Genomic DNA, 72089 nt, shown 5'->3' with positions numbered 1-72089 from the left:
CATCATCTCTCTTTCTCCCAAAAAATTCTTTAGTCTAAACCATTCCTTTATTCTGCAGAAAGCATTGACATTTCTCCACGGTTCAAACAAGGTCGGGAAAGAAAACAACACCAAGCAGTGTCAAAGAGATGAACTCCCCAAGACCAGTCAAGAAGCAGGACCAGACAAGTGAAGATGACATTGATCCAATCATGTATAGGATGTTTCAAAAGATGATGACAAAGATGCTATTGGAGCTACCCGAGTCAAGCACCAGAAAGGAACCAACTAAGCAAAATAACCGACCTCTTCAGTCCAACCCTTAGCAAAAAAGGAATAGTCAAGGAAAACCAAAACACAAAGACTGGAGCATTGATCGAATGTTCACCCCTCTGAACCAAAAATTCGAGACTATTATAGAATGTTCGCTCGCAAAAGGCATGGTTCATTTACCAAAAGTCATCAATCACCCGACAATCATGGGTAGATTCAAAGAACAATTTTGCAAGTTTCACCGTGCGATAAGACACGACACCGAAAATTATTTCATCCTCAAGAACATCATTTAGGATCACATTGATAAGAATATTCTAGAGGAAAACAAACAGTAGACCAGCCGGCTGTCCTAGCCAAACCCATTCAATCTTGCTCATAGCAGAAAGCAAGCACTCGAAAGAAGCCAAAACATGAAGGTTGGGGTCATGACCACAAGTTCACTCCTATGAATCAACCCCTCGAAAGGATCCTCGAAGGCATGTTGAGCAAAGGAATGATTAAACTTTCAAGAATTGTTAATCCTCCAGTCGCCCTAGGGAAATGGAAAGATCACTTTTGCAAATTCCACCGAGCTACAGGGCATGATATTGAGTGATGCTTCATCTTCAAAAATATTGTTCAAGACTGTGTTGACAAGAATCTCCCCGTTGAAGAAGAGGATCAGTCGGCCGTTCTGACTGAACCTTTCCCTGATCATTCATGAAAATGACAATGCCAATGCTTTCTCATTTCTATCATTTCTATTTTTTGCTTCTTTGTCGTAAGAATAATGTAGTCTCCAACTCTTTTCCTTAAATTTGTCATCCTTTCTCCAAGACATTAATGAAATCATCAATTTTCCTTATATTTGGGTGTCACTTTCTTTATAATGTTATTTTCTGAACTCTCATGCAGTATGTCTTTTGTGATGAATAATTTTTTCTGAAAAATTCTTCTTGCCTTCCTTCTCAGATAATCTCCTAAGTTCACAGGGAAGCTGATTGCCAATTTTGCATTACTTTGTTATATTCCACAAAAATGTCTTTTTTATTGCGGTTGACGACCTCGCCTAGATAACAAGGCATATCTTGGTTGTTTATTCCCTCTCACAGAATAACAACGCAATTATTGTGATCCCAACGATGACCAAATCCCTCGTAAAGGGATATTCTTAAAATTGTCAACCTAACCTCAAATCTTCATCCATTATTTTCCTTCTATTATCAAAATTATTGCCTTCAAGAATTTTTCCATTACTTTGATCATCCCTTTGTCCTATAGAGAATTTTGGCATTGTGGAGTGATTCATATCAGATCCAGGAAGAAAACAACGTCACTTCACTACCCTAGCAGTAGCAGCGAGCAAGAGATGGATTCTCCGCGATCTGCCATGAACCAGAACCAACAAGCCAATGATGATATTGGTCCACAAATATACTCATTATTTCATAAAATGATGAGTAAAATGATGGCATAGCAAGCAGGAGCCAGTTCTGGCAAGATTCCTACAAAGAAAAAGGCCAAGGGTCGAACATTGAAGAAGCCGCTAAAAAAATCCAAGAAGCGCATTCAACATGAAGATACTTCCGATGAAGCTGAGTCAGAGGGTGACACCGATGAAGAGTGTGAAGCTCAGCCAGCTTTTCAGAAGATGACTCAGAGACAGGGGTCAGCCATTAAGTCCAAGGATCAATCTGTTAATGACCCTGACTAGCCACAACTCAGAGACGTGGTCAAAATGGTCAAAGATCTGCAAGCTCGCAATAAGAGCAAGAAGGTCTTCACTAGTGAAGACTTTTATGATGGTTTAGACGAGGATAACAGCCTAGAGTATCTCCTCCGTAAATTTGTCAAATTTGATGAGACTGGCGACCCCAAGGCTCACCTGGCTATGTTCTTTGCAGAATGCAATCGATTCAAGAGAGACAATTGTGCTTTGTTTAGATGTTTTCCTCACAGACTGGAGGGCACCGCCACCAAGTGGTACTCCGAGCATATCAATCCAATCAAGCTGCGAGAGTTCGATAAGGTGGTCAATCTGTTCATTGAGTGGTTCCTTTTTAACACTGAAGTACAACCAACGCTGAACCATCTCTATAATATAAAGCAAAGAGATAATGAGAAAGCTAGAAACTTCATCCGCAGATGGAGGGGCACTTGCAATAAAATGAGAAATCCTATCTCAGAGGAGCACACAGTCCAGATTATTTTGAACAACTTCTCACAACCTTTGAGAGGTCTTATCTCCACCTCACCTTCCAAGTCTTTCATTGAGCTTACTGAACAAGCCGAGTAGCTCGAGATGGAAATGGAGAATGGGGTCTATGATGGCATCACTCTCGTCAAGAATAATCAAGATTCAAAGAAGAAGACAAATTTCACCTTCTTCGCCAAAGCAGGCCGCATTGATTATAAAAATAGCAAGAGCAATCATACAGGTCAGAAAGAAAAGTCTTCAAAGCAGAATAAAAAATTGGGTCAACAAAAAGAAAAGATAAAGATAAAGCAAGATGGTTGGGGTAACGATCGCGAGTTCACTCCTCTTGAGCAACATCTCGATGAAATCCTTGAGTATATATTGACCAAGGAATTGGTAAAGCTCCCCAGAGCCACGGATCCTCCCAAGATCATGGGGAGATTCATGGACTAGTTTTGCAAATTTCATCGAGCAGTAGGACATGATACCGACCACTGTTTCATCTTCAAGAACATTGTTCAAGACTGCATTGATAAGAATCTCCTCGTTGAAGATGAAAAGAGGGACCAGTCATCCTGACTAAGCTTTTTCCTCAATTACTCAAGAAGCTGACAATGCTAGCATTTTCCTATTTCTTATTTTGCCTTCATTATTTTGAAGGGATGATGTAATCCCGTTTATCTTTCCTTGATTTATCATTTTTCCTTCAATGCATTAATAAAATTGTCAATTTTCCTCACAAGTTTGATGCCACCATTTGTTTTCCTTCTCTACAAAATATCCTTTCATGAGGAATGACCCTCTCTAGAATCTCTCCTGAATCAATCAAAAGTCAGTTGCTTTGTCATCTCCAGAGAGCATTCTTCAGACATCAATTATCTTTCTTTTATCCAAAATCCTCTTCCCCTAATACACTGAGGCATTATTTTAAAAAATGTCTTTAAAATATCCTGTATGCAGGAGAGATCAAACAAATCTCTCATTTTGCATGCATGTGCACCCATTTACATCATTTTGCATTCATTTGCATTTGCATACATTCATTTGCATCCATTTGTATCAAATTCATTTCCCCCTTCAGGTTAAGGGATAAACCTGAGCTACTCATTCAGGATAAGGGATGATCCAGAGGTCCCGACAAGTCGTCCAAAGTCGTTGCGAAAATAAAGATGAAAAATCTCCCATCACAATCAACAAATACTTTTCAAAACACCAATCTTTTTCAAATTCGACCTTCGAGTCAAGTCTTTTATCAAAACCATTTTTGCCAATCTCACCAAAAACAACCTTTGGGTTAAGCCTTTCTCCAAACCCAGCTTTTCGTTGGTCCTTTCACCAACTCCAGTGTTCGTGATGGTACTTTGTTTTTAAAACCCATTGTTTGTGCTAGTGCTTCTTCAAAATTCGATTTTCATACTGGTCGGAATCCAAACATTAGTCTCGTATCAGGGTCCAGGCTTAATGCCAATCTTCTTATATGCAAGCCAAACAATTTTTATCAGACCCTCGAGTCACTCCAGTCAATCATTTCCCAGTTTCTAGGTCATTAATTTATAACAAGCAAACCTTTGGGTTATCAATTCTGTCAAAGTTAGTCACACTTTTCTAACCTTCGGGTCGCATCCGTCAATCATGGTCTTTCAAGATTCGACCTTTGTGTCGAATTCGTCTGCCAATTAGCTCAAGATCAATTATCAATCATTACTCTTGCGAGAGACCCTTTTTCTAGGGAGAGTTTAAGGGAGCTTGCTCTTTTCACATGTCTTTATTGTTCGTTCATTAAACCCCTTTTAGGGAGAGTTTAAAGGGACTCATGCTTCATGAACAGTTTGCAAAACAATCTTTATTGTCACACAAGGAACCCTTTTTTCAGGGAGAGCTTCAACGAAAGCTCGTCATCCTTGTGACCCTAAATGTCTTTTGTTAGGCCATCCTGTCACTGATGACCCTTTTTTCAGGGAGAGTGATGGATTCGCTCCTTTATGATATCCTTCTCAACCTTTGTTAGCGGCCCCCTTTTTATAAGAAAAGCCTATAGATAGGGAGTTTTGACAAAAACTTTATTTCTCTTTAAAACTCGTTTTGCAAACACCTCCTCTTCAGGGAAGAGAGGAGTATCCTTTATTACCCGTTCAGGTAAGGGTCAAGCCTGAGTCTCTCTTTTGGAGAAAGGAGAGGAGAATCTAGCCACATATGTGTCAATTAGACCTCAAGCGATTTTTTTCGCCAAGGATCCCAAGAATATTTTGCCAATTTGCTATCAAAATAGTTGTTGAACTCAAAATCTTTATTATACAAAAGTTTACCTTATATTACCTTCAGTATTCCTTCCAAAAGAACAAAGCGCTTGCGAAGAAAGAAGAAAATTCAAGCCTTTTCTATTGGTCAACTAAAAAGATAAAGAAAAATCCTCGATATGACCGACAAAGAAAAAATTCAATGATGTTGAGAAGCCATAAGTGAACTGATATTGATCATAGCTATGGCACATTTTTAAAGATCATTCTTTTGATAATAAGGCAGTGAAAATATCCTGGGTGATGTAAAAAAAATTCACTCAATCTCAATTTCAATATCTCATTAATCGATCAAGCTACAATCAACTATCTGCAAAAGGGATCTCTCAATTATCGTCAAGTTGAAGGCTAATGGATGGGTTAGACCCCCGAGGCCAAAGAAGACTCAGATCATCTCCGAGTTGCAAAAGTATGCGACATGTCCTTCTAGGAAAAGTTTAAATCATCGTCAAGTTGAAGGCTAGTGCGATAAACCTCCTGAAAATCCCTAAAAGATATTTAATCACTGATATCATAAAGAGATTTTCAACCAAAGAGACCATTTTATTAATTCGTTCCTTGGAAATAAAAAAGGATGCGAAATATCTCCAAGTTGAAGGAGCTTGTGGCGTGTCCTTCCTAAGAAAATCAGAATACAGCTAAGTTGAAAGCTAATGTGATGAAATTCTTGCCCAATCCCAAGAAACTCACTTTTCATGTCTCAAAAGAGCACAAAAGATTAGCAAAATACTTCAATTAAAAGAGACAACACCCTTAATATAATTCTTGGGACTAAAGAAGATGCAGAACATCTCCGAGTTGAAAGAGTTTGTGACATGTTCTTCCAGGGAAAATCAGAACACGGTTAAGTTGAAGGCTGATGTGATGAAATTCTCGCCAAACCTCAGGGAAAACTCATCCTTCAGGTCTCAAAAGAGTGCAAAAAGATCATCATGGGTAAAACCCAGATATTAAACTGCCAAAACTACCAAGAATCATCTTTATTTATGTGAAATTCTTTTATCAATATCCTTTTCATCAAATTGCTTCTATGATACTGAAAACAAATTCCTTTCTTTCCAAATCAAGGAAATAGATAGCTTCCTTGAAGAAACTCAACATGAATAATTTGATTTTGACCCTAGATTCTATGGAGCTAGCCCAGTTGGAGGTAATACTCTAGGTAAAAGAAGGAATATCTTTCAAATAAATGTGCTTATTTTCAATTATCTTGAATCAACTATAATTTTTATCTTATTGGCAATATTTTCTTGCTATCCCGACATGAAGTGAAAAGCTCGATGTCCATCTCGACATATTTTGGCATCACCTTTTGCCTCCTTGAGAGAGTAGCCTTATTCATCTTTCACGTTGTCAAAAGAATTGCCTTACATTGTCTTATTCATCTTTCGTGTTGCCGAAAGAATTGCCTTATTCATCTTTCATGTTTCCGAAATAATTGCCTTATTCATCTTTCGTGTTGCTGATAGAATTGCCTTACATTGCCTTATTCATCTTTCGCGTTGCTGAAAGAATTGCCTTACATTGCCTTATTCATCTTTTGCGTTGTCGAAAGAGTTGCCTTATTTCTCTTTGAAAGGATTACCTTTGTCGTCTTTTGCATTGTCGAAAGAGTCGCATTACTTTCCTTCAAAAAGATTGCCTTGTTTGCCTTTTGTGTTGTCGAAAGAGTTGCCTTATTTCTCTTTGAAAGGATTACCTTTGCCGTCTTTCGCATTGTCGAAAGAGTCACCTTACTTTTCTTTGAAAAGATTGCCTTGTTCGTCTTTCGCGTTATCGAAAGAGTTGCTTTATTTCTCTTTGAAAGGATTACCTTTGTCGTCTTTCACATTGTCGAAAGAGTCGCCTTACTTTCCTTAAAAAAGATTGCCTTATTCGTCTTTCGCGATGTCGAAAGAGTCACTTTACTTTTCTTCGAAAAGATTGTTTTGTTCGTCTTTCGCGTTGTCGAAAGAGTTGCCTTATTTCTCTTTGAAAGGATTACCTTTCTCGTCTTTCGCGTTATCGAAAAAGTCGCCTTATTTTCCTTCAAAAAGATTATCTTGTTCATCTTTCGCGTTGTCAAAAGAGTTGCCTTATTTCTCTTTGAAAGGATTACCTTTGCCATCTTTCGCGTTGTTGAAAGAGTGGCTTTACTTTCCTTCGAAAAGATTGCCTTGTTCGTCTTTCGTGTTGTCGAAAGAGTTGCCTTATTTCTCTTTGAAAGGATTAACCTTTGTTGTCTTTCACGTTGTTGAAAGATTAGCCTTCTCTCTGAAAGGATTAGCCTTTGTCGTCTTTCGCGTTGTTGAAAGATTAGCCTTCTCTCCGAAAGGATAGCCTTTGTCATCTTTTGCGTTGTTGAAAGATTAGCCTTCTCTCTGAAAGGATAGCCTTTGTCATCTTTCGCGTTGTTGAAAGATTAGCCTTCTCTCCAAAAGGATAGCCTTTGTCGTCTTTTGCGTTGTTGAAAGATTAACCTTCTCTCTGAAAGGATGACCTTTGCCGTCTTTCGCGTTGTTGAAAGATTAGCCTTCTCTCCGAAAGCATAGTCTTTGTCATTTTTCACGTTGTTGAAAGATTAGCCTTTGAAAAGATAGTTTTTGTTATCTTTTGTGTTGTTGAAAGATTCACCTTACCTTCACTCTGAAAGGATAGCCTTTGTCACCTTTCGCATTGTCAAAAGTGTTGCCTTATTCCTCTTTGAAAATATTGTTTTGTTCGTCTTTCGCGTGGTTAAAAGAGTTGCCTTATTCCTCTTTGAAAAGATTGGCTTGGTCGTCTTTCGCATTGTCGAAAGAGTTACCTTATTTTTCTTTGAAAAGATCACCTTGTTCGTCTTTCGTGTTGTCGAAAGAGTTACTTTACTTCTCTTTGAAAGGATTACCTTGTTCGCCTATCGCGTTGACGAAAGAGTTGCCTTATTCCACTTCAAGAAAGTTGTCTTATTCACCTTCCAATTTACCTCCTACAAATGACATTTATCATTTTTAACCACCTTTCTTCCTTTTGCAAACCCTTCTCGAATTTATTATGCAAAATTTGAAAGTCCCATCATGGTCTCTTCTTTCGAGGATTCCCTCGTGCCTTTCAAGTTAAGGGTTAAGTCTGAAGCTCATTTTTCCATGAGGTATCATCCCCTTTCAGGTAAAGGGTCAAGCGTGAACCTCGTTTTTCCACGAGGTATCATCCCTTTCAGGTTAAGGGTTAAGCCTGAACCTTGTTGTTCCATGAGGTATCGTCCCCTTCAGGTTAAGGGTTAAGCTTGAACCTCGGTCTTCCACGAGGTATTTTTCGTCCCATCTAGGTTAAGGGCTAAGCCTGAGCCTCATCTCGATGAGCTGAATTTTCTTCTCTATTCTCAATTTCATATCTACTATTATCATCAGAGCTAATTCTTTCATACTCAGTCAGATTCTTCTAACTGAGGCATTTTTTATAGCCCAAATTTAGTGTGTTTTTCTTTGCCACTAAGCTCGGCTTTCAACTGGCTTAGTAGCAAAGAGGCGCTTCTGTAAACACCCCAAATTTTTGCCCTCATTCACAAACACCTGCCTCCTACCACTGGGACCCACTCTCTAAAGTCTTCAGGGAACCAACTGGTCGATCTCTGAGCCAAGGTTGTTCATAGCTCAAATTTTACAATAAATCTCAAAACTTTATCCTACATTCAAGATTCAATCCTTATTTTAGCTCAATTTTAATTGTCAGTTCTCATCCTTAGATGAGAATCTTCAAGTTCTTTGTCTTCGCCAGGGGGCCGGGATTTCAAGTCCCTCATCCAGGGTTTACATTTCATGTGTCATTGCATATCACTACATGCATTTGGCATGTCACTTCATTCCATGGCATTGCATTCCATTACATGTCATTGTCAAGATCCAGCATTCCTGTTTTCAAAATATTTCAATCCAGATTTGATTTTAAAACTTTTCTTTCAAGATCAATTTCACAAACCTAGGTTTTTGAATCGGCATTTTTCATTTGTTAACCCCCAGGATCTTATTTTTTTTAGAAAAACAATCTGGATTTGTTTTAAAGCCAATTTTTAATTGATTTCAACTCTCATATGAAACCCATCTAGGTGGTGTCGCTTCTCGAACCCTTCATTTATCAGATTTCTCAAAATTTTAGAGTCCTAGTTGGATCAAGACTCTGTCTTTTCATCCTTTTAAATCTTTTTTAAAATTTTATTTTTGGTTTTAAATCAGAGGTGATCTTATCCTCTGTTCAGTTCTGACATTTTGGTAAAAAACTCAAAGTCCTAGTTGTATCAGGACTCTTTTTTCAGAGTCCCAGTCGGATAAGGACTTTGCCTTTTACTTCTATTTTTACCTGTTTTTGAGAAAATCTTTCAAAATCTCTCATTTTAGCCCAAAATTCTAGAGTTCCAGTTGGATTAGGACTCTTTTTCAGGATTTCAATCGGATCAAGACTCTATGTTTTACTGTCATTTCTATCTGTTTTGATAAAACTTTTCAAATTCTTTTGTTTTGGGTCAAAAATTTAGTCTTAGTCAGATTAAGACTCTTTTCAGAGTTTCAGTCAGATTAGGACTCTATCTTTCGTTGTTATTTTTACTTATTTTCAACCAAATCTTTCAAAATCTTTTGGAAGAAGTCAGAAACTCAGAGTTTTAGTTGAACCAGGACTCTATTCAAAGAGTCCTAGTTGGATCAGAACCCTGAACCTGGCCTCAATTTTGAGAGAATTTTTCAAAAATCCCTTCATGTATCTCTTCAGCAACCAAAATTGTTACACTTTTATCACCGAATTTCAAAATTTTGGGATTCTATCCCAAAGTCCAGATCAAATCAGAACTTTATCCTGATTTCATTTTCTACTTCATCCTAACTGATTTTCATAAATTATTTTTAAAATCTCATCATTTGCTTTCTAGAAAATCAAAAATTCTGAGAATCCTAGTCGAATTAGGACTCTTCTTTAGAGTCCTAGTCAGATCAAGACTCTTAACCGAATTTCAATTTTCACCTTATTTTCACATGTTTTTCAAAATCTTCTCAACTGTTTTCTCAAAAAATCCAAAATTTTAAGAGTTCTGGTCAAATTAGGACACTGTCCTCAGAGTCCCAGTCGGATTAGGACTCTTTTCTGATGTCACTGCTTGTTACTTTCACTGGTTTTCATAAATTCTCTCATCTATTTTTCGGAAAAGACCCAAAAACTAGAGTTTTAGTCTGATCAGGACTCTATCTCAGAGTCCCAATCTGATTAGGACTCCATTTTAAATCTTGTTTTTACTTTCATTTCCATTTTCTGCATTTGTTTTTTAAAAATTAGTTCATTTTGCAGAGTTCCAGTTGATTCAGGACTCTCTTTCAGAATTTTGGTTGAGTTAGGACTCTAACCCTGACTGCATTTTCTGACTTATTTTTATCAGTTTTGATAAAATCTTTCAAAAACTCCTTCATTTGGCTTTCAAAAATCTAAAACCTCATAGTCCTAGTTGGTTCAGGACTCTGGTCCAGAACCTCGAGTCACTTAGAACTCTATTTTCAAAACCTTTGAATCCATCTATTGATTTTAACTCATTTTCAAAGCCATTTTCAATCTTTATTTCAAATTTTTCAAAACCCTGATGTGGGGCCCAGTCAGTTGGTGCCATTTCTAGAAGAGTTCTGACCCAGACAAGGCTCTGTGTCATTTCAAAAATTTCAATTTCAAGTCTATTTTTTAATCTCTTCTGAAAAACCTCTCATTTTCAAGTTTTAAAATCATTTCTGAAAATTCAAGTGGGGCCCACTCGGGGTGGCGCCATATTTGCAAAAGTCAGGGTTATATTAGGGTTAGTCAATGTTTTAGTTAGATTAGTGATTAAGTACATTTTATTTAGGTTTTTAATCATTAGTTTTTAAAGGTTTTAAATTAGAGTTTTAAAAACCAATATGGACCCACACTAGGTAGTGCCACATTTGGAAGTCTTTTAGGTTAATTAGAAGTTTAATTAGGTTAGCTAGAGTCCACATAGGTTAGAGAACTTCAGAAAAATTGCCCCCCCACTAGTGGCCTTGGATAGGATTTTAAAAGGGCAAACTTGGAATTAATTAACCCTAACTAATACTTAATTTATTTCTATAAATAGCGGCCCATAGGGGGGTCGACCCCTATTCCTCTCTCATCCTCTTCTTGGAGCTTCTCTCTCCTCACAACTGATTCCCCTATTGTTGCAACATCCAAGGTATGATTCTCTAACTCTTTTTATTATTTTTTTAGTTTTTCTTCGTTTTATTTCACATTCTAGCCATTGCCGCCCCTCCGTTATTGGTTTGTCCACGGATTTGTTGCAACAATTGTAATTTTTTTATGGTTCGTCCACGGATTTGTAAGTAACTCCTTATAAAAAATTCAGATGTTTTTGGGTTCGGAAACCCTGTCAGAAAAATACAAAGTTGAACCGTGATCCCTGTTATTTAAAACCGCTATTGAAATTTAGGTATAACTTGCAGATGAGATATTTCTGTCATCCAAGATCTGATTCATGATCTGTAAATTGCAGTAGCTTTGTATAAATGTCTATTATTTGCTGTAAGTTTTTATTAATTTTTTGTCTCCATTTGTTATTTTTCCTCTGTCAGAAGGTAGGATCAACTTCTCAGAACTCGTTATGCTTTATTTAAACCTTAAGTTGACTTGTGTCAATCGTATCTCTCAAACCGAAGATTTGATTGACCATGTGTAGAAAAAGAAAATCTTTATCTGAGTGTATTCTATTCAATGCTAAAATTTCAGATTTTTTAAAGAAATTTTGCTATTTTTCTCTGTGCCCGAAATTGGAAACACTTGTTTTAATATATTTTATATTCGTTAAATTCAAGTGTATATTGCTGGAATGATATCTCCCTAATCAGAGATGATTTTTCCAATCTGTAAAAAAGAGAATGTCTGTTTTTCTGTCTATTATTCATCTGTAAAAGTGTATGAATTTCCATGGTGGTTTAACCCCTAATTTGGGTCTAACACTATAACAATTACGTGCTTGTGGGTAAAAATAGAAAATTTTAAGGGTTTTGTGCAAATTTTGAATTGAAATAATGTCAAAAATAAATTTTTATGATTCAAGTTTAATTTTAGGGTTATAATAAGTCCAGATGTTAACATTTTTTAATTTTAGAATTCATTTGATGCTTGAATTGATTATATTGCAAAACAAGGTGCCCGTAGGATCCCGAAACACTGGCAAAATCATGTTTTTTGTGTTATTTTTAATTTTCTTCATAAAAGTTTGTGTTTTTAGGGTCTGTACATATTTATAATCATGCTAGAACATTGAATATTTGATTTGGCTTTGATTTGAGTCATTTTAAACCCTAAATCCAAAGTTTTACCAAAATATTTTCTAAAAAAACCCTGATTTCAAGGCCATAGTCTTGTTTTCAAGGGTATTTTTGTCAATTTTTCCCAAATTCTAGATTTCAATGTTATTTATTTTTATTATTTCTTCAATTTTATATAATGTTTTATTATGTTTATATCAGAGAAAACATGCAAAAATGCTTATATCCAGATAAATCTAGTAATTTCTAAATATTACTGGATAAATCTAGAAAAGCCAACATATCTTCACTAACAAGTTTTCTAGTTTTACAAGGACATTCAAGAATATATTTCTCCCTTTATTTTATTCTATTTAAATTCAATTAGTGATGTAAATTGTAAATAAATTTGGAATAAGAATTTTAATTTCTGCTTAGAATTAGGGTTTGCATTGCATATAGTTTAAATTTTGATATATAACTGTTATGTTTGTCATTCATGCACATATTTCAATTCTACCATGGTCTACACAAATGGCATGTGCACTGACCTCTAGGGAGTTGGTAAACTCGATTGAGTCTGTATTTGTGGCCATAGTCTGAATACGAACGAAATCCAGATTTGCCATCTTCTTTTAAGCCACAATCAGCCTACACTCTTAGGCTATTTTCAAAAACCATAGCATATTCCAATCTTTTATAAAAGTTTTTATCCTTTTAGAATCAAGTGGGTTATATTCAATCCATATCTGTGGCCATAGTCAAGGATACATAGAGAATTTGATTCATGAAAATCCTATAAGGCACAAAAATTCCTTTTCAAACAATTTTCTCAGAAATCTTTTCTCAAAATCATATTCATGCATTATCTAGGTTTAGATTGCATCATGAAAATATTTCACAGGGTCACACGCCCATCCTTTTGATGTATTTTCCAAATTCCATCTCATAAAATCAATTTTCTAAAATTTGTCCTAATTTTCCTCAAAATCAATTTTCTCAAAAACCTTTGTTTTTTCAAAGATTTCCCAACCTCAATTCATAATTTTCCAAGTTATATTCTCATTTTCAAAGTTTAAATTCAGAGAAATCAACTTTCTCTAAGTCATTTTGAGTGTTATCAGAAATTAATTTTCTTCAAAACTTCAAGATTTCTTCAGAAATCCATCTTCTTTTTCTTCAGAAATATTCTCTCAACAAGGCTCACGATTTTCAAAGTGTTATCTTTTCCAAAGATTTCTTAAGTATTTCAAATCTCTAAAGCATACATCATGTTTTTCAATCAAAATTTTCTCTAAGTCATAGCACATGCTTGATTCTTACTGCGTTTAGGAAATAGAACATCAATTTAGACAAGTTGAGCAAAGCAAAGAACTTGATTGATCCTTGGTTCAATTACCCCTGGTAAAGGTGTCAGGAACAGTTGAACCTTGTACCGACAGGCGAGTCCCATTCTTCGAAATTATCCCATATTTTAAAACAGTGGTGAGTCATTTAAAAAAAAACTTTTTCAAATGTCAGTTTGACTTGCAAAAGTAAAATTTTGCAATGATAACAATATTTAACTCCTGCATATCCCTTTAGTATACTTCAGACTCCCTCGTCCTTTGTAACACCTCTACCATGCACCCCTTTACAAACCACACTTATACACCTGCACACCCTACTAACGACACATTTACCTTCAACACCCTTCACCTATAGCCCTGTGCAGAGCACTTCACGCCTCCTTCACAGCATATAGTTTCCATCTCATTACCTATCATCTGTGATACATCATCCACACATCACAGAAAATGTTAGTAGCTGTAGCTTTTAGGTGCATTGCAACCTTCAATACACAGCACACCTCCTGCATTACTACCACTTTCTGCTGCACAAGCATTCACACTTTTCACAAACCCACACACCACTGCACTTCACAACGATTTTCTTTTTCTTTGGCTGTAGTCTTATTAGGTGCATCACTCTCCATCACCTGGAGTGATCCTCATGACAACACTTGCATAGCATCCATACCATGCTATGTATCTCCACCCACTCATATACTTTTCCATTTATATCTCCACTATCACAACTCCACTGTCCTACACCTACTACTACAACATCTTTCACAATCCTTCATCCCCTGCTACCTGTGCACTTTTCCTACACTCTACTCTTCGCATTCACCAACCGATGCTCCATCATCTTTCACCTGCAACAACTATATATACCTCATATACTATATTTACAAGAGCACTTTGTTGCATTTCATTCTCACTACCTATATCTACACCATGCTGTATCACCTATTACCTATACTCAAGCACTTCATTGTTGCATCTACAGCAGTAGCACCCATTCCCAGCTACATCTTCAACTCCACCTTATTACAGCTGCATCCACACTCATTTCCCAATATAAACACCAATACTTCTTCAGCACACACTACCTCACAGCTGCACATGCTATTCACTGCTATACTCACCATTCAACATCTTGCTGCACTTAACATCCTTTAAGCACAAGCTTCCACATCATTTCCACTTGCAGTACATTCATGTTGTAGCACCACCTACCACTACACTGTGCACAACATTTTTTTTCACTTACTGTCCACCATCACATAGCCTTTCACAACAACATCATTTACCTTTTCAGCATGGCCTCTCATTTCACACACCATTTCCCATGCTTCCAACACCATTTCCACCTGTAATATTTCCTCTTCGTAGCATTTTGCCATAGGCATTACAAACACTTGCAGCATTGGTTGAAACCAGATTTACAAATGCACTTTATTAATACTTGTTGGAAATCACTTTACAAAGGCATCTTGTTCACTCGCTGTAAATTCAAGTGCACTTTGCTGGCACTCACAACACCTGTCATGAGTCCATCTCATCCTATATATATCCAATATTTCACCACCATGCCATCTTTATCCTTTGTTGTGTCTCCATGTCACAGTTCACCATCATTCACATACTTTCACTACATTACAATAGTGCTCATTCCTTGCCACTTTCACAGTACATCAACTATTCACCATGCATTGTATATAGCACATACATCATCTTGCATCTTAAATACAATGTGATATTTCCTTTCTGTATGCATCTTTTACCTTGTGCTAACTTGAATTTTGCAGAAATTATGTATAAAAGGTGGTTTTCCTTCTTAGTTTAGGAATTTTTAAGTTCAAATTCAATTCAAGGTTGTAATAATTATATATTAATGAGAATTTTATATTTCAATATTAGAATAGAATGTATGAGCATGTAAATATCACAAATTACTTGTTTCATATCATTTTGCTTTTATTTCAAAAATTCATGAATGGTGAAACACGAATGACACATGCACCTTTCTAATAAGAGGTAATTAATCCTAAGTAAACGATTCACATTTATGGCCATAGTCAAAATGTGAACAATACTTAGGGTTTTTATCTTTTATGGAATAATATATGACCTTCACTTAGGTCTCTTTTGAAAATCATCATATTTCTCTAAAATTTTCTTCCTTTATCAGAATTTGACATGTAAATTAACTTAAAATATATTCATGGTTATAGTCAGGATATATTAAAGGTTAATTTCACTTTAAATCCTATAAAGGCACCAAAAATTTATCTTATTCTTCATCAGAATTCAAATATAGATTATGTTATAATACATTTGTGACCATAGTCATGAATGTATTATAATTTCAATCTTATTTCAATTCTCCTAAAGAATAAAATATGCTTTTTAAATCAAATTTTCAAATCCTTTCAAAGCATTCATCGTTTAGGATAGAATTGCATTTCTTTTTAAATCATTTTCAAGTTATTTTCTAAATTCCAAGCGATTTTTGAGATAAATTTTCAAGGATATTTCTCATTTCTAAAATCATTTTCAACTCTTATTTATAAATTCAAATTAATCTTTTATTCTCAATTCTATCTTATTTCAAAATTCAAACTTCAACATTCCAATTTCAAAGTTCAATTCAACTTTGAAATTCATTTCCAAATTCAAAATTCAATTTCAAAATCAATTCAATATTCCAATTTCAAAGTTCAATTCAACTTTGAAATTCCCTTCTGATTTCAAATTTCAAGTTTGAAATCAAGTTCTATCCTCCATTTCCATTTCAAACTCCAAAACCTCCAAGTTCTATCTAAATTCTGAGTTTGATTCTCAAATTCAATTCACTTTGAAATTCAAAATCAAGTTTTGAAATTGACTCTGAGTCTTAAAATTGATTTTCTCTAATTCAGTCCTAATTTCAAAACTTATTTTAGAATCACTTGAAAAAGTCCCAAAATTTCTGAGGCATTTCTCAAAAGCATACATCTTTGCATCTTCATTGCACAAACATGATTCTTTGTGCATTTAAGATTCTAAAATAATTACTTAGACAATATTTAGGCAAAGCAAAAGGCATTTATTCGATCCTTGGTTCAATTACCCCTGGTAAAGGCGCCAGGAACGATTGAACCTTGTACCGACGAGCGAATCCCGTCTCTCCATTTTTTCCGAAAATTTTAAAAAACAGAGGCCAGTAATTTCAAATTCTTTTTCAAATAAAGGTCAAGTGAGACCTTGCAAAAGAGTTTATTTTCTTTCTTTCTCTTATCTCTTCTTTCTTTCTTTTATCCCCTTCAAAAAGGGAAAAAGGGCTAGAAAGAAAGAGAAAGAGAGAAAAAGAAAAAGGAGAAATTTTGCATGATCACAAAGTTCTACAAAGAGAACAAGTAAAGAGAGAGACGGGGGGGTTCAAATTTTCAAAAGGGGGAGGGAGTCCTATTTATAGGCTAAGGATAAGGTTTGTATATTTACCTTTTTACTCCTAGCTTTAAAAATAATTTCAAGTGGTTCTTTTTGTGTGGGGCCTACTTAGATATTTTCATGAGACATTTTATGGGTTCTGTAAGATATTTTTGAAGAATATTTTTGTGTTGCCTGCCAATATTTTTGTGGGTCCCACAAAAATTTTGGGGTTTCGATAATTTTTTTCAAAAAAATTTGAGTACGCCATTCTCTTTGTATTGATGAAACTAAGAAAGTTGGCTTGTACAAATGTCATAATTTTACTCAGGGAGGAAGTTATGGCTCTCTGACTGATTGAGCATATATTTGTGAGGATACATACATCCTAAGTATAACTGGTTCGTTAAAATCTATTTGTTTCGCATTTCGGATTCATATATTATTTTCACATTAAAATGCCTCATGAATTTATTCAGGATTTTTTTAAAAAAAATTACGTCATTTACAAACCCTATTACACTAATTGAATGTTTGTACATAGATAACCCCAACCTCATTACACTAAGACAAAGTTACTGAATATTAAATAAAGGATAAGCAAACAAAGATAAATCATCTACAACACCAACAAATATATATCTATAAAAAAACCCTGAACATAGTAAACATTAAATAGTAAATTTGGTGCTAAATATTAAATAAAACATATAAAAATATACATAAAACATCCACAACAACAACCAAATACACATACTATAAGGCTATTAAATGCTTATATCTATAAAAAAGGAAAAAGTAAAATAAAATAAAACAATATGCATATTGTTTATATGAAACTCACCTTTTGACCTAATCAAGGTATTCAATGAGAAGGATACCACGACCTCATTGATCGAGCAAAAAGATTTCACAGGAATCGCAACAAGGGGACAAAGAAAAGGATTAGGGGTTCTAGAGAGAAAAGGGTTAGGGTTCTTCCAAGAAATAATCCAAAAATAAAAATAAAAAAATGACTTTATGTATGATTCAGCAATCATATGAATGTACGGAAATTCGCATGCTAAAAAAATTTGTGTATGTCAGCACATATTTGTAAATCTCATTAAAGAGAATTTCATCCAGGGAGATTTGCAAGCAATCTTCACAAAGGTTGTACATTATTTTGTGAAAACACCATATTTGTGATCTTCGTATGAGTGTGAAGGTAAAGGACATTCAGAAAAATTATATGCAAAAGTCGTCACACATTTACAGACCTCTTTGAGGATCAATTACTTAAAAAAGATTCACACTATAGCTCATGAATGTTGTACTATATATGCAAATATAGTACCTTATTTATGGAGACATTCACAAACATTAAATGCAAACGTTGACACACATTTTTGGACCTCCTTGAGGATCATTTACTTAAAAAAGAATGTCATACTATATATGTGAAAGTAGTACCTTATTTACGAAGATCGACCAAGGTGTAAAGGACGGGGACATTCACATATTAAAGGAGTTTTGAATGATAGCTCATGAATGTCGTCTATATATGTGAATTTCGTATAGTATTTGAGAAGGTACATAAATTTCAGTTACAGGTATGTCAACTTCTTGAGGTCGGTGAAATCATCATGTGAATATACTTTTTAGTGAGAGGTTGTGAGATCGGGACAATGTACCAAAATATCACGTGAACCTCAGGAGATTGGCGTGTGCAAAGGGTAAAAATGTCCTAAAAGAGTTGAGCACTTGTGAATTTGAATGTGAGATGAATTTAAAAAATTAAGGGGCATTTTGAGAAATGTATCATTTTTGTCATACATTACGATCATTTTTTGTTGATTTTATATCTAGTTATAATTGTATTTACATCATTTTTATTTAGAAAATGACTATACTGTATGGTAAAAATGATGTGTTTCCCTAAAAACCCATAATTTGTGATATTATTTCTGTGTCCAAAATTGCAAATAGCCAGCATTTTTCCTTTTACTCTTCGCATGTGCGGAACTGATAAAGTTTGCATGACATATTGCTCCACTCCTCGGGTGCTGTATATGCCCACTTAAAATGAAGTCCGCACATTTTTTTTTACAGACTTAACAAAGTTTGCATAAAATTATATACAAACTTCCTATTAAACTGCACAAAATGAGAAAGTCTGCATAAAATATGTGTGGACTTCATCAAGTCCTCATATATTTTATGTGGACTTGAGGAAGTTCGCACATATTTTATGTGAACTTCCACAAGTCTACATTTACTTTATACGAACTCGGGTAAGTCTACTCATATTTTATGCAGACTTCCTCAAGTTCACATATATTTTATGCGGACTTCTTCAAGTTCACATAGAATATATGAGGACTTGAGGAAACCAACATATATTTTATGTGGACTTCCTCAAGTCCGCCAATATTTTATGTCGACTTCCTTATCCTCGCTTATGTTTGTTCTTTGCATGTTTAGGAGGAAAAGTCTATATTCTAGATAACGTTTTTCCTCAACCGCTCATCAGATCAAGGCGATCTTGGTAGTAGTGGAAAGCTAATGTCTTGATCTGTCTCTTTCTTTTTTTTTTTCTTATTTTTGGTACAAGTGACCCAAAAATAGTATAGAACAGACAAAAAATGTGCAACCCTAGAGGGTGCAGAGCATGTTTCTATTTTGGTTTTAGAACTTAGAAATGAGAAGCCTAGAGGGATTTTCGGTTTTGACTCAAAAAATGAAAGTTATAGGCTTGTGTCTCAGCTTTTCAATGACTATAAAACATAAGTTTTTGACATCTGATTGAAGAGATACAACTATGAGAACAAAGACTGTTTTGCAAAAAAATTACATATTTAGAAGAAAGTTCGCATATATAGGAGTTCACATGTTTGAAGGTAAAAGGGTCTTTTAAAATTTAGATATTTGCAATTTTGGACATGGAGAGAATATAAAAAATTATAGGTTTTTAGGAAAATATGTCAAATTACCCATAGTATTTGCTTCTACTAGTGCTTCATATTGCTTTTTGTGTATTTTTTTAATTTTCATGTACTTGCATAATCGCTTCCCAATCATATCAAGCTTTTTGCTTCATATTACTTTTTAACAATCACTTTCCCACTTCCGCTTTATGCATCACTTCTCATATCCATTTCATTTCTAGTAACTATGGTTAGGACTTCAGATCACTTTGACCATGTAGGACGCAACACCATAGGTGTCATGGATGATAAGAGAAGTCAATAAAGATTCAACAATATTGGGTCTCTCATTGACTCATTGAATCATTTAAACCCAAGAATGAAATGGCCAACATCGACTTCAATCTTTCTGTCTTAAAGTGGTTGAATCAACATATACATATTCAAGCACAAGTACAAGATGTGTGTGTGTGTGTGTGAATCACGATTTTCATAGATTTTTTCTTCTTTTCTCTTGAATCTAACCATATGGATGTGATCTACATGTTTGGTTTTATAAGAACCCACTCTTGAATCATCTGATTTTGATGCATAAACAATATTTTTTCAAGTCTTTAAAATCAATGGCTCATAATCTTCATAAATATTCAAGCATTCAAAAATTACATTTTTTCATCAAAAATACATGTTACAATGATTCATTCCTAACAAATTTACCATGCCAAGCACATCAACACAGTTGGATTTGCAAAAAAAATGCTGAAAATACCCATATTTCTAGTTCTCATGTTTCAGTTCTCATGACTCTCTCACTAAAATATCAGAACTGGAAATATGAGAACTAATGTGTGAACCATAATTTTTATGAATTTTTGTTCTTTTCTCTTGAATCTAACTATATGGATGTGATCTACATGCGTGGTTTCATAAGAACATGCTCTTGAATAATCCGGTTTTGATGCGTAAATGAATTGTTTTTTAAGGCTTTAAAATCAATGGCTCATATTCTTCTTAAATATTCAAGCATTCAAAAATCATATTTTTTCATTAAAAATACTCAATCAAATGGTTGATTCATAGCAAATTCATCATGCCAAGCACATTCACATGGAAGGATTTGCAAAAAAAAGTTTTGGAAATGCCCATATTTCCAGTTCTCAAATATAAGAACTAATGTGTGAATCACGATTTTCATGGAATTTTTGTTCTTTTCTCTTGAATCTAAACATACGGATGTGATCTACATGCTTGGTTTTATAAGAACCTGCTCTTGAATCATCCAATTTTGATGCATAAACGATATTTTTTTAAGGCTTTAAAATCAATGGCTCATAATCTTCATAAATAAGCATTCAAAATTTGCATTTTTTTCATAAAAAATACATGATACAATGGTTGATTCCTAGCAAATTTACCATGTCAATCACATCAACATGGTTGGATTTGCACAAAAAGTGCTGGAAATGCCCATATTTCCAGTTCTCATATTCTAGTGACTATATATATACGGTGAGTGATTGGTTCCTCCTACCCAAGTAGGAGAGAATGGATGGTTTTGATTTCCCAATTTTTTCATTTTTGAGTTCATTTTTTCTTATCTGACCTTAAGGTTTTTATTTACATAGATAGTTTAGTAGAAATAAAATTTTGAATCATCTGAATACGACGTGGGTAGGTTTTTATAAGGTTTAAAAGATTAATGACTCGAAATTTTCATAAATTTCAAATATCATAAAATCATATTTTTTATCAGAATTAAATTCCTAGCAAATGAAATATGCTGAACACAAAGTCTGATTTGCAAAACATTACTTGGAACATTAGAAATCATCCCTGTCCACACCATGTGGACAGTAGGAGGAACCAATTCCTCTATATAGGGTAATGTGTTTTTACAAACATTTATAAGTACAAATGCCTCGAGATATCCATGGTGCAAGTTGTTTTGATCCAATCAGACCTCATTGTCGGATTCAGCATGTCCAAAATAGTGGGGTCAGCTTTTATATCACCTGATTATCACACAGGCAGGTTTTTATGACCCAGGAAAGCATCACCCATTTGCTTATTTACGCCTTAAAAAGCCTGCCTACATGTTGTAAGCAGACAATCTAAGATGCAATTTTCACTAAGCAAAACACATAGATTACATCTGTAAGGTTAGTTTCTTGAAGAACCACCCAAAAGATGAAAATGCCTACAGTGAAGAAGTGTTTGTACTTTGTACCTATAAACGATTGTTACCCTGTCTAGGTTTGACATCAAGTGCACCCGAGCCAGATGATCCCAGGAGCCAGATCATGGGTCGTCATAAACAATGGTTGGGTTGGTATGGAACAGGTGTCATTGTGGAACTTAGTGGTAATGCGGAGCATATGCATGCAGATCTAACATGTCAGATGCAGGCTTAACTCATTGTAGGGCTGCAAGCTTGCCACTCGCACCAAAGTACACTTGGGTTCTGGTCCATACCATCAGGCCTGGCCCCAGTTTGGCCCATTTCCGCTGCTAATCTGAGACCAAGAGACTGGTTTGTAGGCTTTAAAAGAATTACATCCCACTTGCAGCAGACACATTTCACACTATGTGAAACCTTGATGAAATTAAGCCACATAAAGCATGTCATGCAACTATTTCCAAATGATACATCGATCAGTGGAACAAAGTCTCAAGAGTCTCCATATTGATCGACTTTTTGATGTCAGTGCGTGAAACTCGTCCCACCTGTTTTGACAGTTCTCCAATCACGCGGTCCAGCTGAATTATGTAAAGACCGTTCCTGTTTTCCAGCAGCTCCAATGATTTCTTTGTTTGCATGATCCACCTCAATGATTCTTCGAACAACCCTGTAAAGTTCTGAGTCAATGTCCAGTCCTCATTTTCACAAAGCTACTATGGAAAACATGTCAAATTTTATGACTGATGGATATTAACATCCAGAAGCCACTTTTAAACAAGGACTTAAGCAGAACCATCAATTTTCTTCAGGGAACAGCATGCGTCTCTCTCTATATATATATTATCAGTTTCAAATAACCATAGCTTGCTTAAGTGGATGAGTATGAGACTTTATAATAAGGATTTGTTTGACAATTGTTTCATGTAATTCCACAAGAGTCAGCTTAACTGCTACTTATCTGAGCTTCTTATAGTCATCTTACTCATCAATTACAATGATCAATGGCAAAAACACATATTTCAAATTAAAAGAACTCTTGGTTCCAATTCTTTTTGCTATCACCTCAAAATTTGACAGAATACAACTATTGGACAAAAGAGGCAAACAGAGGCCATAGAAAGAATCCTTGTTGAACCTACAGTATCTTGCTATAGTCGTAAGCATACGTTATAAGTTCTAAACCATCCTATAGTCTAGCTCATATTTTCGAGTAAAGACCATATATGATGCATTACCCATCATCTTGCATTACTAGAGCACTTGATATGCTCAAGAAACATGTGCTGCCACCTGTTCCCATTACAAATGGTTGGTATAGCATGACGTGCATATCTCCTTTAAATTATGATAATTAGTGACACGCTAGGAGGTAATTTTGGATTGAATATAATTATATTAGAGCCCCCCCTCCTATACTCCATCTGGAACGACCTTTTTTGCCTGCCCTTCATTTTTTTCTGTATGAGATCATTTTATTTTTTGTTGTCGTGCATCATTTTGAGAATGTTCAATGGGTGGTGAAGTTGAGAAATCTTCCAGTTTGTATAAGCAGACTTTCCTCAAGTGAAATATCACAAGTTCCACTTTGGTGGTGAGAAACTAAGGAAAAAAAATGATTTTGAAAATGTTTCTAGTGTTCATGATGGGCAGAGTGCTGGATCAGCAATATATGCAGTTGCACTATCTTAGACACGGGATACTGGATCTGAACCCCGGAAGGGTTCACCCAACATATTGCCCAGTGCCAAAAGGGGAAAAAAAGAAAAGAGGGAAAAGGCGGCCTAATAAAGTCTGGTTTTGTTCCTAGATTTCCAATCTTGATAAAACAAAACAAGTGTTCTTCAATATCTAGCCATCAAGAATCTTTTGAACAGTAAAAGATCACTAGGCCATGTAGGTTTTCTATTCGTTTCTTTTCAATGTTACCAGTATTGGTGTGTATCGGAAGAAAATCGATATGCTGCAAGCCTGAATCAGCTATTTTTTAATAAATGTAAAAAATACCAAAAAATATTTTTTATATTATTTTAAAATTATTTTAAAATTATTTTAATAGTTTTAACACGTGTCACATTATGATGGACACGTAATAATTTTTTTTTTATTTTTGGGCCAATACAGAACGATTCACCTGAGTATCGGTATCGGCTGATACAACTGAATCAGTGGCCAAACGATTCAGGGCCGATACTAATATTGACAACATTGTTTCTTCTAGATTTGACATTCAATCAAATTTCCATGGTTTTATTTACCTATCCATTTTAAACATCTGTTAGGGTGAGTTCAGTAACAAATTAGCAAGTGCAGAATCCATTTTGAAAGGTTATGCACAGAAGAAACTCCTAGCATTTCATGAAATTATATTAGATTAAAGCTATGGTAATCACAAGAGACTAAAAAAAATGAAAGCATGTGGGGTTATGTGTTCACAGGCACAAGAGAATGTGCATACAAGTATGCAGCTCGTCTCCTTCCATAAAATGTTATTTGTTACAACATCCAACTTCTACATATCTGCCATCATAGAGGATGTATTTCTTTCAGCACAAAACTAGTGTACAAGAGCTATGATTCCTGCCGTTCTTTCTTGCATGAAATTCCAATAGTTTCAAGCATAGATGCTACAAGATTGAGAATAGATAGAAAACAACCTAAGTTGGTGATAAGTACAAAAATAAAAGTAGGGGAACAACACTGAAAACATTTACCTTTTTCAAAACCTTCTTTAATTATCCAAGTGTATACATAGTCAGAAACCAAGAACTCCATAAGCCGAAGCCTGTTCCCAGGCACAAGAACTTAAACGCTACCCTTGGGTACACAGATCTTGAAACAAATTCAAAGTCCAAATTTACCATAACTAGTTTACATGATAAATCCCTGACCACTGAAAATTTTCTCATTTAAACGATGCATGAACATTGTCACAAAGAATATAAATCACTGAAGTTATACTACAAGCAATTAGGAACTGAAGCAGTACCATCCAAAGCAATTAATGTACAAGAATACGAGTAAAATTTTTAGCGGAAGATAAGAAACAACACTTGTACTTTATTGGACGAAATACTTGCTCTATGACAAATGTGCAGACATGAAGCCATATTCATTTGTTAGGCACATACACAAAATAGGTTCAGTTACTAATAACACTAAATGGTTATATCAGTTGATGTGTAGTTTTATTGTAAACTAGAAAGTTAGAAACCATGTGACCAATACAGCTTTAAACACCAGCTCATCAACTTTTGGACAAGCTAGGAGAATCTATGACTGATTAGATCCATAATGGGAAATATTCATGCTGCAAATTTTTATAGCCCACAGCATTTTTAACTTAAGGATGATTTTCTCCTTTGTTAAAAGAGATGTTGGGTAGCCACTTTCAATTTGTCTAGTTAGCTAAACATCCAAAAACTGTATGTCTGTTTAGTTCTATTAAACATCTTATTGTCCACAAATGTGATTTCCAAGGATGCATCTTATCCAAATATCAAGCTCGGGGATAGCCCCATAGTGTGGGGTGGGTTTTGGATTCTTTACAATTACATTTTCTGAAACTAATGATCATAATATTGTAAATGGCAATTCTACAACAGAAAAATAATTGTGTGACATGTAAGACCCACAACACATACCTTCATCTACTTAGAACATGACATTAGATAAGAACATTTCCGTGGACTGTTGAAAGAGCAACTTAATTCAGCCAAATTGATTACTTCAACTCAACATCAGTAGTTTATCTTCTGCCAGAAAAATGGTAGCTTTCTGACTGCGGCCACAAATTGTGTTTTTATGGGTTTTTTTCTTGGAAAGATAAAAGCTGGCAAAAATTTTCAATTTTTTTTCATTTTCTAGTAAGGCATCTAAAATGTTTTGTATATTGAAAATAAAAAAATATTAAAATGAAAAATATACATAAAGAAAAAAAATAAAAAATCATGATTATCGAAGATGGGTGATAGGTGAATTCTAATGCAATTTTAAAATCATGATTTCTTGCCATTATTCATGATTATAATTTTGACGTTGTCCTGTTCCATTTATAGTGAGCTATCGCAAATAACCAACATATTTGAAACACTCATGTTTTGCACAAAATTTATGTTACTGTTTTCTGAAATTAAAACCCTCATGTCTTGCACAAAATTTATGCCACTTCTTTGTGCAATAGTCACAGGATTCTAGTATTTATAACACATTCCAGCTTCCAATTCATCTAAGGCTTTAACATGTGCTCAACTGGATGGGAGCTCACTCCCAACCAGATGGAACACGCTCCAGCATATTACTAGACTTTTTCCAGAAGCGAGTGTTATCCATATCACAAAACTTATGCGTAGATAAGTATAGGTATGCAAGTGAAGGGTATGCACCCTATGCATGTGTGTGGATTGGAAAAAAAACATTTAACCTTAAACATATAGTTATAACATAATTATGTTATCAACACAAATATATGTGAAACATGTATAGTAATTTAATTGATAATTCAAGTTCATTAATTTTGACATCTAAGGAACATATATATTCAGACGTGTATGTCCATGTCCAAATTGGAGTCCTCTTTTTCAGACTTGCACTTCACTCTCAGGTCTTAGCAACTATCATGTACTAAGTTTCACCATATACTATTGTTCATTTAGAAAAAAGGTGGACATTCTGGCCACAACTGAGCCAACGTAGCAAATAGCTTATGCCTGATGTCTCTGATCCAGTCCAACCCAATAAGAGACATTCTTAGGCATATATTTAGTCCCATGCCAGGACAGATCTTTCCCAGACCTGATTCTGAAAACTGTGGGCAGGGCTCAGTAAAACTTGGTCTTTCCTCCCTGCTGAATGAGCCTAAAACAGTTCAATTGGAAAAAGGCTCTCTGAGAACTTGCATAGTGATCACTAATACCAACATTTGTTTTAGTTCTATCTTTGTTGCCACTCATGCTATGCAAAACTAGATTTGCCAAGGTCTTCATATAACAGTTCACTGAATTCACAATCCTAGGTCATATTGTAATGAAACAAGCAGAAACAAGAAATATAATGTGCACACACATACACAAGTCCCTTATGGGACAATACAAATGCACTAAGGCACTACACAAGCACAAAGTGCATACAAAAGCTTCAAAGAGCTTAACAAGAACACAAAGAGGTAAAAAATATTAATGTATTGATCAGTAACATGCTTAGCAAAAACATGGAGATGGGGCAAACAGCCCCTTTATATACAAGTGGAGACCTTGGAGAGCTTACACTAGAGTTGTTGGGAGCTCCCAACGACTGTATGGTCTTTTGACCATAGATCCCTCATACAATAATTAAATGTCATAAAAAGAAAGGAGGAAAAATAAATATACAAAAGACAAAACTGTTCCCTACAAAAGTGAAAAGATCAAAATGCCCCTGAAGGGCAATACAAATTACATAATCAGAAATATAGTTATATACATATATATAACTATATAGATACATATTTTAACACATTTCATCATAGAGTTAGGAATGGCCAAAACATATGCATTTTTGTGCATGGATCATGCACGCCAATGTGTACAATAAGCAAGAGAACAACTTTTTGTAATTCTAAGCTAATAAAACAAGAATAAAAGTACTCTTGTGACAAGAACATGCTGAGCTTTCAATACGACAAATTAAATTATTAGACTTATGGATCAAAGAGAAGTTTTTCTTACATCATAAACATAGAATCATGGACAGTAAGTAGGGCATCATCAAATGGATCCATACAATGCAAGCTGTCAACTAGGGTACAAACTGTCTGAGTAACTAAAAGTAGTGTGCGTTGAGCAATATAAGGCTCAGCCCCCAGCTTACGGATCAGGTGCTGGACATGGAACTGGCTGTCAAAATTAGAACTGGAAGTTGCTGTTCAAATAAACATTAGAAATCTAATGAAGAGGAGCAAGTTGCCAAAAGAGACATGACAAACTGTAAAAAAGCAAATTGGCAAGGAAAGAAGTAATAATCACTTAAATTATTCATTTAGCCAGACACTATCAGTAAGAGCACCTTTCATCAACAGGTCATAAATTTGATTATGAATGTAATAATTGCTGTAAGAAAGAAAAGAAAAGCTCATGGAAGTCATCCCTTGGAGCAAGAATATGGATTCCAGGGTTAGATATGATCCTGTCAATGCAATGACTTACAAGATGGACATATATCATCTCACAAAGTCAATAAGCATGAAATACCTACATCACGAGTTCTGGAAAAATGAAACACAACCATATTGGAAACTAACAGCCCTACTAGGAGCTACATACATGAATGCTACATTTACATATACATATATATTTTGTAACGTGTATTATCTAGAACCTTGGGATACTAATGCAATTCTTCCCCTAATATACTTATCAGTGGCACAGGTATAATTTTGTGCACTTAATTCAATAAAAAAGTGAAATAAATAGCATGTCACTCACATTAGGAATCGTGTAGTCCTGAGCAGAAACCACTCTTCTTCCAAAATACTTCTTTTCTTCAAACTAGAAGATTTGGAGACTAGATTCCTTTCATGTAAGCCTAAAAAAGGTCATGGGCTACTGTTCCTTCCTTGATCTCTTAGATCCTCAATATTCTTGATCTTCTTGTTAGGAATGTCATTGGGATTTAACAGGGCTATTTCAAACTTTTTTCATATAATTCATATGCTGATGTATTTTATTATTGTATCAAGTGTATTCTGGTAACTTCCCAGAAACCTATTCAAGTCATTATAAAAGGAGGGCAGTAGAGGACAGGGCTGTTGTTATTCCAAGCTATGTCACATGGGCACTTCACTTAGCACGTGTATCCTGTGTCAACATGACATGACACCCGGACACTTCACGGACACAATACAACACTTCATGGACATAATCAAACCAGTTTCACACAGTCAACATTGTGTCATTAACTTTATCTATTTTCTTTTATGATCTTATTTTGTATTATTTAAGTTCTTTTTCTTTTAAAATGTGTCATCAATTACATTACATTTCAATTCAAACTTAGTTTCATTATTTAATGTTCCTAATTATAGTGATTTAGTATAAATTTCTGGTATCCATATGATTCAATAAATGCACTTCTGCAATGATAGAGAGAGATAACAAGAGGGATAGAGGCTGCAATCCCCCACACGTCCCAAAGATAGGACAACTTGCGCACTTCTATTCCTTTATGTTGCTTTTCATGACACATTACAAAGTTGTCATTATGAATAAAATACATCATAGGAAAATAATAAGCGCAAAACAAAACCAAATAATAAAAGAATAATTGTAACGCCCCAAAATTTCAAACTTGCAAACCTTTCAGAAAAACAGACAAGAGACTAAAAAGGAATCTCATCTCAGAGATGGTTTACGAAATCAGCGGAAGACTATACTTTTGTTAATTTCAGAAAGGCAAGCTGACAACTTTGGGCGCGTTAGCTAAAAGAACCAAAACGCACAACCCATGCTACTTGCAAACACTTGGAAAAGCCACTTTCATTTAAGAAGTTCTCCAAATAGTATAAAATTCGGATATCCCAAGGAAAATCCATTACAAAACCCCAAACAACAAGACGCGAGCTAAGAGCAGGAAGAAGAACGTCTTTGAGCCATCTTGCCATCGCCTGTGGTGTACCTAATCATCACCTTTACCCATAGAATGGGTTAGTTTCGCGAAAAACTAGTAGGTGCACAAGAGAGACTACAAGGAACTGAATTATGTAAATTTAATTCAGTAGGTTACGCAGTTTAAAGCAGATATGCAGTTAAACATGCAAGCAATGCACGCAGATAACTAGTGCAAACGCGTAAGTAGTGCAAGCAAACAAGTAGTGCAAGCGAATAAGTAGTGCAAGCGAGTCAGTAGTGCAAGCGAATCAGTAGTGCAAGCGAGTCAGTAGTGCAAGCGAATCAGTAGTGCAAGCGAATCAGTAGTGCAAGCGAGTCTCACGACCCAACAACCAATGTGAACAAACTTTATGTTCCAATATTACTGGTCTGCGGGTACGCGCAGGCAAAACGTAGAAACAACTGAGACTAGTTCGGGCGTCTGTTATTCTATGTATTTCCAATAACCCGAATAGCTAGTTGAGTCCGCTCCAAAGGGGACGGCTTTAGCCGAGAGAGGATTCCCCAGAGGATGAAAAGCAGTGCCACAGATGCATCCAACTTCTGCAGAAGTGTTGAGCTAGCTATTGTAGCCCCTTTCCCCTAACTCCAATGACTAGGGAAGCCGGATCATTGCCCGTAGGGTGGTTGTTAACAACCTGTCCATTGGATTTTTTGTATCGCTCTGTCCTCTCCCTTGACAGAACAACCAGAAGCGAATGGGTGTATTAGGGGTTGCTTAACTAATGACCCATCATATGTTGTGGTCTTCAAACCACTAGAGCATCTTGCCTGTGAAGGCGAATGTGAGGCCATTTATGTGATTACAACATTGTGCATTTAGCATTGTTCGAGGTCGCACGACCGTCTCATCTGATCATCGCAGTACTAGACGTGTCGTGCACGACTAAAAGTACTCTAAGATGAAGGGGGTATAGCTCCTCAATAGAAGCCTCAACAGGAGTGTTTTACAAAGATGTAAAGTTTATCAACTTTACTTTATCTTTTGAAACAACAGTACCTTGTGCCAACATTATGCATGTGATTATCTCGAATCACATCCGCTATCGAGGTATCTACATGTCTCGCATGACTCGATACCGACCTCGATAGACGGGATACGGGTTTCTCAACAGAACACCCGCTAAGAAGTTCGCTCGAACCCCCAATTCGGGATCACCTGAGATATGCCAAAAAGGCGAGCAGAACCAGCCAGTCACTTCCTTCCAAATGCTTTGATTTGGAGCAGTCTTTGATGCTTTTGAGCAGCTCCCTGAAATCTCAAGTCGACTCTGCAGGACTGCGCACACTAAGAGCCAGGATCCTTGCGAGGTATCCCGCTCCTTAGACGAGGATGTGTCGCTCGCTCCCGACTGAACTCTTGTCGCAAGAGGGAGAGTGGTAAATGCCCCTTGCATCCTCCACGAGGATGCCTTTAAGGCATACGCAAAGAGCAAGAACCTGCACGTCATCTGCAATAGCAAGGCAATACCAACACATATGCAAAAGCAAGAGCCTAGGCGCAGAGCGCGACGACAAGGTAAAGACAGTAAGCAGAAGTTCAACGCTAAATCTCGACGCAATGCGTGACAACAAGTAAAAACTGATAGAAGGTAAAGGGCAAGGATTGCAAAACTGCATCCTTGAGTGAAGTGCATACTCGTATAAATATATATATGTGTGTATATATATATATATTCATTTAATGATCGTTTTTAGTTTAATTGAACTTAATTCAATTATCCAAGTCTTCCGTGCAATCTTCCCCTACCTTGGAGAGTTACGAGCTCGCTGGCGTCTGCGGATGTACACGATTGACGGCTCGGGTCGCAGAGCGCGAGTGGGATCCATCGTAGCTGCAATTATGCGATATTAACATGCAAACCCAAACAAAAGCAAAAGAAAGGCGAAGACTCAACTTCTCCGATACATAGGGCTGGAGCCAACCGTCCCGATTGACTCGAAAAAAGGATGGGGCAGGGCCAAATGACCCTTGCCGCTAAAGAACAGGTACAGGGGCCATCAGCCCCCGCTGGTTATTTTTAAGAAAAAGACAGGGGCCTTCGACCCCTGTTGGAAATCTTAAAAGAAAAAGGAAAAGAAAAGCAGGGGACCATCGGCCCCTGCTGGAAAAGTACAAAGGCAGGGGTTGATGGCCCCTGATGGAATAGCAACAACAAAAAAAAAGGGCAGGGGTCGATGGCCCCTGCCAGGAAAATAAGCAACGAGAGAAAGACGCAGGGGCCAATAGACCCCCTGCGACCTTTGGGAGAGGAGGCAGGGGCCAAAGGCCCCTGTCGATTTGCTTAACAGGATACGAGACAGGGACCAAAGGTCCCTGTCGATTCCTTAGAGGAACAGGAGGCAGGGAGGGGTCTCGACCCTCCCTGGAAAAGTTAAAAGGGCAGACAGGGGGCCCCAAAACCCCCTGCCGAAACCCTCCTCACAGGCGGCAGGGGTTTTATCCCTGCCGACCTGTCAGCAACAGGTGGGGTTAAAACCCCTGTCGCATGGCCCTCCTCCGTCGTAAACAACCGACGGGAAGGGCTTTGCCCCCGTCTGTCGATGACAGGAAGAAGAGGAGAAAAGAGGGAGAAGAGGCAACGAAAAGGGGGAGAAAGGCGTACCTGGTGGTCGCCGGAGGGAAGCTCGCCGGCAGGAAGAGGGTTGATGATGTCGGTGGCGGCGGGCTGTCGAGAGTCGCCGGCGGCGGGCTGTCGAGAGTCGCCGGCGTCGGTGACGGTGGATGAGCGAGAGAGAGAGTCGGGAAGAGACGAGAGGGCGAGAGGCGGTGAGGGGGTTTCATAACCCTCCTCCCGCCTGCCTCGCTGTCTTAAAAGACAGCGAGAGGCGGTGGTCCAGATCCGGCCCAAATCAAAACATTTGTTTTTTGTTGTTACAATAATAGCACCAAACAAACATACAACACGTATCTAAATCAGGATCCACACCCGATCCAAAGTCACGCTTCAACAACCTCCATCAATTTGTACATGGTTATTATCATGGACAACTTTCCCTTCAAGAACCAAAACCTTTGTTGTAACAACCCCACCTCATATCCATTGAAAATGCAAAATTTTTATTTATTTTTTAAAACCATTATGGAAACATTCCAAGAAACCCGGGGCCTTTACAATTCAACTCCCCATTGGATAACCAACCAACTACAAGGGATCTTACATTTATCATCCATATCATTGCAAACCAAAAATTTATTAATTAAGTAAGAAAGAGTCTTGAGACAATAGCATAAGAAAATTCAGAGTGCATGAACAATTAAATGTAAATAAAAAGTAAAGCAAAGCAGAGCCACGTTGTCCATCTGTGAAGTTGTTTAGCAAACGTGTAGCACTCCTAAAAGCAAGTCACTTCACTGATCTCCTACGGCTGCAAAAAAACACAGAAATAGGGTGTCAGAAATCTGAGGAATTCTGCGTACGAATCCCTTTAAGGAAACAAATTAGCATAAAGAATACCGATAGAAATTCATGCAATAACTTAGAGGTAAGCAATTATGACAAATTCATAATTTGATTAAGCATTCATGCAATAGAGACAATTATTAAGCATGAGAGAACATTTAATAAATAACAGAAATCACAATTTAAGTAATATAATTATTTAGCATGCATTAGGGAACAACATTATCATTCACCAATATTTAACAGTTAAGAGAACAGGTAAACATGCATCATCTAATGCATAGCAGGAATATGCATGACTTCAGTGCAATGCATGAGTAAATTATTACCTCTTATTAGACTTTTCTTTTTATATGCATGTCTATATTAAATGCATATAATTTAAGTTTCTCTTTTTAATTACCGTTACCCGCGGATACACAAAACATATAAAATCATCGAGGTCAAGTTATGTTTTCAGGGTAGCTTAACACACAATTTGTATTTTATTACTAGGTTCCAAACTTAACCATCGACTGAAACAACTTTCAAAACATTAGACCACCCATCTAATGTCGGGGACACCAGGGAACACTCATCCACAAGTGTCCATTTTCTTGGTATACCAAAATAACAGTTGTGTCTACACACCACCCCCAGGCAAAGTGGCGGACTCTCCCTAAAACCGAAGCTAGAAGAAAGAACCTCAATATCGGGTTCAGGGGTAACAATAGCGCACACAAAGTTTTTGTATCCTCGTGGTCCCCCAAAATCGAAACTCTAAGATTTTCATTCTAACGACGGGAGATATAATAACGTATATTACACTGTTCCTTTATCTTTATCTATTATTAATAATCAATTCTTTAATTTGCAAATCAACATGCAAACAAAAGCACAAGTTGTAACGCCCCCAACTCATATCCCTTGAAAATGCGGATTTTTTTTAAACCATTGCGAAAGTCTTTCCAGAAACACGCAGCCTTTACAGTTTCACTCCCAATTGGATAAAACAACCAACCACAATAGAGCTTACACTTATCATCCCAACCCGTAGCAACTCATTATTTATTAAACATGAAAGAAAGAGTATCTAAGAGTTATTTTAATGACATAAAAGTAAATAAAGAAAAAGATTGAGCCATGTTATCCCTCTGTGACTGTTTAGCAAAAACATGACACTCGTAGCTCTCCCAGAAGCTAGTCGCTTCACTGGTCTCCTGCGGCTGCGAAAAAACCACAAATAAAGGGTGTCAGAAATCCGAAGAATTCTGCGTACGAATCCCTCTAATGAAATAAATGAGCATAAAGAACACATATAAGATTTCATACAATAATTTAGAAGAATGCAATTATGACAATTACATAATTCAATTAAGCATTCATGCAACATGAAATATTTATTAAGCATGAAGAAACATATAAGTAATAGCAGCAATCACTATTTAAGCAATACAACCATATGACATGTATTAGGGAACAATAATATGCATTCATCAACATTTAATAATTAAGGGAACATGTAAAATATGCATGTTCTAATGCATAACAGGATTATGCATGATTTATGTGCAATGCATGAACACTTTATTATCTTTCATTAAAGTTTTCTGTTCCATATGCATGCCCTATTAAATGCATATAATTTAAGTTTCTCTTTTTAATTACCATTGCCCGTGGATACACCAAACGGGTACAATTTTCCGAGGTCAAATTAGGTTCCCAGGATAGCTTAGCACACAAGTTGTATTTTATTTACTGGGTTCCAAACTTAGCCCTCGGACGAATCACCTTTGGAACATTATACATCAACATCCAATAGTGTCACTTTCTTGGTATACCAAAACAACAGTTGTGTCGAATACACCACCCCCAAGTAAAGTGACAGACTCTACCTAAAACCGTGGCTAGGAGAAAGAACCTCAATATCGGGTTCAAGGGTCAAAGTAAAGCACACGAAGTTTTTGTATCCTTGTGGTCCCCCAAAACTGAATCTCTAAGATTCTCATTCTTCCAATGGGAGATCCCATAACGTATATTACATTGTTTTTATTCATTATCTTTTTATTAAAAGTCAATTATTGAGTTTTGCAATTCAGCATGCAAAAGCAAGGGCAAAAGCTCGCATCTACCCCTGCAAGAACCATCACGGGACTCCAGCTCGTAGAAACACATAGAACAATGCAATATAGTGAAATCAAAATAAATGTAATTTTTGCGATGCATTTAAAATACATAAGGAAAGAGCAAGTCAACGCTCGAGGCCCACCAGGCCCATGATGATTCATTTCGATCATCGATGCAAATATCATAACAATATGCAATTTATGCAATGATACCAATATGATTCCAAACGCACATTCATTCATACCAATTTAACAATGTGCATGAGCTACCACAGTCATATGCATGTGTTCACCATCCATGTGAAATTGCTTTCATGTAATCGCTTAAAACACATACATTCATTCACGATTCATAAGTACATGAGAACATTTATACAGGATTGTACATGCTAAACACACATCGATTTCATGTATGCACATGCACTTGAAACCAATCCATAAATGCACGATGAATAAACATGTCCCATAAATATAGGCACATGAAACTTTTCATTCATAACACATGTTAACATCCACACACATGAACATAACCCGGATCTAGAAATTGAATTTCAGGGCTGCACACATTCATATCATATATACACCTGTATCAAAACAAACTTTGCAATAACATGTTAACAGGCATGCATTCATATCCAATATGCTAAAATCAAACTAAAACATAAGAAGAACTCCATTCATCAGATTAAGTCCACCATACTTATGTCACACACAAGTTTACATTCATGGATCTCTTTAAACATATGCCCCCTTGTGCAACTAATACATATGCAACATAAATCTAAAATTTCAGATTTTACACGTGCTCACAAAATTCTCATGTAGTTGACATTACATTTGGACATTGGTCATGCATCAATAGTTAATCACAGGCATGTGAAAAATCTGTTCTAGCATGCACATGGCTGAAGCCTTCACAATGGCAAAAATCTGGAGATATGCAAAGGCAACACAAAATACAAAAATTGTTTTTGTAAGCAACACAAGGATTCAACACCCTTAATATTTTTTTTAAAGAGATTTGCACCCAGCCAACCCAGTCGGCTGGGGTTCCAAATCAAGCCCAACTGACCTTAGTTGGGTCGGGTTTGGTCAACCCCAGGCCGGACTGCCTGCCAGGCCAGGCTAGCCAAGTCAGCCCAGCCGACCTTGTTGGCTGAGCATGACAGCCCATACCCTATTAGAAACAAAGATAAATTTTTATTTTTAAGTTTTGATGGATTTTAATAAGTGGATTTCAGATGTTTAATAGGTAGATGTTGTACTAAATTGAGAGCAGTCGAAGAATGTTGAAGACATCAGGAGTTTCTTCGAATTGGCAGGCTACTATAAACGATTTATACAAGACTTTCATATTTTGAAGGAGAAGCTCATGATTGCCCCTGTTTTAACCTTGTCATCCGGTCAAGGTGGTTTCGTAATGTATATAGATGCTTCAGGTACAGGTCATCCAGCCAAGGGGAAGTGTATATGAAACTACCACAAGGATATTCAAATCTAGAAGGTAGGGTCTGTAGGCTTCATAGACCAGACCAATTGGCAGGCATTAATCACCTAATTCCGAACAAGGATCTTGTTTGCATTGTCCTTAATGGATTGGGTGATGAGTATCAAAGTATTGTGGCTTCTCTCATGGTCAATTGTCAAAAGTGGTGCCTATGTAGCCTCAGCTTATAGGTCTCAATAGTAGGGCCCTATTTTCTTTCCTTCATGATCTTCTCTTTCTTCTTCTTCTTCTTCCATTTTCCCCATTTTTTCCTTCTGTTTTATTTCTATTTTGTACATGCATCCCTGAGTTTTTCACAGATACATATAATATGTTTTTTCAGTTATATATATATATATATATATATATATATATGTGTGTGTGTGTGTGTGTGTTTCTATAGATAATGTGTATCTTCCAAACCATTTATCTCCCAAACCATCCTAGACCAATTTAAAAAACAAACTTGCATAAGTTTTTTGCCTAATCCAAACCTGTAGATGTGTTTTTCATTACTTATTCACTAAAAACCATGCTTTGGATTGCATCAATTTAACAAGAATTCTTGATTTTTAATTAATCAAGTTTTAGTGTAATATGAATCATTTGTATTTTATTGAGATAAAAACACGTCTAAATATAAAAAATGTTTAAACTAATACATGTTTTCTACAAAATAAAGAATAGACACCACAAATATAGGTATATTAAGTAAAAAACACATGCAATTATGTTTTTTAAGTGGGTCCAGAACGGTCTAGGAGATAAATGGTCTGGAAGCTACACATTACTCCATCATACAATATATATACATTTATGTATTTATGTATATATGTTTTATGTTCAATGTAATGCAATTTACGAATTTTGCAATATGTTACACTGAATTGCACACTTATATTTCATTCACAGTTACAATCATATGTTTGTTACTAAATTTAATTATTTATTGTAATGCCTTCGTAAGAGCTTTGGTGAATATGTTTGAAAGGGGCTGATGGAATGTGAATTGGAACATCTAGATTCAAATTTGGATCTATATCCAGTATGGGTGCACATCTGGAACCACGTCTGTGCATGGTATAGGTAGATTTGTTTCCTTATTGTGCAAGAGTCATTATCTCATGTTTCCCAATTAGTTATGTAACTGTCCAGAGAAAGCATTGTTGTAATTTGGCCACGATATACATTTTAAATATATCATTGAAGGGAAAGTGCAGCCCTATCACAATAGAGGATCTGGTTTTTGCTGCAGAATCTTGTCTTCTACATCTCTCTCTTCTCAAAATTATTAAGTAAAACCTCACCAACTCATGCCTCTTTATATTCATTTTCAAGTATATTGGACCATATAGATAGGCTTATCATGATTCACTAACTATGAACATGCTTTGAATAAATAAATTTAAATATCATTTTTAGCAAATAAAAATGAATTATCCAGATTGTAGTGAAATGCAATGTTAAAGCAAATGAAGCCTCTTTTAATACAAAACAGATGTCAATTAGAGCAGCTTATAAAAGTAGAAGTCAACTATCATGCTTTATGGGCAGCTACAAAAAGGTAGCAACTGGATTGTCATATATAGAAAAGACCGTATACCATGCTTTAGTACATGAAATCTTGAAGTCTTCTGTTGTTAAACCACTTAGCTTTCACAGTTGTCTAACACATTATAGAGAACAATGACTACAGTGCTACAAGAAACTAGGATTCTAGTTAACCATGTTCACAACTGATCCTGAATATAACCATTATTGCAAACATCTCACTTGATGAAGAATTATCAATCAAAATATATCATCTTCAATTTATGTGATACACGTCTATCTACTTCTTAGTGTAATCAATCCAAATGACAGAAAAATTAAATATCTCATTGTTTCTTTATGCATACATAACTATTTACTTCTTAGGAAGTGCTTGAAGAAAAAAAAATGATGATATTCTCAATATTATTACATGAAACATTCAGAAAACAATTCAACATTCTAAAACATTTCATCAGGAAATTGTTCCAGAAAAAATAACAGCATTCTACTGGTGGGGACATGAAGAAGAGTTCTATAATTAAGTGAATCAGCACCTACCATCTACACATGTATGGATGCACATTCTTCTAAGCAAGTGTGTTATCAAACTGTTTGTCACCTCCTCCAAGAGTTCCCCACACTCATTCTTTAACAGGAGCACATTTACAGAAGCTTTTAAGTATCAACACAAGAATGAATTAGTTAAAAGGAAAAAAACCATGTACATGAATGTGACTTCAGTAGAAACATACATAAGAATAAAATGGTTTAGTAAAGTTCAATTCCTGCAACTTGAAGCAGGGAACCTTATTTGTCATGAGAATTGGACAGATAAAAAGAGGCAACAGTAGAAAATTTGGATTTTTTTTAGAAAAAAAAAAGAGCAACTATGAAAGCAGCAACAGAAACAAGATGCAGCAGTAATTGAGCATAATAATATACTATTAACATGATCTTGACAAAAGAGTTCTGCATTCATGATTTTCTGCAGTGTAATTTAGCTTAAGATGGTACCTCTATGTTTTGCTGGGGAACTTAACCATCATCTCTTCATATATATATATATATGAATTAATCTGTGTTATTCTTGTTCAAAATATATATTTGTTTTGAAACTATATACATATACTCTATGACTATTTTTTAACTATTGGGTGAAAATGTTTTCTTTTAATAATTTTTGTGAGGATATCTTCCTTTGTGTAGTTGGAACCTCAAGTTCTTAAAGATGATATGAGAAAGAAATTTGGTTTTTGACGGAACATGAAGATGGATATAGCCGATAAAGGCATTTGGTGAAGATTATCAATGAAGACTTGGATCCTTCCCTTTATTTCTGTTTTTCCAAATTTTTGGTAATCACATTGTAAGTTTGTGGGGGAGTGTTAAAATGTATATATATATATATATTATATTTTTTAACTGTTTTATTATTGTAATAGGTTTTGCCCATGTAGAGGCATTTTGGTCATTATACACATAATTGTTAAAATGTATATACAAATAATATGTATATATACGACATATATATAGTTGAGTATGTATATATATTTGTATATGTATATACGTATGTGTACATACATATTATATATGTAAATATGTTGTAACTATTTGTAACTATTTTTCCCTTTTTTCTTTTAGTTAGATTCTTTTTGGACTAGTCAACATAGAGTTGACTGTCTATAGAGCGGTTGGCAGTCCAACAGCTCTACTTCTAATTGTTGGAATGTTCCAACAGCTCTATTGAGACTACCTCTTGTGTATAAATAGGGGTAAAAAACCCATTTGTTTCTAATGCTTTCCTAAGCATTCTAACTCGATAAAGGATTATTATTTTTATGTTTTTTGTGTTCTTTGTGTCATGAAATGTCACGGATCCCAATACACACTGAAATGCGTTGAAAGAAACAAGAATATAATATAATGAAACATACATTCACAATAGAAATACCCATAGAACACAAGACTTAAAAATCTAAAATTACAAAGAATCCTCACTACAATGCACTCAAATCACACATAATCCTAAAACAAGTCATCGCTCTCTCAATTTACAGTGTATTATAGTGAGGAAGGGTGTTAATATGGATGTATCCTTTTGTATATATACACCTCAAACTCAAACTTTCAGTCACTCACTGTAAGTTTGAAATTACAAAAGAAGAAACACATTACATAAAATGTCTTCACAAACTTGATCAAGTTCTTCTATTTGGTGCTTCTTCAAAGAGTGCTCAATCATATGCTCGACTATACAAAGGATCTTTAATATCACCAATTTTTTATATGCTCAAAATGTATTTAGAATCATCAATAACGCCAATATTTGGAGAACCTGTAAAGAGAGCAAAACAAGAGCAATCTAACAAGAAATTGTTAAAATACATGTAATCAATATATTTATATATATAGGTATATTCATCCATACCCGATAAGGGGTATTTCTGTAAATTTGCCCAATAGGGGCATTGTAGTCTTTTTTACCTTTTTCCTTTTTCCTTTTATTTTTCCATTTTTTCTTATTTCTTATTTTCCTTTTTTTATTTTTTGTGCATTAAATGCACCCTCATTGGGGGGCCCAACAAAGAGTCGTTGAGCCCCCAACGGTCACAATTGTGACCGTTGGGAGCCCAACGACACCTTGTTGGGACTCCCAATGGTGCATCTCTCTCTCCCTTCTCTAACTCTCTCTCTCACTCCTCTCTTGCCTATAAATAAGTGGGGTCTCCCCCTTTGTAATGTGTGGCTTCTTGAAGCCTTCTTATGCTTTTATAAGATTTTATGATTTCAAGCCATTGTTGGCTTTTGTGTATGTCCTCTTTCGGATTTGTTCTTTGCTTTCTATGTGTGAACGTCCATTGTAGGACATATTTTTTTTTTTCCGCATATTTCATTACATGGTATCAGAGCAAGGTTATGCTCTTGATTCTTATAGCTAGTTGACTAGTTATACTCCTTTTTTGTTTTCTCTCTCTCTTGGTTTGTCCTCCATTCTTGAGTCTATGATGGAAGGAGAACAAAAGATTGATCTCTCCTTCAAGCTTAATGGTACCAACTACATGATGTGGGCCGCCGCCATGGAGAATAACCTCAAGGGTAAAAAGCTTTGGGGATATGTTATGAGCACCATTAGAGAACCTCAACTTCAACTTACAAAGATGGATGGTGATCAAGAAAAAACTCTAGAAGGAAATGCTCGCATGAAGGCTATTGAAGATCATCAATCTAAGGTTGAAGATTGGGAACATAAGCATGCAAAAATTCTTGCATGGTTCATGAACAACGTGGAGCTCAAAATTTGTGCCAACATTGCTAAATTCTGCCTAGCAAATGAAACATGGTTCTTTATGAAAGGTATGTATACTCAAAAGGACCTTGCTCGTCAATTCTTTCTCCAAGAAAAAATCCGTACCATTAAGCAAGGTGAAATGAGTGTAAGAGATTACTATAGCACTCTTGGACCTTTATGGGATGAGCTATCCCTACTAGAACCAAAATAGGTGTCTAGTGAAGATGTGGAACTAAGAAAAGAACAAATGAAAAAATAACACTTTTTCCAATTTTTACATAGGCTTAGGCCCGAATATGAACAAGTTAGATCCTCCCTTCTTTATAGATCTAAACCGCTTCCATTGGAAGATGTCATAGCCGAAATATGCCAAAAAGAAACTCGTCTTGGCATGATTAAGGGAGGAGATGAAGTTTTAGCCATGTCTAAACCTGACAATCATGTAAAATCTTATAAGCATCCACACTTTAGGAGACAAAATAACTATAATGGCAATTATAGAAAAGCCATTTGCCATCATTGCCAAGAACCGGGTCATATAAGACCTAATTGCCCTAAGATAAATGAACCTCCAAAAGGTAAGGTTGCCTCTATTAAAGAAACCACACAAAAGGAGGAACCAATAAAAGGGAAGGAGTCCTTTTCCCTTGCTCAACTATCTGAAGCACTTCAAATTCTACTCAAATCGCCATCAACTTCGGGAGCCGCCATAGCCTCTTCTTCTCCTCCAAGTATGTCTTCTTGGATTCTTGATTCTGGAGCATCCTTTCATATGACCCCTCTTGAAAATGGACTATCCAATTTATGTAACTCCAAAAATTCTTTTGTTTCCACCGCCGATGGTACATCTTTACAAGTTAAAAGTTTTGGAACTTTAGATTTTTCAAAAGATTTCTTTGTGTCAAACGTAAGGGCGGTACCTCAACTTAATTTAAACCTCTTGTCTATCTCTCAAATATGTGATCATGGATGTGAAATCTCCTTCTCAACTAAGGATTGCTCTATACAGGATCTCCAGTTCGGGAAGCGGATTGGGCAAGGCCATAGGAGAGGAGATCTCTACTACATGAAAAACTTGAAACTTCCCACTAACTCATTTTGTAATCATGTCAAAGATAAAAATATTGAAACTTGACATCAAAGACTTGGACATCCAAGTTTCTCAAAAATATACTCTTTTCCCTTTGGAAATAAATTTTGTAATGAGAAACATTTTGTTTGCAAGAATTGTATTTTTGGAAAAATGAAATCCACTCATTTTCCAAATAGAACGTTTGTGTCCAAAAGACCTTTTGAATTAATCCATTCGGATGTTTGGGGTCCTTCTCCGGTCATATCAAAAGGAGGATACTCCTATTATGTTACTTTCATTGATGACTACACTCGATATGTGTGGATCTATTTTCTCAATCTAAAATCCGAAGTCTTTAATTTCTTTAAAAAAAATCATATGATTGTCAAAAATCAATTTTCAGGTAATATCTCCACTCTTCGATTTGATTCAAGTGAAGAATATCTATCAAATGAATTTCAAGAATACTTGGAAACAAATGGCATTTGTCATCAAAGGTCATGTCCTAAGACTCCTCAACAAAACGGGCTAGCCGAAAGAAAGCATAGACACATTTTGGAAACCACTAGGACTCTTCTCATTTCCAAAGAAATTCCAAAGTGCTATTGGGCCGAAGCCGCCTTAACTTCAAACTATTTGATAAATAGAATGATATCCTCATCCCTACAAAATATATCTCCATATGAAAAACTATTTGAAAGAACACCCGATTTTAATATATTAAGAATTTTTTGGTGTAAATGTTTTGTCCTTACACATAAAAGAGATAAGTTATCTCCTAATAATAAATTAACAGATAAAGATTGTAAAATTTAAAGCAAAAATAAAAAAGCAATTCTTAACAACACAAACTTACCAAAATATAACACATAAAGAAGCTTGTGAGTGTGATAAACAACAAAACTTATCATAAATCTGCCTCATCATCTGAATTAGAGGGAAGAACATGATCGAGGTAGTCTATGTTGAGAGTATGCAAATTATGTTCTCCCTCCAAGTCAAAATCTTTTGGATTTACATCCCAATTCTTGAATGGTCCACAACTGCATCAAAAAATGACTATATTAGTATCTAACTTAAAACTTTGAAAATAAATATTTAAATACAAACTTTGAATACAAAGAAAAAAAAGTACATATACTCTTTTTTGGTGCGGCGAGAAATTAATCGTAGATTTGAGTGAACATAAACCAAATCCTCTGCTCTTTTACTAGTGAGTTTGTTTCTTTTAATGTTGTGAATTTAAGCATATGTACTCCAATTTCTTTCACAACAAGATGATGTAGCAGGTTGGGATAACAACTTCATTGCAAGACGTTGCAGATTTGGCTCTGATCCATATGTTGCCCACCAATTAAGGGGATTTTTCTCGTCCCTTGCCACAAGTGCTGCTAAAGAATCAAATCTCCTAGTAGAAAACTTGCCAAACTCACTATTTACAACCTTAAACATGTAAGGATCATTAAAAAGTCTTTCCAAACATATCATTGTATTTCTTGATATCTCAGGATCTTCATTTGGAGAAACACGACCAACAACTGCTGTCAACCATTTTTTTACATAGTATTTTGGATTGAGAGAGTGTGTCATGCAATGCAAAGGTGTATTGCTTTTATCTCATCTTCTCACTAAAACTGAATGTACATGATTGTAAAATTCAGAATCATCAAGTGCAATATCTTTCTTCTCATGTTTAAAAATGATACTTTGAACTTTTTCAATTATATTGTCCCACATTTCATAAATTCTATGAAGCATGGGTATATCTCTGTCAACTTCTCTCAACATTTCCCAAATAGGCTATGTAAATTCAACAAAATATGTAATTTTATCCCACCAAAAATCATCACAGATGCATTTTTTGATAGCTTGAGCCTTGACATCATCTTCAGTACGATAAAAATCTCAATCTTGATCAGCCACCATCATCATCAATGCATTCTTGAGTTGTTTAATTCTTTTCATCATAACAATGAGAGAAGCAAAACGAGTTTCAGCAACTTTCAGTAACTTGAGATCATAATGCCTATTAAATATAGAAAGAGCATGATGATGGTTTACAACAAAATTTCTAATATTTCGAACATCATGCTCTATTTCCTCAATCCATAAACACATTTCATGTGCATGTGTATCATCTTTTGATGGATTGCATATACTCTTAAGTGCCAAATTTAAACTGTGTGCTGCACAAGGAGTCCAAAAAATATGTGAATATGTATCTTCACTTGCCAAATTCATCCATGCACGACTGCAAACTGGAGCATTGTCAGTAATGATTTACACCACACTTTCTTCACCCACTTCTTTTATCACTTCGACAAATAATCTCTTCAAATATTCAGCATCTTTATACTCTCCAGATGCATCAACAGTCTTCAAAAAAATTGACCCATTAAGTGAGTAAGCAATGAAGTTTATCAGTGGTCGCCTTTGTATATCAGTTCACCCATCAGAAACAATCGACATTCTATGTTGTTTCCATGCAAATTTTTTGGTCTCTAACAAGTCTTCAATTCTATTTTTTTCCTCTGCAAGAATATCTGTTCTTAGTTTTTATGAACTAGGAGGCACATAACCACTCAAATTACAATTAGCCAAAGATGTAATCATATCTTTCCAGTATGGACTTCTAGCTACATTAAAAGGAATTGAGCTTGAGTAAAAGAATTAACCAATCTTTTTATCAATTTCTACTCTTGCCATGTTTTTTAATGGCACTTGTATTGTTTTATTGCTTTCCATCTTTCTTTTCTTTAAAAGCACTTCTTGTATATCACTAGCAATAGGAAAAGACAAATTAATCGAATCGCTTCTCATCTATGCAATTTTCTTCTTTCCAGCTTCCTCTTGTTCTTTTTTTAATTGCTTTAACATGTCTTTGTCAACCCCAGAACATGCCCTAATTACTTGACCACGAATATGCAAAAGATGTGCTTTCACACGCGTATAAGAACCTGTGAAAACAGTCTTATATAGATTACAATGAAACTGCACATTCCCACCACCACCACCACTACTAGCCTTTACCCCTTTTGTCACAAGCCTCCAAAGTGGTTGAGAAACTTCTAATTCAGGGTTAGAACTTGAACCAAATGTATTGACACTACCGCTAGAACTCATCATTATATCTGAAAAGAAAATAAGTAAATAAAATAAAGTTCATAAACACTTCAAAATAATAGTAATATGAGCTCCAGGTTCGTTCCCCCTGTGCAAATCAGGTTCAAACCAGGCCCTCCTCTGCAAACCAGGCTCGAGATAGGGGGCCTACCCCCTATTTGATGCAAAAAGGAGGGGCAGGGCAAGCCCCTGCTGAACCTTATCAGTGGCAGGGGCTTCGCCCTTGCCAAAAAGCCAAAGGCAGCAGGGGGGGCCCTCCTCGTTTCCCTTCTGTCCGGCGGGGCAAGGCTCGGCCTGTCAGCCGAGCCCCCTCCTTCCCCCACTCCTACTTCTTACCTCTGCGATGAAAGGGAAACGAGGAGGGGCTGAGCCCCTCCTCTGTGAACCGGAGGCACAGGGAGGGACCGACAGTGTTGTGAGAGGCGTACGCCTCAGTACCTGAAGCGTACGCCTCAGAGGCGAGGTGCACGCTCAAGGTACTGAGGCGCACCCTCAATACCTGAAGCGTAAGGTTAGTTCAGAGTGTGGTTTAATGAAGGTTTTTTTTGTAGTTGGGTCACCTGCCACGTTGTGCAATCAAAGGCTTATTTGATCATTATGCTCCTGAGAAATAGAAAAATGTCGTTGACATCCATCCCCTGCTTGTGAGTACAGGTGAGAGGGTGGTGCTGTGTTAAAAAGGAGAGGTTTGTGGTTTGAGAACCTGTCAACCGTCCATCTTAGAGTTGGTAAGATGGACGACTAGGGTGCACTGGCTCATACATTGTGGGGGTGCTGGGGGTCGGCTATCCTAGAGCTTGGAGGGAGGTGGGTTCTTGGTGGGCTCTGATGGTTCGAGCCTAGTTTTTGCTCAGCTCAGCCTGTTTGCTTGTAAATTTAGCCTAATCTGTCGATTCTGACGCCACCTCCTTGTCCGGCCACAATCAGTTAATGGCGGATGCAGAGATCGGTGATGAATCTAATGATGGCAAGATTCGATATGGACTCGAGTTCGGTCTTGATGCAAACGGATCCGGTTAGATAAACGGTTCGACTTCATAAGCTCAAAATTTAAAACATTACTTTAATATTTAATATAATTTTAATGCTTTTTAATAGTGGTTTACTAAAAATGTAAGTTTATCTATCAAATATCAAAAATAAGTTTTATTAATTAAAAATGAAAAATCAGTGTCCTCTTACGGCTTACCTTGCCTTTCTTTAAACATCTTTATTTTATTTTCTTATGATTTTGTACTAAAATAACTAAAAGCAAATTAGTGATTCTTATTTAAAATTTTCATTATTTTATTAATATTATATATTTTATTATTTTGATCATGAAGCTTACGCTTCAACGCCTCGCTTCATAATATGCTCAACGCCTCGCTTCGCCTCATTGCATTTAACAACCTTGGGGACCGAGCCCCTCTTCTGCGAGCAGAGGGTGCAGGGAGGGGGGTCGAGCCCCTCTTCTACGAGCAGAGGGTGCAAGGAGGGATGCTGCGAGCAAAGGGTGCAGGAGGGTCAGCATACCTATTGAGTGTTGACGAAGGGAGAGACGGTGGCTGGCACCTGTGCGTATCGGCGTCGGAGTCTGGATCGCCGGCGTGGGTGTAAGAGAAAGCTGCAAGGGCTGAGGGGGAGAGGCAAAATCGAGAGGGTAAGCCCCTCCCCTTGTCGATAAACCCCTTTTAGGGTTCGGCTGCAGATGAAATTTGGATCTGGGTCGGGTCCGGACCCGACCCGGATCCAAAACGTATTTTAAAAATCAAATGGGCATTTTTGGACTCGGTCAAAGTTGATCGAGTCCAAAATGTGGACGGACTCGGCCTCGACTCGTTGACCGAGTCTGACTCGACGTTGACCGAGTCTGGGCTGAGTCTGAAGCCGCACCCGAGTCTGCACCCATGTCGGGGCGTGTCGACTCGGGTGCGGTACCTCCTTAGCCGAGTCCGTGTGACTTAGATACTCAATTAAAATGCATGAAATATCTTTTAAATAGTTGTTTTGATGAAATCATATGGTCAATCTTATTTATCTTTTATTTGATTAAGATACAAAGATATTTTTTACTTGGAGTTCTTTTGGCTTGTTCTACAGGTTCGCTAAGAAGAGACGAAAGAAGTATCTATGATACATCGTGGAAGAAGCTTGAGGATGATCATTAAAGACAGTTAAAGGCTGACATTTGCAAAGTTCTTTCATGTACTCTAAAGATGATGGCTTCCATTGAAGATTCTTTGAAGACCTGGAACCCTCCTTTTTGTATCTTCAAACTTTTCGTTGTCCCCACGTAAAGTTTGAGGGGGGGTGTTAAAATATATATGTTCTCACATATATATATATATATACTTATAAGTATATATATGTGAAATACCCGATAGGGGTATTTTTGCCATGTTATACAGTTGTTTTTAGAAACAACTATTTTATGTAAAAAATTATTTTTTGTTTTTTATTTTTTTCTTTTATTTTGAATAAGGGATCCACGCATAAGGGGCCCCACATATTGTCGTTGGGGCCCCAACGGTCACAAATGTGATCGTTGGGGCTCCCAACGTCGCTATGGGGAGCTCCTAATGGCTCCCCTTTTTTCAGCCCTCTTTCTTGTATAAATAGGGGTCTCTACCCCATGTATTTCTATGGCCTTTTAGGCCCTCATTCAATGAAGTATGTGCAACTTATGCCTCTTCGTAGGCTTCTTGTGGTGTCCCTTAGTGGACCATTTTGTTATTCCCCATTATGGGGTTGTGTTTGTCCAATATTGGACCTTACGAATGCATTATGCATTATTGTAATTCATTTTCGCATACTTTCTAACAGTAATATCTCGTATTTTAGTACTTAGTCATTTTATAATCTTGACGAAAATTTGGCTAAGTCTGGAAGAAAAATCCTTTAAGGCTCAATTTGTTAGACTAAAATCTTTGGGTCTGGACTTGACCCAGGTCCCAACGACAAGGTCATAACGAGCCAATCGAAGTGAGATAAAGAGTTTTCATTTCGACCTTTAAATTTAAGCGAAATTTAAGTTATTTTTGGGCGAAATTCAGAGTTTGGTACTCGTGTAATATATCGTTGGATGTGTCTCAGAATTTTGAGCGCGATGATATTTTACTTTTCTGAATTCGAGTCCCGGTTGACCCAAAAATCGTGTTTTTTTTTTAAATTTAACGTATTATCTGTTAGAAAGTGACTTTGAATACTTTAGGTTTGATAATGAACCCATACACATGCACATTAAGTGCGAATATACCCACTCAAGGGAACAACACAAGCACATCATGTGCTAATACATAAACCCATAAAAGGGGTAAATATGACATAAAGTCATAAGTTGAATATTATTGAAGAAATAAGAAGAAGAGGGTAAAAAACCCTATACAATGGAGCATAAGTTCCTCCAAGGAGTAAGGAAATACAAGGGGGAGACCTCTATTTATAACACAAGAGAGGAGCCACAAAGGGGGCTCCCAAAGGAGTCGTTGGGAGCCTCCCTAGGTGGCGCAAACCCAAAAAAAGGAGAAAAATAAAAAAAAGAAAATATAAAATTAAATTACAAACATATTCCAAATGGAATATGCGTAAAACTGTGAAATGTCTAAACTACCCCTATGCCTATAAATAGAGAAATATATATTTTATATATATAATTAGGATAATACATATGCATATATACAGTATATGAATATGTATTATCCTTTATATATATAAAATATATATAATATTACAAAGGTTAAATGATACATTTTAACACCCCCCTCAAACTTTGCGTGGGGGAACGAAAAGATTGAAGAAAGCAAGAGGAAGAATCTCAAGGCTTCAAGAGCCTTCAGTCTGAATGCCATTGAAAATGCAAATGTCTTCCTCCAACGTCTTTAACGATGAGCACCTTCCATGATCTATCCAAGGTACTTCCTTTTTCACTTATCTTCAAGATCCTGTGAAACAACAACAAAGAACAAGTAAAAAATATCTTTGCACTTTACTCAAATTGAACATTCCTAACAAGGTGCAAAATTATATTTATGCAAGATCACATGATAAAATAATTACTTTAGCATAAGGAAAATTTAGAAAAATCAAGATTTCAAAATTATATATCATGTTAAATGGTGAGCGGAAGCAAATTATGCGGAAATGAATTGCAAGAATGCATAATGCATTCATAAGGTCCAACATTGGACAAACATAACCCCATAATAGGGAATAACACAATGGTCCTCTAAGGGACACCACAGTAAGCCTACGAAGATGCATAAGTTACATATGTTTTATTGAATGAGATCCTAAAAGACCATAAAGAGCATATGCATATATTATCATGAAATGAATTAATACTTAAAGGAATCATTAATGAACATGCTTCAAACATGTAATGAAGTGCCAAACAAGAGAAACGAAGTCTCCAAGCATACTTTAGACAAAATAAACACAAGAGTTCACAAGGTTTTAAATCCATTTACGAGGCAAAACGAAGAGTGTTATTTGAGTAGAGAATCTTACCCATTTAGGAAAGTCTCACTCAATTGACAAAAACACATTTTGCATACAAAAGTGGCCAAAGAACCATAAGCACTTAATATATAGATTAAATGCCAAAAAATCAACTTGATTTTAAAATATGCATATCAAAAATATGATTCACTTGAATATCTTAAAACAAAGTCATGAATGAAATTTTGCAAATTTCAACAATAGTTCATCCATTACAAACCACTACCTCATTAGTCCTCCAAAACTCATAAATCAAGTGTATAAGCTACTAGATCAAGAATATAAATATAATGCCATTAAAGGCCAAAGACACACACAAAGGTGTGCAAAAGAACCTCTTGTCTACATATAATAATACTTGAAATGAGTGCATCTACGACAAGAACAAGAGAATACACGCCAACATGGACCAAAAACATCTCTTGTCTACGTAAAAATACACTCAAAACCAAGTATGTTCAGCTACTAGAACAAGAGTAACAAGCCAACCATGGGCTAAAACACAATACATCTCTTGTCTACATAAGATGGCACTTGAAATGAGTGAAATAAGCCAACCATGGGCATACATCTCAGCGACTAGAACAAGGACACAAACGTCAACATGGACTAAAATCACACACCATGGTGTGAATCAACGTGCCTTGTCTACATAAAATAACACTCAAGACAAGTGTGTTCAGCTACTAGACCAAGAGAGCAAAAGCCAACAAAGGGCTACCAACACACGAAGGTGTAATAAAATTCTTGTCTACATATGATGACACTTAGATAAGGGGCATAAAAGGAGAAGACTTTTGAGGCAATAAAACTTGTAATGACAAATATATAAATAAAACCTTGAAACAATATTCTTCAAAAAAAGAATACCCATAACAAAATCATTTTGAAATAAAATGTGTGAATATACACACACCAAGAACACTTGTGCACAAAAGCACAAAACATAAATGTGCAAATGCACTCATATGATTCATAAACAATAAAAGGTTGGGTAATAACCCCAAAACCTTGATTTTAATATACCTTAAAACATTTAAGGTTTTAAACATCATATATCCATCACATTTATATATAAATAAGAGCATCCATAAGATCAATGGCCAACATTAAACTAGTAGCACACTCATATACCAAATCATTCTAGAGTCCCAAGGTGCCCATAACTCACCTCAACCACCATCTATAATATGGTAAGTGGACAAACTAAAATGACATAACAATGAGTGACACACTCATAATTAGAGATCATATACCAAATCATTCTAGAGTCCTAAGGTGCTCATAACTCACCTCAATCACCATCTATAATATAGCAAGTGGACAATCTAGAATGATATAACACGAGGTGCCCATAACTCACCTCAACAAACATCTCTAATAAAACAATAATAAGGCCAAACAAGTGATGCATTAAATAACATGTGATGGGCAAATATAAATGCCACAAAAAGGCAATAAACACTTTAGGAATCATTTTTCAAAGAAAAGAGGACCGATTAAAAATTGAATCAAAGGTCCAATATAATCAATCACAATAATATGCTTTACAACAAAAATTTTGCATAAATCTGAATTATGCTTAATCTTCAAAAGAAGTCATTTATACAAAAAAGACTTATTATGCAACTAACACAATTTATGAAATATTAAGCAACATCATGCGTAAAAACTGATTTGGAAAAAGTCAAAAACAAGCCTCAACTATGATAGATATAAAGTGCAATCAATTGCACACCAAATGATAATAGATACACTTTTATGCAATGCAAGATTTTTAAATGACAATAATCTTGAATGAGCAAATAACAAACTTAGGCCAATATAGGCATTCATAAAGATGGTGAAGTTTGAAAATCTTATGAAATCCACTATTGTAACTTAAAAAATGATGCTCACAACCAATCTTCTCACAACAACCATGAAATCTTCATAAAAGAGTATATACTCACAAGAAGATTATAAGGACCGAAAGGCTCCTTAAAGAGAGCTCAAAAAACACACAAAATTCCCAAAGAAGGGGAAAACTCCACTAAAGTGGGAGAAATCCCAACAAAGAAGAATAATAGATTTATTAAAAAACCTTATGATAAAGTAAGATTGTACTATGGCATAAATCTATAAAATTAAACATTTATCGAGGAAAAATTCAAAACTCTTAAGTTTTATCAAAAAACATGACTTAATAGATTATTACCAACTCCTAATGCAATAAGTACGCAACAAACATTAGTGAAGACCATAAATTTTATAATGAGACAAGCTCTTTAAATCAAATTGAAAAATCTTTTAAGAGTATAAAGATGCAAAGAAAATCGCCATATTCCATTAAGACTATTTTAAAACTTAATTCAACCGGAAAAAAAAAACCTTCTTAATTAAATGTTGCTCATATAAAAAGGACACATTAGGAAAGTGAATCAAAACTTATTAAGAAATTTTTCATATATGTCAAGCATTTTTCAAAAAAAACTACACCTCACAAACATTTTAATCTTAACATACCTTTCTTTAAAGACTTACCATTCATATAAAAGGTATTCTTATAAACAAAGTTAGGTTTAAAATATAAATTCAAAGCTCCAATGGTCATAAATTTTTACCGACTCATTAAATCAAGTTTTGAGCAATCATATATCTAATTTTTCGCCAAACAAGTTATCATTTAAAAATTTTCAAAGAAAAACATACGAAAAAAGTATGTATACGAAAAAGATTCAATAGAGTATCAAGTAACTCAAATTTTTATAAAAAGACATAATGACAAAGAGTACACATAAAAAAACATATTAAATTCTTCATACAATACTTAAAAAATAGAATGCATACCGAATAACTTTAAGAAAGAAAAGAGAGAGAAATGAATACTTCACCATTTTTCTTTAAAAATTTCTTGAATACTACGTTTCCCGATGCACCAAAGAGCAACTCGATCTCAACCGAGCTCTGATACCATGTTAAAAAGTGACTTTGAATACTTTAGGTTTGATAATGAACCCATACACATGCACATTAAGTGCGAATACACCCACTCAAGGGAACAACACAAGCACATCATGTGCTAATACATAAACCCATAAAAGGGGTAAATATGACATAAAGTCATAAGTTGAATATTATTGAAGAAATAAGAAGAAGAGGGTAAAAAACCCTATACAATGGAGCATAAGTTCCTCCAAGGAGTAAGGAAATACAAGGGGGAGACCTCTATTTATAACACAAGAGAGGAGCCACAAAGGGGGCTCCCAAAGGAGTCGTTGGGAGCCTCCCTAGGTGGCGCAAACCCAAAAAAAGGAGAAAAATAAAAAAAGAAAATATAAAATTAAATTACAAACATATTCCAAATGGAATATGCGTAAAACTGTGAAATGTCTAAACTACCCCTATGCCTATAAATAGAGAAATATATATTTTATATATATAATTAGGATAATACATATGCATATATATAGTATATGAATATGTATTATCCTTTATATATATAAAATATATATAATATTACAAAGGTTAAATGATACATTTTAGAAATGGATCCGGAGTTGGATCGGATTGGATCCAAGGTCTAGGATCCGAATTTTTATGGATTTGGGTTCTATTTAGGTCCTACTTAAATCTAGATTGGATCTAGGTCTTGATCCATTTTTTGTTCTGAGTATGCGTTTGGATCTTGGATCCGGATCCAAATCCAAGCCCAACATTTTTCTAGCTTTAAATTGTATATAAAGCTTTATTTTAGGCGTAAATAAGGCTAAGAAGCGTTTAGGGTTAATTTGGTTATTTTTGGAAGTTTTTAGATATTTTTAATTAATTAATATTTAATAATTAATTAATTAAATAATATTAATTCCGAATTTTGGATTAGGGCTGAGTGGGACTCCTTAAGAGAGCCCTTGTACTTACTTAAAACGAGTTTTAAAGCTTTAAAAAGGTTAGGAAAACTATCAAATGTGGAAAGGTCAACATTTGGTAGAGTTTAAAAAAATTAAGAAACCAAAGAGAGAGGAGTTCCACTTTTTGGGAACTCTTAGAGAAAGAGTTGGAGAAAAGGGGGGGGTGGGGGTCACCCCCTCTCCCACTCTTTATTTACAGAAAAAAAAAGAGAAAAAGAAAGAGGAAGAAGAGGAGAGGGAAAAAGAGAGAGAGAAAGGGAAGGAGAGGAGAAAGAAAAAAGAAGGGATACCTTCTTCTCCAACGGTCTAGCCACCTTTTTCCATCATTGATTTTCTCTAATTTTCAATTTCTATCAAAGGTACGGGTTCTTCTTTTAACATAAGTGAGAAATCGAATACTGATTTCATTCTCATGCTACACCATGATAAAAAAATCATGGTGAAAGAGTAGATCTATATGATCACTCTATGATATACGAAATAGGATCTATGGATCCCTTTCCATGCATGTGTTTTTGACTCTTTTCCTTCTTCAAAAACAAAAATTCTGTGCATATTTATTTCTGTGTTAAAACAGAATTTTTAAGTAATGCATATGCATCCGTTTAATGCTTAGTTGTTGTGGAAATCGATTTCTATGGGTGAATCATGTCATGGACTGAACAAATGCATGAAACTATGTGTTGAAATCGTGGTGTATGCATGTTTTTTTAGAAAACGTGTAAGTAAAAGCATGCTGGTACAAATCTGATGTTGTCTAAAATTTGCTTTACATGCCTATGATTTTGTATAGTGCTTGCATAGTTTTCCTTTAAAAAAAAACAAGATACATTGTTGTTTAGGGTTAATGCTGGGCCAGCCGACCTATAGTCGGCTGAGCCCTTGAAACAGTCAGCCCAGCCGACTGGGTCAGCTGGGCTGAGTGATTGGCCCAACAGACTGGGTCGGCTGCAGGCCAGACCCAGCCGATTGGGTCGGTTGGGTCACGGTAACACAAAAAAAAAATGTGTGTTTGGGGCATAGGTCGGCTGGCAGCTAGCTGAGTATCACTCAGCTGACTGCCAGACTCTGGCAGGTGATGCACAGGCTCAGCCTGCGCTCTGTTGTGCCTTGCCAGGCCTAGCCGAATCAGTCAGCTGGATTGGATCAGAGCCCAGCCAGTCGGCTGGGTGCTGGCAGTGCCTTACAAAAAAAAAAGAGTTTTCCTTTTTCTGTAGGCTGGCTGTCAGACCAGCAGAACCCAGTGCGGCTGGCCTGACAGGCCAAGCTATGTGGGTCATGTCCTTAGAAAAAAAAAAGGAGAGAGGTAAGCAAATATATATATATATATATATATTATTTTTGGACTGTCAGCATGCCCTAACAGTATATACACACAAGCCCGAATTGGGTCTGTGCATGGGCTGTCAGACCCAGCCGACAGGGCTGACTCAGCCAGCCTGGTTTGGCAGAGAGTGAATTTTCAGATTTTTGTATTATGTGATGTCTTGGTATGTTTCCAGATCATTGCCATTATGAAGGTGTCAGCTATGTGCATGATAGAATTGAATGTTTTCACATGCCTGTGATTAACAAATGATGTGTGATCAATGTCCTAATGCAGTGCTAACTACATAGGTATCTTGTGAATATGTACAAATCTGAAATGTAGTTGCACAATTAGTCACCTGTGTGAAGAGATTCATGAATGAAAGTTTTGCATGTGATGTATGTGAATGAAAAACATGTATTCTGAAATGAAATGGGGATCTTCGAAACACGAGCTTAGATTCACAAGGGCAAGTGTCAAGAATGACACTAAAGCATAACCCTTAAAAAAGGTATAACTGGAAACAAAATAAAAATAAAAATGTATTCTTTATTGGTATGAAAAACCAATTGCTTAAGAAGCATTGAAATAAAATACAAGAGGGGTTGCACCCCTTTATATACACAGCTGAAAGAGGACTCAATAGAGCTGTTGGACACATACCAACAGCTCTATTTAGAGTTGTTGGAATGTGTCAGTCCAACAACTCTATTAAAAGTTGTTGGATTGTGTCAGTCCAACAACTCTATTGCTAGTCAAGTCTGGACAGGACTTGACTAGCAACCGTCATTCTAGTTCAAACTGAACTAGATGACATAAAGACAAAAAATAAAAATAAAGGAAAAAAATTACAGAAAAGAAAGAAATGAAAATTGTATTTATATATATATAATAATAATATAATATTATATATATATGTATAGTCTTACATTTTAATACTCTTCCTCAAACTTACGGTACAATGAGCGAAAATTTGTCTAAGAGAAAATGAAATCGGGGAGCAGCGAGAGGCTTTGTAAAAAAGTCTGCTAACTGATATTCTGAAGTGACATATGGCAGATCAATTATCCCGTGTAGATATTCCTCTCTGACGTAGTGACAATCCATTTCAATGTGTTTGGTGCGTTCGTGGAATGTTCTGTTACTGGCAATGTAGATCGCACTTTTGTTGTTACATCATATTTGTGAAGCATTTGTTGCTTCAGCTCCCATGTCAGCAAGCAGTCGTCAAAGCCAAACTACTTTCATGGTCGTAGTTGGCATGGCCCTGTATTCAGCTTCGGTGGATGAGAGAGATACCTTCTGCTGCTTTTTACACCTCCATGAGATCAATGATTCCCCTAAAAAGATACAAAAGCCAGTGGTTGAGTGTCTGTTATTGGGATCACCTCCCCAATCAGCATCAGTATATGCAATTAAATCAAGAGAAGAGGAGGAAGATAAGAAAAGTCCTCGTGAAAGAGAGGACTTGATGTATCTGATAATACGCATGACTGCTCCCATATGAACAGAAGTAGGAGCATGTTGAAATTGACTTGTTGTGTGAACAACATGTGCTATATCTGGTCTGGTAATGGATAGATAAGAAAGTGTCCCGACAAGTTGTTTGTAAGGAGTAGGGTCTGCAAGAAGTTCTCCATCATCAATCTTCATTTTAACATTAACAACTTCTTGAGTGTCAACTTTCTTATCATCAGTAATACCAGACCTGGAAACAATATCAAAAACAAATTTAGTCTGAGATAATAAATATCCTATAGGAGAATAAGCAACTTCAATGCCTAAAAAATATCTCAACAAGCCCAAATCAGTCATTTCAAAATGAGATTTAAAAAGTGTTTTGATTGTTTCAACTCCTTGTTTATCGCTTCCGGTGATGATCATATCATCCACATAGAGAAGAAGCACAATGATCCCTGCATCAGAATTCTTAATAAACAAAGTAGTGTCAGTTAAACAGAATTGAAAAAACCAATATCAATCATAACACGATTAAACCTATCATACCAAGCTTTTGGTGCTTGTTTAAGTCCATAAAGAGCTTTTTCTAAGCGGACTTTACCCTTAGGAATACTTAGACCAGGAGGGGGTTCCATGTATACTTCTTCAACTAGCTTTCCATTTAAAAAAGCATTTTTGACATCCATTTTAAAAAAGAGACCATTTTTTGATAGAAGCAAAGGCAATTAAGGTTCGGACAATTGTCATACGAGCCACCGGAGCAAAGGTTTCTTCATAATCAATCCCATATTCTTGGGCATAACCTTTGGCTACTAAATAGGCTTTATATCTTTCAAAAGTACCATCACTCTTGGTTTTAATTTTATAAACCCATCGACATCCTATAGTTTTCTTCCCTGGAGGAAGATCTTGAATATTCCATGTAGAAGCCTTTTCAAGTGCATCTAATTCAGCTTTCATGGCTTCTATCCATTTGATATCATTTTTTGCTTGAAAATATGTGGATGGTTCTTCATATGAGTGAATTAATGCAATAATTGCCCTATATGTGGGTGAGAAAGACTCGTATGATACAAACTTTCCTGGAGGCCTCGAGACTCGGAATGATTGATTAGTTGGAATGTTAGAATATTTTTCAAGTGCACATGGAGGATTAGACTCTTGTCGCCTGGAATATTGAATACTAGTATCTCTATGAACTTCTTCATTTTCAACATTAAGATCAATAATTCTTTGATCATTATCAAAGTTACAGTCAAGGTCATATTCATCAGATGTTGATGTTAGATCTAGCAAAAAAGAGTACTCAATGACGTCTTTTAATTTTCTAAAACCAAAGAAGCTCTCCTTTTCAAAAAAGGAAACATTTCTAGACACATATAGTTTATTATTTTTGAAGTCAAAACAACTATAACCTTTCTGGTTTTCAGCATATCCTAAAAAAGCACAGGGAATCGCACGAGGGGAAAGTTTATCATTTTTGTCAGTAAATATGAAACATTTGCACCCAAATATTCTTAGTCTAGAGTAGTCTGGAGAAATGTTCATAAGTTTTTCAATGGGAGTGATATTTTGTAACGAATAAGATGGCATCCTATTAATGAGATAGGTGGCAGTTAAGGCAGCTTCTGCCCAAAAGTCTTTCGGGACTTGATTTGCTATTAATAAAGTCCTAGTGGTTTCTATAATATGACGATGTTTTCGTTCTGCCAATCCATTTTGTTGAGGTGTATAAGGACAAGATCTTTGATGTGTGATGTCATGCAATTTAAGATAATTTTGAAAATCTGTGGATAAAAACTCTCCCTCTGAATCTGTGCGAAAAATAGTAATATTATTTTGAAACTTGTTTTTAACGATATTATAAAAAGTTTGAAAGTATAAAAATACTTCAGACTTATGTTTGAGAAAGTACATCCACGTATGTCGGGAGAAATCATCGACAAAAATAACAAAGTAAACAAATCCTCCTTTAGAAATTACTGGTGCAGGACCCCAAACATCCGAGTGTATTAATTCAAGTGGTCTTGAAGAGAAAAAGGTTCTGTTCTGAAATGGTAATCTTTTCATTTTGTCGAGAATACAATCTTTACAATCAAATGATTCAGAGTTACAAAATTTCCCTAGATTTGGAAAATGTTGGATTTTGGCTATATGTGGGTGACCAAGTCTCTTATGCCACAGTTTCAACTCTATTTTTTGAACATTATAACAAAAAGCTTTCTTCGGCATTTCCAAAAAAAACCATGTAATAGAGTCCTCCTTCTGTAAAAACCAGTAAAAAAAATTAAAGAGATCGGACTCGGGTCGGGTCTAGACCCGACCCGGATCCAACCCGTGCCAGCCCCTCGAAAACCCCTTTTCAGAGGCGCTGGCAGCCCGGAGAGGGAGGGGTTTCTCCGGCGACACAGGGGGTCGGCCCTGTGTGCGCCCCCTTCCTATAAAAAGACGAGAGGGGAGGGCTTACGAAGCTCCCCCGACCCCCCGACTCTCTCTCTCGTTCTCTCGTTCTCTCGTCTCTCCCCTCCCCGACTCCATCTCTCTCTCGTTCCCTCACTCCCCTCTCCGGCGAGCTCCCTTCTCGGCAACCACCTCCCCGACGTCCTCCCTTCTCTCCGGCAGCCCCAGGTAGTCCCCTCCCTCTTTTCTTTCGTTGGTTCGTCGGAAGGCCGGCAGCCCCTGCCGAGCCTTCCTCTTCCTCCTCCTCCTCCTCTTTTTCGACAGGCAAGGGGCTCCGCCCCCTTGCCTTCCTCCTTTTTTCGACAGGCAAGGGGCTCTGCCCCCTTGCCTTCCTCTTTCTCGACAGGCAAGGGGGCTTCGCCCCCCTTGCCCTCATTTTCTTAGCAGGCAGGGGGCTCCGCCCCCTGCCCTTTCCACCATTCTGGCAGGGACCATGGCCCCTGCCCTTCCCTTTCATGTAGGGGCCGATGGCCCCTACCCTTCTCCTTAAGAGAGGAGGCAGGAGCCAAAGGCTCCTGCCTCACCACTCGAAAACCGAGCAGGGGCCAATGGCCCCTGCACCCATCTCTTTTAACGGCATGGGTCATTGGACCCTACCCCGTTCTCTTTCGCAACTGTAGGGACCGATGACCCCTGCAGTGGATTGCGGAGAAACTGAGCTTTCTCCCTATCTATATTCATTTTATACATGCTAAACTACGTACTTTTGCAGTGTTACGCAACGGAGCCCGTTCGCGCCCCGCGAACTAAACCGACGATCACCTACGCTCGTAGACGACTTCATTCTCGCAATACCCCAAGGTAGGAGAAGTTGCACAAGGACTTAAATAATTAAATCAAGCTTAAATAATTAAAGATCGAAAGGACTTAATGATATATTTATATACATATACGTATATAAGTACATTTTTAATTCAAGGACGCGGTTTTGCGATCCTTGTCCTTACTTTCGCATTTTCTATTTCTGTTGTCGTCGCGCTTTGTGCCCAGGCTTTTGTTTTAGCAATTACTACTTACTGTCTTTTAATTCAAGGACGCGGTTTCGCGATCCTTGTCATTTGCTTTCGCATTTCTTGTTTCAGTTTGCCGTCGCGCTTTGCGCCCAGGCTTTTACTTTCGTATTTACTGCTTACTGTCTTTTAATTCAAGGACGCGGGTTCGCGATCCTTGTCCCTTGCTTTTGCATTTTCTGTTTCCGGTTGTCGTCGCGCTTCGCGCCCAGGCTCTTGCTTTTCGCATTATTGTCTCTCGTTTTTGCCTTGCCATAGACTCAGCATATTCGGGAGGAATACCTATTCCTCTTTTTACCCGATATGTTTTGGGAAAACCCTTGATCTGGGGCAAGATCAAGTTGTTGGGTGATGGGTTCATTTGTGAAGCCCGTTTACCAAAACCAGTGTCGTGACTTACATAGCACCCAGACACTGTGTCATCGGATGTCAGATTCAAGAAAATCACATGCCATATGTTGGCAAGTTGTGTGTCGTTTTGAAAGATTTGAAATGTTAAAATAGCTTTTAAAAACATTATATCTCTGCGAAACACACTCCCGAGGCTCCTATTAAGGACGTATATCCCTTTCCTCGTAAGTGTACTCTTGAACATGCGAGGCATGTTAGTACTACGATGATTGGATGAGAGAGTCTTATGACCTCGATTAATGCTTAGTGCACGTTGTTGAAAACACATATAAAAATGGGATCGCTTTCATAGGCAAGATGCTCGTTTCGGTCTAATGGACCAGGGCATGAAGAATGAGGCAACGGCTAAGAAACCCCGTCACGCTCAATTCAACCTGGCTTCGTCAAGAGAGAGGACGGAGGGTACCAACTCCGATGGACAGACCATTTATGGCTTTTTAAAAAGGGCAAAAGACCCGTTTTTTCCCAGTCATCGGAGGTTAGGGGGAGGGATAGGGGCTACATAAGTTAGCCTAACACTTCTGCAGAAGTTGGATGCATCCCTATCAGGCCTTGCGGACTTACTCTCTCGACCATCAGTCGTCTCCATAGGAATAGGATTTAGTCAGACAACCGAGGTATATTAAAATACTTAACATAATGAACACTCGGCTTGGACTCGACTGTTTCGACTCACGTGCCATGTATGTACCCGCATGGCCGGTTATCAAGTAATAACTAAATTGAGCATGCTCACCCTTTTCAGTTTGTTGTACTTAGCTTATTCCTCCAGTCTATCTGCTTAGTTTGCTCGTTACTACCTGCTACATAAATTATCTATGCCTAATTTAGTTCTTTTTGTCTTTGTACTCTCCTACTAGTTTTTCGCAAAACTAACCCATTTCATGGGTACAGGTGACGATTAGGTGCATCAGGCGATGGCGCGATTGCGAGATGATTTAAGGATCCACTGTTTCTGCTCGTAGTTCTTCTCCTGGACATTTTGGTTTTTGATACGGTTTTCCCTTGAGGAAATCCAAATTTTGTACAAACTTGATACTCACTTTAATAGAAGAAATGGTTTTCTAAGTATTATTGCAGATCGTCCATGGTAAATCTTTGTTTTCTCGCTAACGTGCCCAAGGTTGTTAAACCTGTCCTTTTTCTTTTAAAAGAAATCGTTTCCGTTGATTTTTAGAAATAAACTCTATAAAGAAAAGGAATTTTCCAACTATTTCAAGGAGATTATAAGGTTCAAAATTTTGGGACGTTACACCTTCTATATGGCCTTCCACAATCAGCTTGCCTGACTGGCGATCATGTACCCAACAACCATGAGAAGAAAAAGAAATATTACACCCATAATCAAAAATTTGAGACACACATAAAAGATTTAAATTTAATTTGGGAACATGTCTAATTTCTGGAATAGAAAATTTCTTTGTTTTATAATTTTTTTCAAAATTTCCTATTCCTTCTATTTCAAGAGAAGTCCCATCAGCAGTAAATACCTTTGACACACTTGTTTTATTTTTAACACATTTGGATAGACTTTGATTATTTGGGGTCATATGAAAAGATGCACCAGAGTCAAGGAGCCAAGAAACTTTACCTAGATCAGAAAAAGATGAGGTTTCTGCGCCGGTTGAAGCTTCAGATGAGAAAGAGGCACCTTTGATGAGAGGTTGAAGAATCTCCATTAGTTGGGCTAGGGAAACTGGTGCATCCTGATCTTTAGGCTCCGATCCAGCAATTACAACTCTTTTTTTTCTCAGCTCCTTAAGTTTGGGACATTGTGGCCTGTAGTGTCCCGGTTCATGACACAGATGACAAATAACTTTTTTCTTATCATAGTCACCATTTTGTCGGTTAAAGTGAGGAGGCCTATATGATCGTACATGATTCTCTGGTCTAGCAAGGCTAAAACGGAATCATCTTCAATTTTTAAAGAACCTTTCCAGAGACGATTTTCTTCCATTGTTAACTCTTGAATAGTTTCAACAATAGAAGGAATTTTTCCCCGGTGAAGTAGGGCCGATTTAGTGGTTTCAAATTCTGGCCTTAATCCAGTGATAAACTGGTAAAAATGTTCAGCATCGAATTGTTTCTGACGAAGCTCGATGTCTTCGGCACAATGCCACTTTGGTTCTAAAAGGGAAAGTTCTTCCCAAAGTTCGGACAACCCATTGTAATATTCACAAATAGTTTTGTCTTCTTGTGTCATCATTCAAACTTTTTCTTGGAGGTTGCACATGTGTGCAATATCTTTAAGGGAATACATATTCTTAAGGTATTCCTATGCCTTATCGACATGATCAAATTTGGCAAGACTTGAACATTTTTTAATGTCAACGCTATTGATAAGCCATGACATTATCTTCGCATGAGATATTCTCCGGTCTTTCCATTTCTTCTCGTATGAGGCAATAGCCTTGATTTTCTCTTCTTCCGATAGAGGGACCTCTTTATCTCCCTCCTTTTTAATAAGAGATAGCTTAGGTTCCGAATCGGAACCATCCACAATCCCCCATAGGCCTTTTCCCCATATATGGTGCTTCATGATTGAAGCCCATGTTACATGATTCGTATCGCTTAGTTTCATAGGCATGATGGTGACTTTATCATTGTCATTCATCGATTACAAGGAGAGAAAGAATAGGGATAGAAGAGAAACAAGAAGGAAAATGAAAAAGAAAGAAGAAAAAAAACAATACAACAAGATGTGAAATCTTCCCCAATGAAATGATAAAACACTTCTCATCAAGTGGCGAACACTTTTGCAAATGGGCACGGAAACCAAGGCAGCTTTTCCTCAAGATTTAGTACTTCCGCGGCTCTAATACAATGAAATGAAATGGGGATCTTCGAAACACGAGCTTAGATTCACAAGGGCAAGTGTCAAGAATGACACTAAAGCATAACCCTTAAAAAGGGTATAACTGGAAACAAAATAAAAATAAAAATGTATTCTTTATTGATATGAAAAACCAATTGCTTAAGAAGCATTGGAATAAAATACAAGAGGGGTTGCACCCCTTTATATACACAGCTGAAAGAGGACTCAATAGAGTTGTTGGACACAGTCCAACAACTCTATTTAGAGCTGTTGGAATGTGTCAGTCCAACAGCTCTATTGCTAGTCAAGTCTGGACAGGACTTGACTAACAACCGTCATTCTAGTTCAAACTGAACTAGATGACATAAAGATAAAAAATAAAAATAAAGGAAAAAAATTACAGAAAAGAAAGAAATGAAAATTGTATTTATATATATATATAATATTATTATATATATATATATGTACAGTTTTACATTTTAACATATTCGCCATGAGTAAATGCATTAAATGAAAACATGTATTTCTCATATTTATGCATGGTGAATGAAAGCATACAATGGGTTGATCACAGAGTTACCGGAAGCGCCTAGCTAAAAGGGGAAGCGCGCTTCCCCGAAGCGCGCTTCGGAAGCGCGAAACGTCGCGCTTCCGAAGCGTGGGGGGAAGCGTCCCCCTTTTTTGGGAAGCGCGTTTCCCTTTAATGGGGGACGCGTTTCCCTTTAATGGGGGACGCGCTTCCCTTTAATGGGAAGCGCGCTTCCCATCACGCTTCCCCCACGCTTCCCCCTCGCTTCCCCTGTTTTTTTCAATTTTTTTGTATTTTTTATTTTTATTTTTTTCGCTTCCCCCTCGCTTCCGAGACGCTTCCTAGGTCGCTTCCGAGACGCTTCCTAGGTCGCTTCCGAGACACTTCCCGAATCGCTCCTAAGTGGTCCCACGCTTCCCCGCTTCCTAAAATTTTGAAAGTGCCTCGCTTCCCGCTCCCGCTTCCCGTATCGCTTCCCGCTCCCGCTTCCTCAACTGGCAACCATGGTTGATCATGCATTACATGAAAGTGTGCATGTGTCACTATTGTTGAGATTAAAGAGTTTTTAAGTTTAAGGTTTCTTAAAAGTAGGTTATTTGATATTTCTTGTTTAATGAGGGACTCGTATGTAATTTTTATATTTGGCCTCTCTCTATTTAACATAGAGATTAACTCTAATCAAAGTTAACGTGTTTTCTCATTTCACAACCGTCTCTCTCTCTCTCTCTCTCTCTCTCTCTCTCTCTCTCTCTCTCTCTCTCTCTCTCTCTCTCTCTCTCTACCTAGGTTCCTGTGCATCTCATTGAAACTTCTACATGGTATCAAAGCGGTAGATCTCGGGAGCGTGATCGATCGTGATCGATCTACACCAATAAAAAAAAAAGTTGGAACCAGGTGTGCACATTTATTTTTTTTTTCATAGATCTGATAATAGATCTGGTGTCTGACTAAGGTCATGACCCAGATCTGTCATCAGATCTAAGGGACACGGTGACTGCGTGTCTTCAGGATCGGGATATGGTAGAGTTGAATGGTGCGCAGAAGAAACAAAAGTTTGTTTTGTGGAAGTAAAGAAAACCTATTGATAAGCAGCAGTGTTGGATCTGGATGTGAAAGGTGTTCTCTTGCCGTAACTCCTGTGTTGTGGAATTTTTTTAAAGTTGTCATGATTTTTGTGTCTGGGAGCAGCTGCCGTGATTTCTGTGTTTGGGAGTAGCTGTCGTGATTTCTGTGTCTGGGAGCAGCGGCTGTAAATTTTTTTTATGCTCATATTATCTTTGGTTGTGAATCTGGATGTCGAGTTCGACATGGTTCTGTTCTTCTCAGATCTCATTTCCTGTGCTGGTTTTTTTTTTGTGGTCGTGAACCTGGATGCCGAGTTTAGACGTGGTTCAGTTTTTTTTCCAGATCTCATTGCCTGATCTGATCTGATATCTGTTTTGGGTTAAATAACCTTGTGTAGTTGTGAAGAAGTTGTCGTATGAGGGTGAAATACATTGTTTTTCTTTGCTGATGTGATTTTATCCCTGATGTGGGTTGAACAACTTTAGGTGGTCGTGGAAATTGACTGACACAAGATTATGAAATATGTTGCTCCTGTGTTAGTTGGCTTGTGGTTGATGAACATTAATTTTTTTTTAATCATAAGTGATTAAAAGAGTGAATCGGTTTCCTTTTGCAGCAGTTTTAGCATCAAATATCTCATTCCCTGTTAAGTATTATTCATTATGGGTGATGTTTTGAAATTTGATTCCAAAAATGAGAATATTGGGGAATATAAGGCATTTGCTTTAATAGGTCAGCGGAAGACCATATATTATTTATTAAGAAAACCAACTCAAGCATAGTTGTTATGGTGGTATATGTGGATGACATCATTCTTACAGGAGATGATGTGAAAGATATTGAAGCCACAAAGGCTCATCTTCAAAAACACTTTGTTACAAAAGACCTTGGCTCACTTAGATATTTTATGGGTATAGAAGTTGCCAGGAGTCGTGAAGGAATGGTTTTGTCCCAACGGAAGTATGTTCTTGACTTATTAAAGGAAACTGGAATGCTGGGAGCTAAACCAGCTAATATCCCCATGGACCATAAAGTTCAGTTGTTTGAAGAAGGGTCGAAACCCGTTGACAACAAAAGTTATCGCTCACTAGTAGGGAAGCTACTATATGTAACTGTGACCAGGTCGGATATTGCTTTAGCAGTAAGCAAAGTTAGCCAATTTATGAACAAACCAACTGAGGTACATTGGAATGCAGCTATAATGATTCTCAGGTATTTAAAATCCTCTCCTGGAAAAGGGTTATTATTCAAGAAATGTGGAACTCTGGATATAGTGGCTTACTCTGATGCTGACTATGCAGGATCTGTAGTGGATAGAAAATCTACTATAGGATTCTGTGTGTTTTGGGGAGATAACCTAATTTCATGGAGAAGTAAGAAGCAAAATGTGGTTGCTAGGTCTAGTGCAGAATCAGAATATAGGGTTATGGCCCAAACAACTGCTGAATTAATCTGGGTTCGTACGGTTCTGAATGATCTTCAGGTGAAGGTTTCCTCTCCTATGACCATGATGTGTGATAACAAGGCTGCCACATATATAGCGAACAATCTTGTCTTTCATGAGAGGATAAAGCATATTGAGGTTGATTGTCATTATGTAAGAGATATGGTTCAAGCTGGTCATATCACTACCAAATATCTAAAGTCTGAGGACCAAGTTGCAGATATGTTTACAAAGCCTCTTGCTAGACCAAATTTCTCAAAATGCTGTGACAAGCTGAGCATGATCGATATCTATGCTCCAGCTTGAGGGGGAGTGTTGAGATTAAAGAGTTTTTAAGTTTAAGGTTTATTAAAACTAGGTTATTTGATATTTCTTGTTTAATGAGGGACTCTTATGTAATTTTTATATTTGGCCTCTCTCTATTTAACATAGAGATTAGCCCTAATCAAAGTTAACGTGTTTTCTCATTTCACAGTTCTCTCTCTCTCTCTCTCTCTCTCTCTCTCTCTCTCTCTCTCTCTCTCTCTCTAGGTTCCTATGCATCTCATCGAAACTTCTACAACTATCATGTGAATTTAATATGAGAATACTTCTAAATATTATTGCCTCTCGCACATAGTTGAAACATGCAAATATGGACGTGTACTTAGAAAGCATGTGATTTGTTTTCGGATATGGCATGTTGTTATGGTTTTTACGTATGATGCATCGATGATCGAAATGAATCATCGTGGGCTTGGTAAGCCTGAGCTTTTGTTTGCTCTTTCTTTAATCATCTCAAATTTTGCATCACAAAAATCATATTTATTTTCATTGCATTATGTTCATATTGTTCTATATGTTTCCACGGGTGAGAGTCTCGTGATGACTCTCGCAGGGATAGATGTGAGTTGTTGCCTTGCTTTTGCATACTAAATTGTAAAACTTAATAATTGGCTTTTAATAAAAAGAAAATAAATAAGAACATTGTAATGTATGAACTGAGATCTTCCATCGAAAGAATGGGCATCTTAGAGGTTCGGTTTTGGAGGACCACGAGGACACAAAAACTATGTGTGCTTTACTTTGACCCCTGAGCCCGATATTGAGGTTCTTTCTCCTGACCACGATTTTAAGGAGAGTCCGCCATTTTACCTGGGTGTGGTATCTTCGACACAACTGTTGTTTCGCTATACCAAGAAAGTGGTACTTGTGGGCGTGGAGGGTCCCTGGTGTCCCGACATTAGATGTGAAGGTCTAATATTTCGAAGATGATTCGGTCGAGGGGTAAGTTTGAAACTCAGTAATAAAATACAACTTGTGTGTTAAGCTACCTTGAGAACCTAACTTGACCTTAGGAAATTGTACCCGTTTGGTGTATTCGCGGGCAACAGTAATTAAAAAGATGAACTTAAATTGTATGTATTTAATAGGGCATGCATATGAAAAGAAAAACTTTAATGAAAGATAACAAAGTGTTCATGCATTGCACATAAATCATGCATAATCATGTTATGCATTAGAACATGCATAATTTTTTCTGTTCTCTTAATTGTTACATGTTGGTGGATGCATGATGTTTAATTTCTAATGCATGTTAAATGTCTTGATTACTTAAATTGTAATTCTTGTTGTTGATTAATGTTCTTTCATACTTAATAAATGTTCCATGTTGCATGAATGCTTAATTGAATTATGTAATTATCATAATTGCATTCCTCTGAATTAATGCATAAAATCTTATCTGTATTCTTTAGCTCACTTGTTTTATTAGAAGTACCTCTGCTCAGGATTTCGGTTCTGACACCCTACTTCTATGTTTTTTCGCAGTCGTAGGTGATCGGTGAAGCGACTGACTTCTGAGGGAGTAACGGGTGTCACACACTTGCTAGACAGATCACAGATGGACAACATGACTCTTCTTTTATTTTCTTTTCGTTTCATTTAGTTGTTATTGCACTCTGAATTCTTTATTTATGCAATTGTCTCGAGACTTATTACTTATTATTCAATAAAGGTTTGGTTTGGTTTGGTTTGGATGATAATTGTAAGCTCTATTGTGGTTGATTGTTTTATCCAATTGGGAGTGGAACTATAAAGGCCCCGGGTTTCTGGGAAGATTTCTGCAATGGTTTAGAAAAAAAATCTGCATTTTCAAAGGGTATGAGTTGGGGTCGTTACAGCATTAGAACAAGCTTCCCTGCCTAGGTAAGTCTTGTTTGACTCTAAACCAGAGTTGTCAGTTGAGAAAGTGGGAGCGGGAAGTTATTCGGGAAGCGAGGCACTTCTAAAATTTAAGAAAGCGGGAAGCAACCAGGAATCGTCTCGGAAGTGAGAAGAAAAGCGAAGAGGAAACGAAGAAGGAAGCGACGTAGGATTCGAGTGGGAAGCGAATAGGAATCGAATTTTCCTGATATTGTGCAAAAAAAAATTGTTAAAGGTTTCAAGCCACTCCCAAAAAAAGAAAATTCACTTCTTGATATTGGAAAGCGAGCGGGAAGCAATGCGTTTCACACTTCCAAAACGCATTTCGAGGAAGTGCGCTTCCCCGGGTCCAATAGTGTTTCCGGTAACCCTGGTCTAAACTCTAAATATTCTCCTTTCTCTCCTCTATTCCTTCTTCTCTTCTCTTTTCCATCTTCCTCGTTTTTCTTTTCTTTTTGTCTTGCTTCTCCTTTTTCTTGAATTTTTCTCTTCCTCTCTCTCTTTTTCTTTCCATCTTCTGTTGCTGTTAACAGATCCAAATTTCTCTATGGATCTGGTACCTGTTAACAGATTTACCTATCTGTTTTAGACAGATCTGATCCTAAAAAAATATTGGGATCAGATCTGATCCGTGTTATTGATCCATGAAATGAAATATAGTTATCAAAGTCTTCCATGTGTTCAAACTTCAAAGTAATAGTTAAGTTTAAATGTTCCCTTTAACAAAATGAACAGTATAAACAATGCAAGCAGCCAGAAGAACAGGACACGCCAACATTTAGCACAAACCAAAAATGGGAAACACACCCACAGGATCAAGCTCATAAAGCGGTAATCTACCTTATTAATGCATAAAGATATAGACTACAGACTTTCATGATGGTCAAAACTCTGTAGACGAATGCAAATTTACTTCACATACAAACTTTGCTCATTAACAGTATATTGTACTGTTCATAGTTTCAAGAAAAAATCAATATGAAATACAATGCTGGAAACAATAGAGCATGTGTTCAAGGCAAACATCAAGTATATCTGCAATACCACTGTACTGAAATAAAGAATATACAACATGTTAACAATCCAATCAGGTGCAAAAATCTATATTTGAGATTTATATGATATCTCTGAACATAAGCATCTACAAGGATGGTTTTGACAAAAAAATTGTTTGATAGAATCAACTTTAAAATTGGGCAACACCTCGTCAGCAAAATTCAACAATCAATAAGTATAGTTGTGCCTACATAAGAATTATTAAATGCAGAAAACATCAATTGAAAAGGCTGAGCAAGAAAGGGTATTCATAATTTTGTATTATCAATGCATAAAACTTGAAATCTTTTTATTGTAGTACTTCTGAAGTAGGAAAAATTATGTAGTTTTATCATGACATAAAGTTTTATGTTCAAAAGTATTTGTTTCCAGGGAATGAAAACAGAATATCAAGATAAAACAAACTCTGGATCCATCTACATGAGGCTGTTACCCAGAATAAATTCCAAAGCCTGGTGTGTCAGAGTAGCAAATGGAGGTCCACTTTTAACCTGACCAAGAAAAGGCAGACACCTGAAACTGTTAGTCCTTGGATGAAATGTGTAAATAAAAGCTGGAAAGCATCCATGCCCTTACAATAGATTGATTCTTTACAAGCTCCACCAGAAAATCTGCTGATGTGCAGAGCTTCTCCATCTCATCTCCTCCATTTATATCTGCACCTAAATACAGCAACTAAATAAGAGATATGTATATGGTCATGTGCAAAGAAAGTTTCTAGCAACCACCACCATTTTGGTCCACACAGAATAATTTTTCTGAAACATTTTAAAGCCTATGTCACATAGGTACGGGTACAGGAGGGTATGACACTGCAATTCCAAAAAATGTGGGTATGGGTATATATATTAAATATTACATAAATACAAAATAAACTGAATATAATCTAAATATATATGCTATATCTAAAATATATATTATATACTGAAAATATAATTATAAATTATAAATTGAATACAAACTGTCACATAGGTGCGGGTGCGGATACGGCGATGCGGCACTTTAAAAAAACTTGGATACGGGAGTGCGGGGAGGGTATATATATATATATATATATATATATATATATATATATATATATATATATATATATATATATATATATAGTGAGAGAGAGAGAAATGGGTAGGTGCGAAATTGATATGCGCTAAATGGGTTTTTCTGCCCTTCCGGTGTTTTCGCAGTTCAGACCCCATAAATGTGTTGGGTATGGCCGATTTATGAGGAATCCACACGTGGATCATGTATTTCGATGAAAAATATGACATTTTCAGCCTCTAAATTTACAAAGATTTTGGACTGTTGATTATTCCAAGCTTATAAAAACCCACCCATGTGTCAGAATCGAAAACTTCAAGATCTGATCCCTATAAAATCAAGTACATAGACCACATCTGTACAGTCAGACTTTAAAAATAAAACGAAAAAAAACTTGAAAAACTCATTTAGCACATATTATTTCACACCTACCCATTACTCTCCCTCTCTCTCTCTGTATATATATATATATATATATATATATATATATATATATATATATATATATATATATATATATATATATATATATATATTATCAGTTAAGTTAACACTACGTGTGAGTGTGTGCATTTATGTATTTATATATATAATATAGATAAAACTGGACTTGGTTAGGGTTAATTGAATCTACTTTTGAATTGACTTTTCATGACACAAAGGAAGACATGTCCAAGTGTCACACCTGCATGGGTGTGGGTGTGACGCAGGTGCAATGCCCTGTTAGAAGAGTCCGTGTTACATAGAATATAAATTTGTATGTATGGAGGGTAAAATGGTGTGTCCATGTGTCAACGCGTGTCGACACGGGTACGGAGGGCAAAATGGAGTGTTCGTGTGACAGTTTAAAGCATAAAGCACACAGCAAGCACAGAACAGCTTGACCTGAAAATACATCAAATGAACAACTATATGTGGTTCTTTTAAGTAAAGTCAAACTTTCCATTGGATGTTACTTCTGTGGCAAACTTCTGTCCACTAATACACAAGACAACTTGCTTCATCGAAAAGATAATGGGGAGAAAAGCCCTATCTTTCCAAAATCATTATCACAGTGGCAAACAATCCAGAACTCAATTCTCATCAAATTGGCAGAAAACTTTGGTGTCATTTCATGGCAAATTAACGTCATAAAGTCAATGCTGAAGAACTACACAAGCTATAATTGGTGCTAGTTAAAAGTATATAAATAAACATGTTAAACGGACTGCTCACGTTATGCTTCTAATTGTCATGTAACATGTTCATTAGATTGTTGCAGAGTAATATAAGATCTATTGCATCTACAAGCCATATGTATTGGGGATTAAACAAAGCATGATAATAAAAAGCTTGTAACAAATAGCAATATTGCAACTGTAGTTCTAAGGTGGGAAGCTTATAAAACGACCAGAGCTAAAAGCCTAAATGTTAATTAGTACAGTCAAAACTTCTTGAATTCAGTCTCACTGTTCATGTCCATCTAGTCCATTACTAGTAAGACA

The 72089-nt window shown here is 36.4% G+C and overlaps 1 protein-coding gene across 1 annotated transcript; it reads right to left on the bottom strand.

Annotated features, from left to right (window-relative positions):
* Nucleotides 1-22208: 22208 nt before the first annotated feature.
* MPS1 (multipolar spindle 1) lies at nt 22209-70217 on the bottom strand. The gene is made up of 6 exons (XM_090007349.1): nt 70144-70217; nt 70001-70058; nt 38529-38642; nt 27505-27697; nt 24514-24584; nt 22209-22469 (listed from the first exon to the last, which is right to left on the bottom strand). Exons 1-6 carry the CDS (start codon nt 70201-70203, stop codon nt 22276-22278), a joined length of 690 nt encoding a protein of 229 aa, XP_089863475.1. The 5' UTR covers nt 70204-70217; the 3' UTR covers nt 22209-22275.
* Between the last annotated feature and the right edge of the window lie 1872 nt (nt 70218-72089).

Source organism: Nuphar pumila, chromosome 5 (assembly GCF_984573655.1).
Source record: "Nuphar pumila chromosome 5, dmNupPumi1.hap1.1, whole genome shotgun sequence".
In the NCBI taxonomy this organism is placed as follows: domain Eukaryota; kingdom Viridiplantae; phylum Streptophyta; class Magnoliopsida; order Nymphaeales; family Nymphaeaceae; genus Nuphar; species Nuphar pumila.
This window is presented reverse-complemented; position numbering and strand designations above follow the sequence as displayed.

Coding starts and splice junctions, on each gene's coding strand:
- MPS1 (XM_090007349.1), bottom strand. CDS start 70,203: ATGGAGAAGCTCTGCACATCAGCAGATTTTCTGGTGGAGCTTGTAAAG. Junction 70,059..70,143: donor TTGTAAAGAATCAATCTATT/GTAAGGGCATGG, acceptor TTTCTTGGTCAG/GTTAAAAGTGGACCTCCATT. Junction 27,698..38,528: donor CATCCATACATGTGTAGATG/GTAGGTGCTGAT, acceptor TTATTTGAACAG/CAACTTCCAGTTCTAATTTT.